Source organism: Cuculus canorus, chromosome 3 (genome assembly GCF_017976375.1).
Source record: "Cuculus canorus isolate bCucCan1 chromosome 3, bCucCan1.pri, whole genome shotgun sequence".
NCBI classification, from domain to species: domain Eukaryota; kingdom Metazoa; phylum Chordata; class Aves; order Cuculiformes; family Cuculidae; genus Cuculus; species Cuculus canorus.
In genome coordinates, this window is record NC_071403.1 from 25,320,386 (window position 1) to 25,375,096 (window position 54,711).

Genomic DNA, 54,711 nt, shown 5'->3' on the forward strand with positions numbered 1-54,711 from the left:
AGTCTGCAGGTCAGAACCCAAACCATGCCTCTAAATATGGAGGGGGGGAAAAGAAACATTGCTTATAGCCTCTGATTATTTCTACATTATTGAATAGCACAATGAGGCACTTTGTGGCTTTTCATTCCAGTGCAAGAGTAAAACTGGAAAATGCTAGTACCAAGTTCTGTGTTGGTTTGGAGTACATATAGGTGGTAAGCAGCCTATATGTCTTTTGGATAAAATGTGAAACCTTGAAGGTGCAGAATGCCATTATAAAAAGGTTGGTACACAAACAGATTAGTCTAAATTTTTCTTTACAGGACAGATACATTTTATTATAATAGTTTAAATATTACCTGATTTTATTCACCTCTTTCTATGTAGCCAATTAAAATAATATGAGTGATTAATATTGATCAGATAAAATATTTTAATTATTCAGACAAATAAATCTTCCATATTCTTCCTCTGTTTAATAAGTTCTTTATATTGTAGGTGTTCCAGCTGAAAAGCACAAGAATCATTTTGTATTCACTCTTTGTCTCACTTAAATGTCAGGAAAAAATGATTTTTTAATAATAAATAACCATTAAATAAATAAATAACCATCACCATTCAAAGATCTACAAAACCCAACAATCAGTCATTCATGTTATTATGCAAATCAGATTATTTTCTCCCCATTTATATTTTAATCACCCAGGAATAACCACAAGCATACAGCATAATGGGTACTGCAGACACAGAATACATTTTAGTGCAGCAAAACCCAGCAATTTCATTATCACTAGCAGTCACAGACTAATAATGAAGATAATAAATTCATGATTGCTAACTTCCATTGTTTGTTTCCTTTATTGAGCTCATCTTACCATCTTTCACATACATACATGTAAACTATGAATGGAAGCCGGAGAATATGTAAAACTCTCAGTGATGAAACTAAAATGGACTCTATACTGTCCACAGCCCAAGTTGGAAGACTCACTTAGAGTCATGCTCCTGATTTCTGCAGATAGATGTGGAATGGCTTTATTCATACTTTAAATGAGAAAGAATATGGGTTAAAAAATTGCTTTGAGGAAACAGTCAAATTGCATAGAATAAAAACAGTTATCATGTGGGTTAACAGATCCTAAACAGAAGTGAAATGTAACAGCCTACTGACTGACTGCGGAGATCAGTTAGTGCTGGTTCCAGTTAGCTCTTCAGGAATGATCAGGTAGAGTGAACAGGACAATAAGTTGCAAGCAGTCTTGTTGAACAGAGCTGTGAAAAGCAATGAGTTAGTTGACATGACACAGAGACCTAGAGAGCACAGAAATGTGTGCCAAAAGTAGAAAAATGAGTTTCCTCTTCCAAATTTAACCTAATTTATCTACGGAAATCCAACTGAAAAATGATACCAAAATACTCATTCTGGTGGAAAGGTCTGGGTAAGATGGACGATACAGAAGTCCCAAGGGTGAAAGCTGATAGGGAATGAGCAGCGGATGGGAATGTGATATGACTGAAAAAAACAATTTATAGTATTTAGGGCTGTATTTACAAATACAGCACATTATAGAACAACAAAACATAGGGTTTTCATAACACATAGTGTACTTCATGCTCTTCTTCCAGGGCTTTACTAAAAGAGATACTGATAAAGTTGAAGAAGTTCATAGAAAAGCAAGAAGCTTTGAAATTAAATTAAAGATTTAAAGAGCATAAGATATGTTGCTGTGAAACCAGAAAACAGTAAAGACCTTTGACATGTTCAGGTTGAAAGGGCTGCAGTGGCCGTTCTTTCATATTTAAGGAGGCATGACTTAAGCTACAAGAATTATGTGCAGAGCTTGACATCATTAGGAGACAGTGTTCCCACGGGTTCCTATAAGGTTCTTTTCTAGGACAGAAATCCATTCAGTTTTAGTAACAGAAGTAATTAATGAAATATTTCTGTGAAATTACTCCATAAGCAACAAAAAATATATTGTCATTGTTCAAACTTATGTTCATGTGTGTACATCGTACAAACATACTATATGTAGTTACTGTGTAACAGGAGATACAACTTTATGACAGAGCACTGTGACAAAAAAATCTCTATTGTTTGTAAATATACCCTTCAAAGGAGAAGTGTTTATTTAACAGGTAGAAAGGTTTTGGTGGACACCTAATTCCTGGAACCAATTAAGAATTTGAGTCATCTTATGTGTGAACTGTAATTCTACAAGTACTATCTAATTTATATTTCATGCCATGAGAAAGAAATAGCACAGTACATATTACTACTTGAACATAATTAGTGCAATAATGAATTTCCATATTCTGTTACAAATTAAGAGTTGAGACCAATTTTTATTACTAGGTATTAACAGAAGTGAAGGAATACAGGTAATTCAAATGTACAGTTGTCTTGATTTGGGGCAAAAGCTGAATATCAAAATGGAATGTAGAGACACCTGAAATCCCTTTTTTGGCACTTCACTTAAAATTATAAGAACAATCTGTTTAACAAGCATTGCACAAACATTCTCCAGTAAATTAAAATAAAGAAATAAAGTTTCCTGAGTGCAACTCTTCCTAATCAAGAGCAGCTTAAGTTTTTGTCTCCAGGTACCGCATGAAATTCATTGCATAAAACTTTTATATCAAGTGAATTAATGTGCCACAGTGATATGAAATTATCATTAAAATGTTGAAACATTTTGTGTTACTATAGAGTTGTAATTTGCTTCCCTGAACAATGATTTAATACACAGCAAGTTTTCATTGAGTTACACCTATTTTGTGATGAAATAAGAATTAATTTTAATGATATCACAGCAAAAGTTCTTATGATGAAAGCTTCAAATTGTTCTACTTATTTCTTAAGTGCTCAATCCAGCTTGTACATAAACTTTGAGACCATAAAGGACATAGATATATGTGTTTCATGTTAAGTTTGATTTTATCTTCATTCTAGAATCCTTAAATAAGGGGATTTGGAAACTTAACATGGAGGAAAGATACGTAGCATTACCTGCTCCCAATAACAATAGTCCAAACTTCTCTTGTATCCCTTGAACCAGCTTTCTTCTGGTAAATGTTGAAATATTTTTCTGTATTTTCCTGTACATGCTAGAAGGGAAAAATCAACTCTGTCTCATTATAGCTGAGAAATGGCATACAGTGTATAGTACCTGCAAGGACCTCCACAATTCAGCAAAACCACTTGCTTACTCAAAATCATCACCTCTGCCAGGAAGTTAACATCATCAGAAGGCGAACATCATTTTGTTCAGCCTGGAGAAGGGAAAGCTCCTGGGAGACTTTATTGTGGCTTTCAGTTAAAGGGGGCTTATAAGAAACATGGGGACAAACATTTTCTTAGGGCCTGTTGTGATAGAACAAGGACTAATGGTTTTAAACTAAAAAATAAAGGGTAAATTCAGACTAGACAGAAGGAAGAAATTTTTTACAATGAGGGTGGTGAGACACTGGAACAGGTTGCCCAGAAAGATGGTAGACATCTCATCTATGGAAACATTCAAGATTGTGTTGGATGGAGCTCTAAGCAACCTGATCAAGTTAAAGATGTCCCTATCATTGCAGGGGAGGTGGTGGCTAGATGACATTTAATGTTCCCTTCCAACCCAAACCATTCTCTGATTCCATGAATAACATGCATGAAAATCTGCACGTATCTGAACAAGTTATGCAAGTTTAGGCATGGATGAAATGGCAGCTAATTTAGAAGAACTTCAACATTGCTAAAATGCTGTCCTCCTTAAGGTGATGACAGCAGACTACTGCACTTCTAGTTAGGAAGATTATATTTTGAGGAATCTCAAGGGATAGGGGAGAGATGGGGGAGAGGGGAGGAAAAGGGAAAAAAAAATCTTTGTTTTAATTAGCTATATTTTGTTAAGAGTTTTGAACAAAAGAAGACTCAAGCACAGATAAGACGGCACTCTTCCTTCAGTAAATTTTAATAGAATATTATTCCTGTCACTGACTTTATTTAATGGTTAAAAGGAAAATTTCTCCAAATATGCGATGCAGAACTGCCAACAGTCACAACCCACGATTCTTTCATAAGCTTCAAAATAGTGAAGCCATTTAGTTACATAGCAAAAGAATGGAAATAAAATGCCAATACGATCAATGAGTTCCCTAATCAGAGAAAAGTGCTTTGTACAACATTATTTCTACGCAATTCAGAAGGAAAAACATATTTGTGTGGTTCAATCCATCTGAAACTCACCCCCTCAAGTCAAATTGAAAATACCGTAGATTCAAATTTATGAATATCTAATTTTGTTCTCTACTGATAGCCCTACAGTTCTGCCCTTTCCTACGGATGTGAATGCAGCTTGCTGGGATTTTAATGAAAAGTGCTATTAACCAATAATTTAGCAATGGGAAACCACTTATAAGCAGATAACAAAAAAAAGGAAAGAAAAGAACATGGTTTTTATTATAAGAAAAATATTCTGCATGCTTTTCTGTCTGTATAGCAAGACAGCAGGTAGTGTTGTTATTATTCAAAAAGCTGCACCATTTTCCACATCTCAAAGATGGCCCTTATAATTGAGTACTACAGTGTGCTGACCTTAGAACTGACTGATTTAAGGACCTGGCTGGAGCTGCTGAGGGCTTCCAAAAATCACACATGCATGATCATCTTTCTCACAAAGTGCAGCCCATACTGGCATTCCACAAGAGTTTTGCCTTAAGGGCAAAGATGCAAAACTCAAAAAGCAACAGCTTTCTCTCTTTCCTAACCATAATCCTAAAGTTAGATCTTCATCTTGGCCTTACCTGGATCCTATCTCAACACACTAAGACACGGTCCAGGTGAAGAGATTCACAGAGGACATCCACTTTACAACCTGCACCTTCTTTGGTCGGCCCCTTTGCAGCTCCACTCCAATAGTGGCTTCCTTCCTTTCTGAACCCTTGGACTTGTCTTGGCTGGGCCCCACTCCAAGAACTAGAGCACAAATGAGAAAGGTTTCCAGGGGACACATCTTTCTGCAGCCTACATCTTTGTTGTGGCAGTATTTTTGCAGATTGCTCCAACTGGATTTTTGTGGCTATTTTTTCTTGAACCCCAAAAATCTCATGTGATAGGCTAACCACCCTGGCACTGGTTGTTATGCCTATCAGGGGCTCCACAGTCCTGAGAAGAAAATTCAAGTCTCATCTGTTCTTTTCCTTAGAGGATTTTCCAGACTCCTAAACGCAGTTAGCCCGCAGTTTCTCTTTTTCTCTTAACTGTAATTTTGTTCCTAAATACAGTACCAACCATAAAATAAGCCTAGACACTGCCCCCCTTCATTTTATCCAGAGAAGGATTTACACAAGGGGTAAAACTAGCCTACAGGGTTTTTTTCAGATAGCCTTTCTCCTGCACCGCTCAAGCTGTAGCTCTAGGCTTTTTTCTCTCAATCATTAGAAAGATGTTAAAGGAACAGAGTAGTGCAAAAATAATTGTTTCCTTAGGAATTTTTCATCTTCGCTGGCATGTTTTTCCTAAGGTTCATTTTAGGGTTTGGGTTAAGGTTATTTATGACTAGAAGTCCACAGCTAAGTTTGATTGCATCTGGACAGCAGCTGACAAAGAAACCTGTGGGCATAGTCTAATGTCCTCTTTGGAAGAACATTGATACTTTGCATGGAGCCCTGTTTGGCACAGACTATGTTTAGGGTATACAGTTAAGGTTTGGTTTGTTGAGGAAAAGAAGAAGCCTAGAACTTCAGGGGGATGATGTCTAGAAAGAAGCTTCCAAAGGGAACTGGAAGTTCCAAAAAAAGAGTTCTGTTTGGTCTATTTTCGGTCCACCTGGCCTTTTGTGACACTTAGCTGAGATGTAGGATTTCTTTTTATGGATTTTGCTACTATTTTGAGAAAGATAAGTCCTAGAATGACACTTTGGAGGCATATTTTCAGTTAAGTAAAGACTAACATGAAAATTTGTTTCTTAGGAATGTTTATTCTCTTTGGTTGGAGTGTTAACTCTGTCCTGTAGGTCAAACTAGAGTTATTGCAGAGGGCTAGAGATGAGAGAAAGAGATTTCAGAACTACATTTGCAAGGAACTGCCAAAAGAAACTGAAATTCTCCCATGAGGAACTTTTTGTCATGAGTGGGCTGGCATACTTTTCTCTGAGGCTCACCTAGCCCCTGGGTTTGGGTTGAAAGAAACAAGAATTTGTCTGAACTTGTAAGGTATTTCCATTCCTTAAATGCAACAATGCATTCTTATGCTTGCGTGGTACCATTAGTAAGGCTTCTTTGTGCTAATCAAAAACTTGTAAAGTAGGCATGCATTCACTTAGACTAAATGCAAAACACCTGGAGGAAAAAGTTACCAGGCCCTTTGTAAAGGAGTGGACATTTTTTTCCCATTTTCCAATACAGAGCAGCAAAAATTTTCATCTTGTTAGTATTACTTTGACAATGAAAAACTATATGTTCTTGTCTTGTGTGATACCGTTTTCTTGACACTCTGTTGCATTATATGCATGCTCTCACACACACAAATCTGCTCCAGAATCTTCTGTTGAGATCTGTGACAACTGAAAACCCTTAGAACCACCACCAGTGGTTAGAAGCAGCTGAATGGAACTAAATAAATTCTATATAATTATTTAATTGTATCATTTCACTTATGTTCATCATTGCTATGTGCTATATGCTAGAGCAAAGCATCAAAACAGCTTTAGATCAGACTGTAAATCTAGTACACGTGACATCTAGCATGTATCTGAGAGAACATAAATATAACTTCTTTGTTGCTTCTGGGTACATGAATAATCTTCCATAAACAAATTGAGGATGACTGAGCAATGTTAGCCTGAGTGTGTCTACTTAGGAGGTCTTTCATAATAAAAACCTTATTTCTCACAGAAAGGCTTATGCCTTAGGGTCTCTTCAGTAAGAACAGAATCTGATTTTCATAACTTGAGGGAGCTCAGATTTTGGCTTTTGGTTTAGTTCATTAGGAGCAAGAGAGACCTAAATCCAAATATCACCAAGGAGATTAGTGCATTCATACTAGGACTTGACAGAGACCTGTCTCACCCTCTTGTCTTATAAGGTATAAGGTATAAGCAAAACAGTGTAAGTGAAATAAAGATCCTTACTGAAAAGCTCCAACAAAAATAAAAATGTTTATGGCAGTAACGGTTATGGGAATAATCCTAACAGTATTGCACTGACAGCTCATATTTCGTTTGCTTCTTTGGACTAACTTCTTCCCATAAAGCTGACCCAGTTTATGCCTATGTTGCTTACTGCTTCCTTTTGCATAGCATCCATTTATCAAGTCAGAATTAAGACCACTGTTTTGCATTCTGCACCAGCCTTCCTTTGAAATCCTCTTCTACCTTCTGCATGACAATCTTTAAAGGTTGGAAGCTCACATATTCCCAAGAAATTATTGTTGTTAGCCTCTCCATTTAACTTTTTTATCATTATTTAATTATATGTACATGTATATGCAAAATATTTAACAACCTTATATTCAATATTGTATATATTCAAGAGAAAGCATAATATATATTCACTGTACTCCATAAACAAAATAGATCCTATGAAATTGTTCAGTACCCTGGGCATAGCACTAATGATTACAATGAAGACATTACAGAACAAGAAAACATAATACTGCAGTGTTCAGCTAGATGATGTTGAAAAATTCCTTAGATTGTTTGCTTATTGCTTAGTGCATACAACTGAGGCACACATATGTATGTGGTACGTTTCATTTTTCTTCCTGCATTGGAAGTCTGTTTGTCTGAGGATACCCTGTCATGTGCTAATCATGGAAGCCAGAGTATCACAGTGGAAAGTCTAAACAGATATTAGCAGCTGGAAAAAAGTATTTGTGCCATTTTCAAGTCCTTGCCTGTTCAGTATTCACAAGAAGTAGAGATATCTCCTAAGACAATTGAAATTTTTAAAGACAAATATATTTTAGCAGATGCTATATTTCATATTTTATAGGTTACCGAGAGTAGCTTTCTATTTACATAGATGTGGGGGTAGATGAGCAGGAATGTTAGCTGAGGGCAATCAAAATTTAAAAGATTTTTCTCACATATCAATCTCACTCCCTTCTCAGTGTCCATTCTGAAACGTCAGGCAAGTAAATGCAATCCTCCATTTGGATTCCTGTAGCTGTATGTGTGTATAGACATGTGGATAAAGGCTTGGACTACGTCCTATCTACACCTTTTTTTTTTTTTTCCCCCATTTAACGGTCATGCTGAGTAGTATTCTAACAGCAATTTGCTAGAGAAAAACTATTTTGGTGCTTGCATACTGCACCCAAGGATCCAGCTGTCTGAGTCTAAGGCAATACCCATACAAATGCTCTAAGGTAAGCAATTTAATCACTATGCAATATCACAGGAAACAGCCCCAAAAAAAGAATTATCCAGGTAGTGAGAGTGGTCATGTTTATACTATATCAGGTCACAGACTCCTCTGTGCATTTGCCCTACGGCAACAGGGCGATAATTAGAACTGTAGCTGCTGGATCAAAAGAGGTGCTGTTGCACTCTTATTAGGACCAAAAGGGAACATACCATACAAATGAAGCTAAGAATGTGTTTTTGTTCCAGTTAAAATTTTAGTAGTCTAGCAGTCTGAATAAGATAATAAATCATCACACTTCACTTGTCAACAGGTTTTAATTGCTTTGACTTCCACCCATACCCATTGGACCAGGAAGTGCAATTAGGCTCCTTACCTAAATTATGCTGTAGGAATGTTTGTGCTCAGGTTTGTTCCTGGCTTGTTTTGACTTCTCGCTTTGTGTATCTCACATCATCACTAGACTGCAAATATATCTTCTAATTGTCTTGTCAAGTTTATGCCTCTGTAAGAACAGATGCTGCCCCTCTTCACATTGTTGTTCGTGTCTTGTTTTCTCTTGTGGAGAAGCCCGACTCTTATTATTCCCCAACTGCACTACATCAGTCTTTTTCATAATAGACCTATAAATATTTTAGGCAAAATAGATTTCTAGTATCTAACCCTTTCCTCTGCTGTTTTTCTCACCCTTCCGATGTTATGTCAGATCCTAGAGGAGTGAGTGAGTGACTGGATGAGTGCCCAGCAGCCGGCTGTGGGTGATCTACCATAGGCAGAAAGGCAAGGCCACATACCCCAAGCACAATACATTGCTACTGTTCCAGTTTCACCGTATGTCTTTAAAAATGTTTCTGGCCTTCTGTGTTAGCTGCTGATACCTGGGTATACTCTTCACTAGTTAAACACGCTTCTACATCAGATTAGCCAGATAGCTGGTGAGAGCTAAGAAGAAATTGAAACTTTCTTCACATCCCAGAAAAATCTTTGAATACTTGGAGGAAAGAATGAGTGCGGAATGAGATCCCTGTTTCTGTAGTGCCAATCAGCTTAATTCTTTACATATTCTCTAAGGTTCTTTCTTAGAGGAGATCAATATCCACCTGCCCAATCTGACATCAGGACATAACTGTGGCTTATATTGTGCAAAAAAACACTCTCCAGACACTCTCTAACCCTCATTCATTTCCAGTACACACAGACAGAGGCAGGTAGAAAACCCCCTGAGTATTAGTTCTTGTGGTGGAAAAAGACTTGTACAGATATGCACCTAGCTTTTATAACCCTGAAAAGGCACTGGCTGTTAAAGCATAAGCAGCCACTGAAGAGCCTAGGCACAGAGATGCAGTGTGCCTTCTATGACAGCTGTAAAAACGCACATTTTATACCCAAGCATTGTTCATTCTGTTCCAGACTAGGATGCCTGAGTGCTCTGTGCTGCTCTCCCTCATCTGTACCTCCAGTACTATCTACTCCAAACCATCATGAAAGCCCTGTTAGTAAGCTGATCAGAACTCTTCCAACACTTGTATGTTGACTACATCACTAGATTTTACAGGATAAAAGTAAACAGAGGAGCAAAAAAAAAAAAAAAAGTGTTTTTAAGGAAGACTAGTCAACAACAGTCATCTTGAGATATGTTTGAAACCACTACTCTGGCACAAACATCTAATATTCACTCCCATATGCTGCCACCTAGAGTCCAACATTGTAACAGTATGAAAACAGATAATTGACGAACTTGAGAGCAAAATTATTGTATTTGTGTGGTCATTTTAAGAAACAGAGGAAAGTGGAAGTGTTGGTATTCAGTGGAGTATGTGGCAGGAAATGGTGAAAGAGCTGACAAGCAAGCATCAGGAATCTTAAACTTGAACTTTTTAACTGTCTTCTTTACAAAATCTGTAATGGGCAAATTCAGATCTTACACCGAAAGGTGGAATGGTGGAACTTAGCATGGGAAAGCAAGTCAGAGCTACTATTCTGTATGTTTATCAGACTATTTTAAAAACATATTTATTTCCAGTTCAATTTCTAAGTCTGCAAAATAATAGTCAGCAGACTAAGAGATGTTCTACTTGAAGAGCCTTGCCTTCAATTTTGATGAAAAAGCCTGCCAGTTTTCAAGGAAGTCTTAAAGTATATTTAAGTTTCTCTCTCTCCATCAGTAGAATATTGCAGAAGACAAAATATCCCCATGAGGTTGCCTAACTGGAAATCCAAGACAGCCTGGAAAATTAGTCATCCTGCTATGCTTTAGAAATTGCAAACAGCAGCAAAACAGTTTCTCATCTAACCTGAAGGAGCTGGCAGCATTTGCAATGATGCCTAATTCAGTATCTGGATTGTATGTAACTTTCTTAGAAATGAGCTGTGAACTTGGATCTCAATTTGCACAACAGGATATGGATAGATTAAATGTGTCCAGATGCGTTTGTAATGAGATTATAGATTTCAATTAGCAGTAAGCAGCAATCATTACAATGTAATACCTTTTATGCATGTTTTAACAAGCTGAATTTGAGCAAGAAATAGGAATATGATGGAGGATCTCCCATTTCATTCTACTCTCCACGACATCGTTACTGCTTCTTCACTCTCAAACACTTTTTTTTTCCAAATTAACTTTATTAGGTTTTCCTTTCCTTTTGCTGGTCTGTTGTCAAAACAATGGCTTCTAGTTCCACTGAGCTCTGAATGCTGCCATGCTGCCTGTAACAGACTGATCTAGTACTCTTGTTCCTAAGAGTGAATGACAGTGACTAAATCTTTGCTATATCTGATTGCTGAGCCAGGAGGGTTAACCTAATTCTTTCTATGCTGTATCCATGCTGGGATACCACTTAACTGAAGTAGCCACCACTTCCTTATTTCAGTTTCTGTCTACGCTGCAAGGCAGAGAACAGGCTTGAAAAAGTCTGCGCCCCACAATCCTCACAGCTGATGGCAGCTGAAGATGAGCCAACTCCCAACACTCCCTGCTCAACAGGAGATTAAGCCTCACTCATAACGACACAGTCAGATTGCACCCAAGAGAGTCATTTTGCAGAACCACACACGCTCAGATTCCCTGTCCTCTAGGAATTTCTAGAGCTTGGACTAGTTTGGCCCCTTAATGTAAAATTTGGGAGTTACAGCGTGGCTGAGTCAAGACCTGCTGGTCAGACTGAAAATCAAGAGGGAACTGCACAGGCAGTGCAAGCAGGGACAGGGAACCTGGGAAGAGTACAGGGACACTGCCCAGTTGTGTAGGAATGGAGTCAGGAAGCTGAATTTGGCAAGGGAAGTGAAGACTAACAAGAAAGGCTTCCATAGGTATGTCAGTCAGAAAAGAAAGGTTAAAGAACTCATACCCCAAATGATTAATGAAAATGGTGACCTCGTATCAACAGAGGAGGAGAAGGCCGAGAAATTCAACAACATTTTTCCTCAGTCTTCACCGACAACTGCTCACCTCACCCCTCCTGGGTCAACGAACAACAAGAAGGTAACTAGGGGAGTATAGCCCCTTCCACTGTAGGGGAGGATTAGGTTCACGACTATCTGGGGAACCTGAACATATACAACTCTATGGGACATGATGAGATGCATCCCAGAGTCCTGAGGGAGTTGGCTGGTGTGGTGGCTAGGCCAATCTCTGTGAAATATGAACAGTCATGGCAGTCAGGAGAAGTCCCTGGTGAGTGTAAGAAGCGTAACATTGTGCCCATTTTTAAAAAGGGTAGAAAAGATGACCTTTGGAACTACCAACCTGCGAGCCTCACCTCAGTGCCTGGGAAGATCATGGAACGGATCTTCCTGGAAGCTATGCTAAAGCACATGGAGGATGGAGAGGTGATTAGAGACAGCCAGCACGGCTTCACCAAGGGCAAGTCCTGCCTGACCAACGTAGTGGCTTTCTGTGATGGGGTAACCAGATCAGTAGACATGTGAAAACCAACAGATGTAATCTATCTGTACTTCTGTAAAGCCTTTGACATGTTAATGCACAATACCCTTCTCTCTAAACTGGAGAGATACGGATTTGATGGGTGCACTGTTCAGTGGATAAGAAATTGGTTGGACGGTTTTGTTCAGAGAGTAGCAGTTCTTGGCTTGGTGTCCAGATGGAGATCCATTACAAGTGGACTCCCTCAGGGATCCATACTGGGACAAGTGCTGTTTAATATCTTCATCAATGATATAGACAGCAAGATCAAGTGTCCCCTTAGCAAGTTTGCAGATGACACCAAGCTGAGCGGGGCAGTTGTCATATCAGAAGGATGGGATGCCATCCAGAGAGCCCTGGACAAGTTGGAGAAGTGAGCCTGTGTGCATATCATGAGGTTCAACAAGGCCAAGTGCAAGGTCCTACACCTTGGTCAGGGCAATCCACAGTTTCATAGTATCATAGTATAGTTTAGGTTGGAAGAGACCTTAAAGATCATCTAGTTCCAACCCGTGCCATGGGCACGGACATCCCACTAGATCAGGCTGCCCAAGGCCCCATCCAACCTGGCCTTGAACACCTCCAGGGATGGGGCAGCCACAGCTTCCCTGGGCAACCTGTGCCAGTGCCTCACCACTCTCATGGTGAAGAAATTCTTCCTAATGTCCAGTCTAAATCTGCCCCTCTCCAGTTTATAGCCATTCCCCCTGGTCCTATCCCCACAAGTCTTTATGAATAGCCCCTCTCCAGCTTTCCTGTAGTCCCCCTTCAGGTACTGGAAGGTTGCTATAAGATCTCCTCTGAGCCTTCTCTTCTCCAGGCTGAACAGGCCCAGCTCTCTCAGCCTCTCCTCATAGGGAAGGTGTTCCAGCCCTCCGATCATCTTTGTAGCCCTCCTCTGGATCTGTTCCAACAGCTCCATATGCTTCTTACATTGAGGATTCCAGAACTGTTTCAATACAGCTTGAGAGATGACATGATTGAGAACAGCCCTTTGGAGAAGGATTTGGGGTACTCATTGATGAGAAGCTTGACATGAGCTGCCAATGCATGCTCATGGCCTAGAATGCCAAATGTATCCTGGGCTGCATCAAAAGGAGCGTGGCCAGCAGATGGAGGGAGGTGATTTTGCCCCTCTACTCCACTCTCGTGAGACCCCACCTGGAGTATTGTGTCCAGTTCTCGGATCCTCAACATAAGAAGGATATGGAGCTGTTGGAAAAGGTCCAGAGAAGGGCTACAAAGGTGATCAGAGGGCTGGAACTCCTCCTATATGAGGACAGGCTGAGGCAGTTGGGGTCATTCAGCCCAGAGAATAAAAGGCTCCAAAGAGACCTTATAGTGACCTTTCAATACCTGAAGGAGGCATACAAGAAAGCTTGGGAGGGACTTTTTACAAAGACATGTAATGATAGGATGGAGGTGATGGCTATAAATTAGAGAGGGGGAGATTTAGACTAGAGATAAGGAAATTCTTCATGATGAGCGTGGTGAGGCACTGGCGCAGGTTGCCCAGGGAAGCTGTGGATGCCCCATCCCTGTAAGTGTTCAAGGCAAGGTTGGATGGGGCCTTGGGCAGCCTGATCTAGTGGGAGACACCCCTGCCCATGGCAGGGGCGGTAGGAACTAGATGATTTTTAAGGTCCCTTCCAACTCAAACCATTCTATGAATTCCTCCTGTGAAAAAATAAAAAAGCTGAATGAAGAAGATAAGAAAAAGGCAAAGAAAATTGTTCTGTCTATTTCATTCTAGGGGCTTTGAAAATAACTATTACTGAGACAAACAAATAATAATCACTCCTGACAGGCAAGAGAGTAAGTTTCTAACGTGTTTTACAGCCATGCTGTCAGGAAATCCATTCAGTCCCATACAGTATCTTCCAGGAATTGCTAAGAATGGGACAAGGAGAGTAGGTGTTTATAGCAATAAACTGTCAACAATTTACTTGATATATTCCTTATGGAACATGGGTGAAGATTGGATGTCAAAGGTAACAGCTATTCCTTTATCTTTCTCCATTCCTCCTAATCATTTTAAATATCAAGTTCCCTAAGACTACTAAATGTAAGAAATCATACAGGCTGATACATAAAAATGTATATATATGCTTATGCTCATGACAAAACCAGTATTGCCGCTTTGACATGTCACATCAGACAGTCACATATCACTTTGAGGGGTGCATAAAACCTAAAGCTCAACAGATGCGTCTGCTCTGTTATGTCACTTACCTGAACCACTATTCTCCCTGCTACCTGATGGTAAGCAGATAAGTGTATAATTTGCTCCCTTACAAAATGTATAAAAGCCCACAAAGAACTACAAAGGATGTGGCAGAGTCCAACTTTAGCAGACTTTTCATTTCACGTAATAGTCATCCCAGAGAGCAGAGAGGAGACAAAGCGAATAAAACAAAGTTTGACAGGGCAATGATTAACGCAATTACCTGGGCATAGTTATCTTTTTTTCTTACTATATCACTGTGGTGGTTGCTGGTGTATGCTGTTACATAGGAACATATTCTGGTCATGGCATTATCGGTAGATGGAATGCACATGCTCACACTCTATTCCAACCTACAGGACCAGTCTGCACCAGTTTATGCTGTACTGGAAAACTCAGTATGTTTACACTGCCAACACACTGGCGCTAACAGTATGAAAATGATTCACAGGCAACATACTAGTTTTATTTTTGCCAAATGAGGCAATGCATTGGTAATTCTGCTGCATCTGCCATAATATTCAGGCCAGCATTCTCTTCTGCAAGAGAAAGCACACAGTCTTCCAGACTAGAAGAGTTTAGAGGGAAATACAACAAATTCTGCCCATTTATCCCATTCACACGGGGTATTTCTGTTCCCTACTTAAAGTATGTTCATCACTATTTTATTTTTATCTTGTAGTGTGAGGGAGTAAGGGGAGATCCGCTGCCTCTTTGCAGTAGTGTTCTGGGTAGTTGCTACCAACACATGGAATTAAGCAGATCGAAGAGCCCCTTTTCAGTAAGAATACCATAAAAATACGCAGTCACTTAGCCTGGGGTTATCACCTAGTCTCTTGCTAATCCTTTTTTGATGGAGCCCTAGTTCAAGTCTAGAAAAATGTTGAGACAAAAAAGTCAAGACTTTAGAGTATAGATAAAGAAATGGACGGCCAACTGAGAAAAGAAGGATGAGAGAAAGTGAAACACACAGGTAAACATTTCCAAGGCCTCACCACAGATTCACGAGAATTTATCATTAACTGTTGCAGGAAGGAATTAACTATATCCCAGACACATCCCTATTTACTTCAGCAAATGAAAGAATGGGAGGACAAAGGGCTGATGAGTTGCAGTGATATGAGTTTAACATATCCTGAAAATCAGTTCAAAGTAAAAATAAATTTTGAAAGATATAGGTATGCTTCCGAAAGGACACGCCTGTATGTCATTTTCTGGCATACACAGTGTGGCCAACAAGTTCAGAGCAACTCATGCAATTAGCAGACATACAGGGAATGCCTTAAATGGCCTGTGTGATTCTTCCATTCAATTTTAGCTAAGCAGTCTGACATAGCACTGACACACCACCAGAGAAAGTTAATAGGTAGTGAGGCCTGTAGAACAGTTTTGAGAGGGACCTATCTTAGACTCCACTTCCTCTTCATCCTCTTATCAGCTCCTCAAACTCATATTTCCCCTTTAACATTTTCCTAAGACTTTCATTTACATTGCAATACTGTTTATAACAGATATTCTGTATTCAATCTTTCTCTTCAGAGTTAAAACTAAGAAGCAGGGACTTATAAATATGATGGGATTCATGCAGTAATGGGATTAACATGTAAAATCAAAAAAGTAGCTGCCTGGGAGAATTAAATACCAGCCATCATGAGGAAAGGTAATTTTTTCCACAACATGTGGACAAGCTTTAATGTTTTTAATTGGAGTACATTCAAGTTTCAGGTGGAGGGGGCTGCGATTTTTTGGTGATTTTTTTTTTGTGTGTTTGTTTAGAGAAAGTAGAAAGTATTTCTAAGATTATGTATTGGAAGGAATATTCATTTTCCTTCATCTTACAGGATCAGAGAAGAGAGTATCAGGTCTGTTTTCCCAGTAACTCTGGTCTACTTCCACTAAGTAACGCCAGTGCCACTGTATTGCACATGGCAGTATAATGAAGTTCATTAGAAACTCAGGTGGTCCATATGTATTTCAGTGCATCACATTTTAGTGCTGCTCCAGATAACAATTTTGATATATAATTCCCTGTGTGGCTAAAAGCTGTTCTTGTTCTTGTATTTTTCACCAGCAGCTGAAATCTGCTAAACAAACAGTCACTGTGGCGGGTTTGCCTGCCTGCATGGCTGGGGTTTTTCAGCAGTTAGTCTTTGAAACTTACCCTTGATTCAATTAAGCTGAAGAGACAAAGACATCTGACTTTCAGTTCATAGGGTGAGGCAGAGAACATTTTTCATGGAATTGGAAGGCAATGTCAGTGGGATTGCAGACATACATTGCTGTGTTTTCTTCAGAAACATAATTAACGTGTTATGTGAATGAGGACATTTCATGGACATTCAATCCCTCTGCACCCTATCCTCAAGGAAAGCACTTCACTGCCTACATGTCTAGAAAAGCACAGGCAAATACTACTTTGGGTTCACAGAGTCATTAACTCCCCAGTAAGTCCACATCTGTAAGACTATGTTTAATGTGGGCACATTTGCATATTTAAACTAACTATAAAAAGGAGTTTTCTAAATACTTAATACTAAATCCTTATTAAAGCATTTTAATTGCTCTTTACCTCTCATGCCAGCTACTTGGAAAGGTTACAACATCTAAGCAAGCTTATTTTTTCTTTATATTCACCTTTGTTTTGATTCTTTATTCAACAGAGAATTGGAGAACCGTAGAACAAAGTTAGTGCCTTTTGAGCCTAACAAAGGCAAACTAAGATGACCAGTATAATATTCCTGACAAATACTCTGTCAAGAACTGAAATACATAAAAAAGGATAACCAACATTCTGCTCTAAGATCAGCTGTGACTGTTGAATACTCACAGCTTTACTACTGCAGACAATACAGTGCTAACAGGAAACAAAAAGCACTTAAATGCAGAGCATCTCTTACACATCTTGCATAACTGCAGACTGCTTGATCAAGATCAATTCAGTCCCACCTGGAACCATGGACAAATACATCATTGCTGGAACAGCAAATTCTGACTTTTGATCCAAAGGAGCTTCTATAATAGATCTCGTTTTTTCGAAGATTTAAGGAAATTTTCTTCTGTTCTCTGAGGATGTAAATCTTTCCATCATATTAACGTATGATTAATCTGAGATATGTGGTCTCAGATTTTCTTTTCTACTCCTCTTATACAATGTCAGTGCATTTTATTTGGCAGTCATACTACTCACCTCCAAAGCCATTTACTAAAGCAGCTGATTGGCCTTTGAAAACATAAGAAAAATAAAAACAGCAATCAAAACCTGAAAAGCAGTATGTCCACTATCTCAGGGATCTTTCATTTTATATAAATAAGTAATGCAATTTAGATTCATAGAATGTGAGAATCCAGGCTTTGGCTCTAATTTGCAGCTGCTATTTCCTGCAGAAAAGCAAATGTGTTTAAGTGGATAACTGTTTATTTCAGAATTACTTATAAAAATTATAAATTGTGCCAATTTTCCTCAATTTTTAAGAGTCTTCTATAATGTGAATTTGTTTTCTATAATACAGATATGTGAGTTTCTGAAAGGTTTATGGATGAAAAGCTGTACTATCAGTATTGAGCTGCAACTATTCAAATTCCTTGGCAGTTAAGTTAGTTTTCTTCTGTTCAAAATCCAGAAGTAAAATAGAGGAACTCATTTATAAACCGTCCAACCTGCTATCAGCTGGATGGTTATAAATCATGACTTTGGTTTCTGTGCACTATGCTTTCCAGTCTTTCAAAAGATTATTGCCTCAGTTACCTGCAAGCTGCATTCTTGTAATGTAACCTACACATCTCATAGACCACTGCAGAATAATCAAGTTTTTTACTATATGGAACTAGAGTGCTGGCCTTAAAATTGTTTGGGTCCCCAAATTCATTAAATAAACTTTGCTACAAGGAGAGGGGAAAGATTTAAAGAGTCACGGCTGATTTCTGAAATTTCAAAGCAGCATCAAATAGATCCGGGTTTGTTATACAATACTTGAAATATCAGATTTTGCCTCTACAATTAGGCTTTTGTGAAATCCAGTTCACTTTTTTCTCCAGTTTTCTTAAATTCCAGTCTCTAAAAGTTCTGCTACAAGATGGGTTTGCCTCCATATATATTTTCTTTTCTTACAGTTAAAGTTGCTACCAACACTATAGGGAATCTTGTGCTGTACTGACAAGCTTTTCATATGACCACATGGTGAGTCAGCTGTGGATAAAGAATAGAACAGAAAAAAGAAACAGTCAGTCCCTTGCTCCCTCTCTTCACCCAAGATGGCCTATTCAGGATTAGATTTGTGTAAAACAATTATAGAATGTCACAAACACCCCTCCTATCTTCAGGAAGGGCAAGAAGGAAGATGTGAGGAATTACAGGCTAATCAGCCTCACCTCGATCTCTCAGTAGGTGGTGAGGCAACTAATCTGAGAAAACAGTTTCAAACACATGAAAGACAAGAAGGTGATTAGGAGTCATCAGTACAGTTTTACAAAGGCGAAATCATGCTTAAGCAACCTGGTAATATTCTACAACGATTAGACTGGGTTGGAGCGAGTCAAGTGAAGGGCCATGAAGATAAAGGGACTGGGGGCCCTCATGTATGAGGAGAGACTGAGAAAGCTGGGGTTGTTGAGCCTGGAGATGCCTCAGAGAGGACTATATATATGGGTGTATATGAATACTTGAAGGGAGGGAATGGAGAAGAGGGAATCAGACTCTTCTCAGTGGTGCCCACTGATAGGATAAACTGGAATACAAGTGACTTCATTTAAGCAAAAGAAAAATCTTTTTACTGCAAGAGTGGTCAAACTAAATGATCTCAAGAGGTCTCTCCCAATCTCCACTATTCTGTGATTATGTGAAAACACCTGCCACCGAGATAGAGGAAACTGTCTTTAAAAACACTCTTTAAAAAGCAGCTTGGAGTTCCCCTGCTGCCATGAATTCCATGAAATCTGGCATCTTACTTACACCTCCACTGCATGAGTTTACGTTTTTATTCTTGGGAGAATACCAGCCTACATAGCTCCAACCTCCATAGCTCTGAGAAAACATCAGTAGTGAACCAAAAAGACTGTGAATATATATTTTCTTTTTCCAGAATGCATTTAAGCTGTTCTAAGCAGATTTTTTATTATGGATTCTCATGGATGAATAATGGAAAAACTTGAATTATTTCTTGTGATACTGCTTTGGAGGCAATACCAAAAGACCAGAAGAAACATCTACCATTTGTAGGCTAAAGCTGAGCATTCACGTCAATGTTGTTTTGATGAAAAGCCTGAGAGCTTGCTAGCACATTCTCAGCTGTGCACACTCCAATTACAAAAGGGAAGATTAATATCATCAACTTCAGTCACCTGAAAGCTAGTTGAGTACTTTAAAATGAGTAACCTTAAGCCCTATATGTATCAAGGGAACGAATGAGGCATCTCCAGAGGGTAATTCATCTCATCACAAATGTGGTGGTTTAGACAAGATGAATCTCCCCCTGCAAACACTTGATTCATTTCACTGACTACAATACTCAGAGTTTAAACTTAAACAAGTTCCAAGATTATAAGTCAGGCAGGATGCATAAAATGTCTATTACCTGAACTCCATTAAATCGGACATCTACATAGGCATTTTCATTGGGAATATACATCCAAAACCACCTAGAAAAGCATTTTACATAATGACAAGATGGTTCTGGGTCCAAATCTTTCAGAATCCAGCACAGCTATTATATAGCCAGTAGTTACTAGTATCTGAAGACATTATGTATTGCATTATAATACATACAAGACTTCAGCAAAAAAAGTACAATTTTGCAGATTCTGCTAATGGACTTTTCAAATATCCTGTTTCAAACACTGAAAAATGAATAAACCAAGGAGCGGAGCTGTTGACAAAGCTGAAGCAGTTAGAGAAATGAAACAAAGCACAAATTCTAAAGTTAAAGCACACAATTTATTTGTGGGTTTACTATTTAAAATGTATTATTCACTTTAGTATCACTCTGCTTGGAATTCTGCATACACAAGGTAATTTTCCAGTTTTCTTATAGAGCAAATGCCAAAAGTACTGATACCATAAACGCGTATCGTGAGAAAAGGAATAAACGTACAACAAAATGAAAGAGCGCAGAGGGTATTTTGGAAATAGTTAGGGAGTAGCTCACAAACAGCTCAGACTGAAGTTGTTAACTTGTTATGTTAAATTAACTGCTGTCATCGATTCAGTTAAAAGGTGAACCATTCCCTCAGTCTTTTTGTCACTGCACACTGACAGAAAATGGAAATCTGCTTTCTGATCGCAACATTTTGGGGCCATCTAAGGAAATGTTTTTCTTCTTGTCCCTAAGTATATAATGGAAATAACATCTGGGAATTAGCATGAGGTTAAGAAACCTAGAGAATAAATCAGTTGCCCAAGTGCAGACATCTAGTTCATATACATTACTTTCAGCTACTCAAAATATCCACATAGGGCACCTTATTTCAGATGTCATAAGACTCATGGCTACCAAAAATGATACATAAGAAAGTTTTTCATTCCCAAATTGATCTAAGAGCTTTTTCCATATTTTAAAGTAATTTTTTTAAAAACTACTTCAGAGACTAGGACACAGAGTTAAAGAGATTCTTTTAAAAATTAGAGATTGTACCTCGATTGCGCCAGAAAATCCATTACTCTTGACATGATTTCCCACTCCAGAATAAAGGGATAGGTAAGATGAATTCATGAGCCCTAAGATTTTAGTCCGCCTTTTTGGGGGGACTTTTAATCCTCCTCTCACACTCCACCAGCATTTTCCTCTGCACTCTTTCAACAGACTGATACTATGTTAAAAGAAGGTAACCTCTGTAAGGAAAAATCTAATCATACAAAATAATGAGAGAATGTGACATATGGAGAAAACAGAAGAGGAAAATCTCTACAAAATAATTTTCTGAGATAAAAAGCCTGTATCAGTGAGATAATAAAAATATTGTGTAGAAGACCAAAATCTAAAGGATATTTTTCTACCTAAATATCTAACTGCTTAGCTTCATCGGCTACTACTTGAGCACTTAGGAAGAATCTTTTTGTCGAATACAATATTTGCAGATGCAAAGTTAGCAGAAGGTTTGGATTTTTATTTATTTATTTATTCATTCATTTATTCTGTGTTTGTTTCTCATAGAAGGATTAATTTGCTTCTCCATGCTTTGACATTTCATAAAGATCCATCTGAAAAATACTGGAGTTTTTTTTTATCTTAGCACATCTGTGCTATCTGCAGTGTGTGCAACATGAATGCATTCTCTAACAAAATGATACAGAATGGAATGTATTAATATGTTGAGCTAAAATAGAACACAGTTGTTCTGCTTGAGCATGATTATAATTTCAGAGGCTTGGTGCAGTACTGAGTAGAAGCAAAAAAAAATCCATACGAAATTCACTTTAACTCTTTGAATGCTTTCTCCGCAAACATTTACCTCTTTGAGTCTGCTAAACGAGTTTTCTAGAAAGATGTTAAAATTAATTTTTTCAAAGAATTTTATTGCTCAGGTCATAAAAGAAAAGCCAAAGTGTAGGATTGTTTACACATGTAAATTAAATTTTGCTAAAAGCAGTCAGGAAATGGAATAGCAAATAGTATGCAAGAGCACAGTCATAAGCATCTGAACTACTGCAGCTTGGCAAGTTATCACACATTAGCTGAGATGTGATGACTGACCACTGTACGCTCCTAGCTGTCCCAACTGCAACATAAGATACAGTTGTTCCAATCGTGAATTTACCTTTATTCAGTTAGAGAGGGTCAAATAATCATAGAGAGGGTCAGAGCATATTCATCCACAGATATTATCATCCTTTTTACTGTCTCCACTCACAGAACATGACTTAAAATGGCATGAAGCTAAGTAACTTATTAATATCATTAGCTTAACTTACTCGGGAATTCAGAGTCACAACATATTTCAAATAATCATATTAGATCAGATCTTGAAATGTGTTGATCATCTTCAATTCCCTTTACTCACATTTACAAAATGATAAGAACTCTGTATCATATGAGATCTGAATCATCTGTGATTCATTTTTCCTACAAAATCACTTAACCACACATAAGAGCACATATAAGAGAGAGATCTCCTACAGTGATCCAGACCCATTTTAGACAACAGAGACTCATCATTCTCCCTTAGAAAATTCCAGTTGAAAACCAGTTCAGTCTTTTTCCTCCTAATTCACATCTTGAGGTGTTTCCAGAAGCTCATTGTTCTGGGGTTTTGTGCCAATTTTGTCTATAACTTAATTATAGATTTTCCCTATGTATCAGTTGTTTACCATTTGATTAAAGGCTCAACCATATATCAGCCTTTATAAATTCAACAGAACAGATCCTTCTTGTAAAACAGACCCTCCGTTCCCTGCCCACATAGATTTTGTACCTATAGATTTTATGAGGTTTTTTATTTTTTAACCTGAACACTTAGAACTGTACCCGATTGTCACAACCAGTGTCTTTCACTGTGGGGTTAACATGTCCATCACAAATATTTTATCTCAAGCACCTTAGCAGCATACTGATCCTTTTCACAAATTTTACACATTTTTAGGCCACACTGATTCTATGATCACCTAATTCAACTAAAGCACTACAGTGACACAAACACTAATGTTCATTAATTACTTCGGTATGGAAATTAGATGACTTCCAATAATCTATATAGACTGACTCCAAAACAGCTTTCCAGAGGGAAGAGAGCATGAGAGAAAAAGACAATTACTATTCATACTTTGAAATGAGAAACACAATGTGGTCACCTGTGTAGTGATATGAGAGAAGGCAAACTGGTGATCCAAAGTCTCTATTCTCTTTCAGGGCTGAAAGCAGCCCAAAGTAGGAGAAAGTGAAAGTACAGTCAAATCCTGTCCCCTTGTACAGTGATGGAAACCATGTGGTTCCAAGGGGCAGTTTCAGAGGTGACAGACAGGCAGGCTTGATATCTGGTCTTCCCTTCCTGTTGAAATTCCATATACCTATATGTAAAACACAGAATTCTATACTTGTTTGAAGTACTCTTCCATTTTAAGCAATGGACTTCTAGCACCTTTAATGCTTCAGCCTACACTGTGCCCTGAGCTGACATCTCTGCTGATGCTTCAGCGCCTGCCAAGAATATGCAAAACCTCAGTTCACTGCTGCTTTAAGATGGGATCAATGACACCTCAACTGCAACACAAGAATAATATAAAGTAAACATCATGAAAAGCTATCTGAAAATGCATCACTGTGAAAAAGGTACTCTGGGGATAAAAATATGTTTGTCTTTCTATTTGCATGCTTGTTAATATTGCATTTTGAAACTATCTTAAAAATAAATCTGTACTTCCCTTCTAATTTTACTGGCTTTTATTTTACTTCTCTGGTCTTAATTGCTACACAAGTCCTTGCTTGGCATTGGGTTTTGAGAATTTTTGTTGACAGATCCCTTAAAAGTTTCTCTGTTACCTTTGATAATATAAATGCTTGTTATTTGTGCAACAGCATATATTTTATATTGTTTGAAACATTTTACAAGTGCTTCTGGTTTACTATCAATAAAAATTTTATATACTACTTCAGTGCTCTGTTCCATGACAGCTCAGTATATCAGAGTAAGATATACTTGATGTTTGCAGTATCTCACTATGACATGCCATTACTGACAAATTGGTCTTCTGGTTAGCAATAATCAAAATCTTCAGTTGAATGGCAAAATATGGATATTTACAGTGTTTTTTGTTCTTTTCAATTAGTTCTACAAATACATCAGTACATTTGATGTTTAACTGGGCGTATGGCTGAAAACCTGCTGAAATATGCCTCTCTCCCCCCTAAATAGTCTGTGTTATGATTGAATATCAGGTGAAAAAGACAGTTACTCTAAATTCTGTGTATTAGCTTTAACCTTTCCTCTAAAAAGATCAAAGGGAGTTTTGTCAAACAAAATGTGACAATTTGCTCATTTAAACACTTCAGTACATTTAGTCTTCTAATACAGATAAAGAAAACAACTTTGACAAATAAGGATATAAACTACACTTAATACTCCGAAACAAAGTAAATTTCACTATCTCTATACATATACTAACAAAAAGAAACAAATTACTTAAAACATTTAAAACAGTATCTATACTAACATAATTTTCTGAATATGTCTGAACCAAATGCATGAAGTGCATGAACAATGCATGTTGATACATTTAGTATTCAATTTTACTTGTGAGATGTTTCACATACATGTGCTGTTTTATGCCCTGTACATCTATAAATATTTTACTCAGGGAAAATTTTATTGTTGGTATGAACATTTACTGCAAAAGAAGAACCGAATGAATACCAAATTTCTTCTGTCAACAGTTAGACAGGTAATCACACTATTTAATTGAAAATATTGTGTTTCATAACTAAACCAATTATGCAGAGAAGGCTGCCTGAGGTTGAACTAAGCACCCTTTCATTAGCATACTGAACAGACACTGTGTTATAGGACAGGAAAAGAGTACAGTGAAAGCAAAACATTATATTATTTATAACTGCACATTAAAGATATACTGCAAAAATTAAAAAAGCCAAAGCTTTCCATGGCATACACAGCCAAGGTGAAAGCCCTGACCTTCCAATATATGTCCAACATCCAGTTAAGATTTTTAAAAAGCCTGTGCTTTATCTTTCCAGCTCTCTGATAAAGGAAGAGCTTGTTAGGCACCTGTTCCTTCATCAGAGTAATCCTTTGGAATCACCATATCAAAGTTGTTACTTAAATTTTGTATAACAGCAGAATGGAAGCCAAATGAGACATGAAGTAACCTTTTCAACTGTTAAAATCAAAGTAAGGACATTAATGAGCAAAACTTGATAGCACATTTAAAATTCACAGACTCAGCTGCCTAGTAGGAAAAGATGACCAGCAAGTAAAGAAGGTAGTATCGTGACATATGAGGGATGAAAAAAACATTTCATAAAATTCTAATTTATACTCCATTCCATCAAGTTTACAATTTTTAGTCATCTCAATGGACAGGTATTTACCCATTTCCACTTGCATAATTTCTACTTCTTCATCATTACAGTAGTTACAGTTACATCTTCTCTTTGTAGGTATCTGAAAAAAAATGCCCCATATAAAAAAAAATACAGTCTGCACACAGTGTAGTCTAACGAATAAGCATATCTTTATTATGACTTATTTCCCCATAATACCAGATCAATTCCATTTCCAGGTGAACAAGGTGTCACACTAGGTTTTTTGAGTGAAAGGGAAGTCTACTATGGATATCACAGTTCCTCTAATTCATTTTTATGCCAAGTAAATTTCTTGCATTTTTATGCCAAGTAAATTTCTAAATTAAAATCTGAATTGTTACTTGAATAACAATCAGGTATAGAAACTATTAACACACATTGTGTGCATGTACTTGCACCTTGAAAGAAAAGGGTCCTTACAAAACCTCTTTTATTACAGACTCAGAACCTGCAATTTAGAAATATCAATATGCTTGTAACTGTCGTGTGTTTATATGACTCACCTGCCCATTCTTTACATGCTGGTAAAACACAACTCTAAAAAAACCCCAAAAGCCAGCTCTATTTACAGATGGCTACTTCCACATATCTTGTAACTGTGGCTTGAATTCAAGTCATACAGACACAAGGGAAGGTCAAAACCATTTACTTCACCTTTGGATGTTAACTACACTGTCCAATTTAGCCAGCTCAAAGAGAGATTCAAACTTGAGGAGAGATACTCCATAGCCTGTAGACTATACTTATTAAGGAGCACTTCAGAAACATTTAGGGTTAGGTAGGAGGAATCCAGTTCTAAGTTCCCAGTTCTTTTTCCTGATGTTCTCTATGACAACCTGTTTCTATGTAATCTTCATAAATGGTAACCCCACAATTGCTACCAAATTTTCCCCTACTCTTCCAACCCCCCCTGCCATGGGAGGTGCTCTAGCTCTCTGGTCATCCTTGTAGCCCTTCTCTGGACCCGTTCATAGACCCATGGAATGGTTTGGATTGGGAGGGACATTAAAGATCATTTAGATCCAACCTCCCTACCATGGGCAGGGACACCTCTCACTAGATCAGGTTTCTCAAAGCCTCATCCAACCTGGACCTGAACACCTCCAAGGATGGAGTATCCACTACTCCTAGGGACAATCTGTTCCAATGCCTCACCACCCTCACAGTGAAAAATTGCTTCCTAATAGCTAATCTAATTCTCCCCTCTCTCAGCTTAAAACCATTCCTCCTTGTCCTATGACTACCCTCCCTGATAAAGAGCTCCTTCCCATCCTTCCAGTAGGCCCTCTTTAAGTACTGGAAGGCTGCTATAAAGTTTCTTTCAAGCCCTCTCCCTTCCTCTCCACTTCTCTCCTCTCCTTGGCTAAACAATCCAAACTCTCTAAGCCTGTCCTCTTATCGGAGGTGCCCCCTCTCATCATCTTCACGGCTCTCCTCTGGACTCGTTGTGATAGATCCATGTCCTTCCTGTGCTGGGGACTACAGAACTGAACACGGTATTCCAGATGAGGTCTCATGAGAGCAGAGTAGAGGGGCAGAATCACCTCCCTCAAGGTGCTAGTCATGCTTCTTTTGATGCAGCCCAAGATACGGTTGGCTTTCTGGGCTGCAGGTGCACATTGCCGGCTCACGTTGAGCTTCTCATCAACCAGCACCTCCAAATCCTTCTCTTCAGGGTTGCTCTCCCTCTGTTCTCCACCCTATAATTGTGAGGATTGCCCTGACCCAGGTGCAGGACCTTGTACTTGGCATTGTTGGAGTTCACAGTTCTGGAATCCTCAACAAAAGAAGGATATGGAACTGTTGGAATGGATCCAGAGGAGGGCTACAAAGATGATCAGAGGGCTGGAGCACCTCCCATAATAGGACAGTCTGAGAGAGTTGGGGTTGTTCAGCCTGGAGAAAAGATGGCTTTGAGGAGATCTTATAGCAACGTTCCAGTACTTGAAGGGGCTACAAGAAACCTGGGGAGGGATCATTCACAAAGGCTTGTAGTGACAGGACGAGGGGCAATGGGTATAAACTGGAGAGGGGCAGATTTAGACTAGACATAAGGAAGAATTTCTTCACCATGAGGGTGGTGAGGCACTGGCACAGGTTGTTCAGGGATGCTGTGGCTGCCCCATCCCTGGAGGTGTTCAAGGCCAGGTTGGATGGGGCCTTGGGCAGCCTGACCTAGTGGGAGGTGTCCCTGCCCATGGCAGGGGGGTTGGAACTGGATGATCTTTAAGGTCCCTTCCAACCCAAACTATTCTATGAGTCTATGATTCACGAGGTTTGCACAGACCCCAATTGTCATACCCCATTTCAGGTCTAGATTTCATTTCATTTTTTCAGTAACACCTGCGTCTAATGTTGCTCGTGTTTCTACGAACGCTCCGCTTATGTTTCAGACCAAGTTTTAGCCCTCGCCCTGTCCAAGCTATTGCCCTCAAGCTGACACGGAAGGGGCGGCAGATGATGAGAGTGCCCAGACCCGAGCTCTGGACAGGCTCACTGCTGACAGCCTGGCTTCGTCTGTGCTCGTGGCCATGTCCCGGGGCTGGGGCTGCTGCCGTCAGCCCTGCCTGGGGAAAATGCTTTTTTCTTTATTCATAATTTTCTTCATTTCACAGCGACAGCAGGCGGCGCACTGGCGGCTCCCGTCCGGCAGGCGGCGCTGCGGGAGGCTGGCGCAGCGCGGGCGTTTGGCGCAGGGAGGAGGTTTGTCCCCGCTCGCCGCCCGTAGCGCGCCCGGCGGGGCTGACGTGGAGCGGCCGAGGCGGTGATGGCGGCTGCCTGGGAAGAGATTCGGCGCTTGGCGGCCGATTTCCAGCGGGCGCAGTTCGCCGAGGTGGCCCACAGGTGAGCGGGGCGGCACCGGGACCCGCCGCGGCCTCCGGACCCGCCGCCTGCCCCTGCGGACTCTTCCCGGGGGTCCGTGGGGCCCTGTCCCTCTGCGGCCCCCACAGGCGCTGCCTGTGTGTCAGGGCTTGTCCCAGCCCCTCGTCCCCGCAGGACGAATGAGGTTTTGCTGTCTGCCTCAGCTATTGACAAACTTCATTTTATTTCCTACTTATTGTTTTATCTCACAATCCTAAGACGTATGAGCACGTTATTTCATGGCATTCAGCACGCTAACACCCACTGGAGTAATACTTTCATGGGGCTGTCTTATTGATTCCACTGCAGGGTTTATTCTTGCAAAGAATGTGAAGTTCCTGGCTGTCTTGAAATAATTAAGACCTGTCTTGCTCAGTAAAGCCCTGATGCCGTTAGGTTCAAGTTGCTAAACATGCTCACGGCTTGTTTCTTCCTTATGTGGTGTTGAGCAGTTGAGGTTGTTGCCCAGAGCTTGTTTTTGTTAAAGGAGAGGGAAAAAAAATCCCAAACAATAAAAAAAAATAAAGTAACAAAGTATATAAGGATCTAAGACAAATTCTGTAAGCATAACCGTACCAAATTCACGGCCAGGTGCATTCTTACAGCACAAGGTGCGCACAGCTGATTGTGGAAGAGTAAAAAGCTGTTCTAGAGAGATGACCCACAAAATTGAAGCCATATGGGTGATTTGGGGGCTGATAGTAGGATCCCAAACTTAGATTTTCACTTTAAAAGTATTGACACACTTTATTGTTGTTTTCTGTGTTTCTATTTTTGAAACATCAATTTAAAGATAATTTTAGTAAGTGCTTAGAATAACTTATTATTTTTATGCTGTTAATAGATTGTCAGAACGGAACTGTATAGAAATTGTCACTAAACTGATTGCAGAGAAGCAGCTGGAAGTAGTGCACACACTTGATGGGAAAGAGTATGTCACTCCAGCACAGATTAGTAGGGAGATCCGGGATGAGCTTCACGTTTGTGGTGGTAAGTGTGCCATTTGCTTTTTTCTGGATTTGGAAGTCAATTTTGAAGTCTATAGAAAGAATTTGAAAGTTTGCTTCAGTACTCTTAATCTACAAAAAAACCCTGAGTTTATTTCCTATTGCTTCATCTACAAATTAACTTACCTTGTATTATTTTATTTTCACTTCAGATCTGTGTTAAGCCTTTAGGTAAGCATATCAGTATATGTTACTGGGTCATTTTTACCCATGCAGAATTTCTGAGGTAGAAGTGGTCTAAGAACGCTCTTGAAGGAAATTTGGCATTTTAGTGTGGCTAAGTATCTGGCCCGGATGTTTGACCTTGACTCAGAATTTCCAAATTATCCTCCTTTCATATCATTAGTGAAAATAATATTTTTAATTTTTCATCTGCTTTGTAAGATATTTAAGGAAGCAAATGCACTTCACACTGCTTTTTGTCAATGGTTTTAATGAGAAGACAGTGTATTATAATTTTAGTTAGGTTTAATGGAGAATTTCACAGCATTGTATGCTTGGAAAATTAACTTTCTTAATATATTCGTACAGACTAGTCATTTTCCTATGAATACCACAAGTATGCCTCAGTTTGTGTTATGTCATTGTACATCATATCAGTATGACATAGCCTGAACTGAATTTGAAGTCGCTGGGTTTTGTTACTAGCATCATGCGAAGGAAGGGATTTTTGGTGATCTCCATTTTGATACTCATTGGACTAGTGGTAAAATCCAGATCAGCATCAAAGCGAAAACTAATTGGGAGGGAGTTTGCATAGTGATTTTTACTTCTGGAATTTCTGTATTGGATTGTCAGCAACGCGATAGGGTAAAACAGTATATGATATCTTGCACTGATCACCTGTGGGATTTGTGATTTGACAATATATAAAGCTAAAGTTGCTTTAACTGGTCTACAAAAAAGTAATGAAGAAATATCTTGTACACAATACATGATGTTATATTTTAGTCTGTTCAAACATGTTTCATATACTAAAAGTATATTTGTACTTTTTTTTGAAGGTCGAGTAAACATTGTTCACTTGCAACAGGTAACTTTTTAGTAATAAAAAAGCTGTATACTTCTTTCTTTTCTTCATCACATACATTGTAAATATGGAGGTCATCAGTTTTGCTAAGTTATTTCTTAAAAAGAGAACTAATTTTATGAAGAGCTGGTAGCTTATGTCAGATTACATAATCCATAAGTTTACTGCTTTATTGATAGCTCCTCTCTGTTTATTGATAATCAAAAACCTCTGAAATCACTATTAAAATAAATAGATTTTCTTTACGAACTCTTCCCTTGTAAGCTAAGAGGCGCAAACAGAAAATAAATGTTTTCCATTTAAATTTAAAGCTGCAGGAGCATGTATTATTAACTTTGCTTGCCTCTCTGTATCTTCCTTCTTCATTAATCTCTTCTCACCACTAATCTTTATCCTTCAATGTTCTTCCTCTGTGACAAATTTTCCCTTCTGGCTTGAGTAAAATTACTTGAAATCAGAAAACCATTCTGAAAGACAGTTTAGTATTTTCTGTTCATTGCTTTTTGGAATTTTTTATTATATAGGTTTCTTTTAACCTTGTCACAGCTGCAAAGAGAGTGTTTTTCCCCCTAAAGCCTTGCTGCTTTGTTCCAAATCACAGATCAACTGTGTGTTTATGCAACAGTAGAAAAAAACAAAAGCTTTTCTCAAGACGTGGGAATGTGTAAGTGTAATATCTCAATGTTTGAGAACTAATTTCAACTTTAAAGTTCTGATAAGAGGTTTTGTTGGCGATTTTTTTTTTTAGGTAATAAATGTGGACCTTCTGCACATTGAAAACAGAGCTAATGACATCGTTAAATCTGAAAAAGCTATTCAGCTTGTATTGGGACAGCTTATAAATGAGTGAGTACTTTCATGAGCAGTATGTTTAATTCGTATCTCATTTATTTTTTAAAATGCAGGCTAAAAGTAATGGCCAGCCTTTGTTCCTTCTAGAGCGAAAGAAATTTTTCTTGACTGCTACCAGGGCTGTCTGGTGGTGCTCAGTGTTTCTTTTCCAGCTGGTGAATGAGGCCTGTCCTAGCAGGGCGCCCAGTGAATCCAAGGAGCAAAGGCCCTACTGAATGTCTCAGCCCAGAATCCTGCATTTAAGAGGCTTCATTTCTTACAGTAGCCAGGTCTCATTTGCTCTGTGGCTTTGCTCTCTGCCTCAGCTATTGACAAGCCTTCTCAGTTTTTTCCCACTTCTTGTTTTACCTCACAATCCTAAGATGTGTGAGCAAGTTATGTCTTGGCATTCAGTACGCTTGCATCTACTGCAGTAATACTTTCATGGAGTTGTCTCTATTATTGATTCCACTATAGGGTTTATTCTTGGCAAAGAATATGATATTCCTAGCTCTCCTGAAATAGTTAAGACCCATCTTGCTCAGTAAAGCCCTTTTCTGAGTCTCGTCAACATATAATCTTTTTCCTGTTCCTGCTTCTTGATGGTTTCACACAAGCAGATAAATGGCCTATTTTAGTACCACCTACCTGGTTAGCAGGCCTTTTAAAAAAGCCCATGTTTTCACTCATATTGTTCCTTATTTGCTTAAAGTAACTTTCAGTTTATTTTCACAAAGTTGTAACAGAAAGAGGTATAGTGCCAGGTCAGATAATAATTCGGTATGTGGCTACTGGGTTGATCTTGATGTTCCTACTTAATGTGTTGGGGCTTTTTTCCTTTTTTTTAAATAAGGAGTTACCTGGATCAAATAGCAGAAGAAATAAATGATAAACTACAGGAAACTGGCCAGGTGACAGTATCAGAACTCTGCAAGGCATACGACCTCCCGGGAGACTTTCTGATACAGGTGATGCAAGCCACCAACTTACCAAATGTAGAATTGATTGTGTTTGCCTTATTTTGTCATCTCTGCAATATCCATGGCTTTAATTGTGATCAGCGGCTTGTCATTTAAGTAGAAAAGTATTGGATGCACAACAGCTATAGTGTAACAGTGATTTTATAGATTGGGATTGACATTTCCCATTTCAATTTTGGGAAATATTTCTTCAGAATCTTTATGACTCTTAGGAATAGGTTAAGAATGTTAGGAACAGGCTAGATTAGTGGAAGCTCTGAAAATGTCTTTGTTAGCAATATCAGAGAGAAGAGGCAGGGGTAGTTTCATCAGTCTCATCATAGAGCTTTAAACGAGATGTGAAGGGGGAGGGGGACATACCCAGGCTTGGTTGAAAAAAGCCTGAGAAAGCCACTCCAGTTGCTGAGGGACTGTATGCTGGCAAGGACCCTTGGTCTGTCGCCTCACAGGAAGTGAGGAATAGCATTTCAAATGGTACCACAGAAGGGTTAGAAAATTCAGTGACTATAAGACTATTCCCCTTAGGCATGTAGTGGGATCAACAGCCCAACTGAAGTGCATCTATAATGCACGCAGCATATGCAAGGGGAACTAGAAGTTATTGTAAGGCAGGAGAACAATGGTATAATTGCCATCACAGAAACGTGGTGGGATGGCATATAACTGGAGGGCTGCTATGGCTGGCTGCAGAATCTTTAGGTGGAGTAGCCCTGTGTGTCAGGGAGAGTTTTGACAAACTTGTTGATGGTGGTGATAGGTTTGAGTGTCTATGAGTGAAAATCAGAGGTGCACCTAATAAGGCAGATATCGTGGTGGGAGTCTGCTATAGACCAGCCAGCCAGGAAGAAGAGCCAGGCAAGTTATTCTATAAGCAATTGGGAGAAGTTTCACGATCGCTAGCCGTTGTCCTTGTGGGAGACATCAACTTGCCAGATGTCTGCTGGAAGTATAATACAGTAGAGAGGAAACAGTCTAGGAGGTTTCTGGAGTGTGTGGAAGAGTGTGTCGGTCTGACCTCAGTGCTGGGGAAGGTCATGGAGCAGGTCATCTTGAGTGCTGACAGCACACACAGGACTACTGAGTGATCGGTCTCAGTCAGCATGGGTTTGTGAAAGGCAGGTCCTGCCATACTAACCTGATCACCTTCTATGACCAGGTGACCCATTTGATCAATGAGGGAAAGGCTGTGGATGCAGTGTACTGAGACTTTAGTAAAACCATTGACAGCATTTCTCACAGTATTCTGCTTGGGAATCTGGCTACCACTGGCCTGAAGAGGCGCACCCTCTGATGGGTGAAAAACTGCCTGGATAGCCAGGCCCAATGAGTTGTGCTGAATGGAGTTAAATCCAGCTAGAGGTCGGTCACAAGTAGTGTTTCCCAGGGCTCGGTGCTGGGTCCAGTTCTGTTCAATATCTTTGTCAACGACCAGGGTGAGGGGATTGAATGCACCCTTAGCAAGTTTGCAGACAACACTAAACTGGGAGGAACTGTCAATCTGCTTGAGGGTAGAAAGGCTCTGCAGAGAGATCTGAACACGCTGGATCAATGTGCTGAGGGCATCAGGATGAGGTTTAACAAGGCCAAGTGTGCTTGGGACATAAAAGCCCTGTGCAGCACTACAGGCTTGGGAAAAAGTGGCTGGAAAGCTACCTGGCAGAGAAGGACCTGGGTGTGTTTGTTGACAGTCAGGTGAACAAGAAAGAGCCAGCAGTGTGCCCAGGTAGCCAAGAAGGTCAACAGCATCTTGGCTTGTATCAGGAACAGCATGGCCAGCAGGACCAGGGAAGTCATTGTACCGTTGTACTCAGCACTGGTGAGGCTGCATCTCAACTACTGTGCTCAGTTTTGGGCCTCTCACTATAAGAAAGACATTGAGTTCCTGTAGTATGTCCAGAGAGGAGTAATTTAGCTGATGAAGGGGCTGGAGAACAAGTCTTATGAGGTGTGGCTAAGGGAACTGGAGTTGTTTAGCCTGGAGAAGAGGAGTCTGAGAGGAGACCTTATTGTTCTCTACAACTACCTACAAGAAGGTTTTAGAGAGGTGGGTGTTGGTCTCTTCTACCAGGTGGTAGGTGACAGGACAAGAAGGAGTGGCCTTATGCTACATCAGGCGTGGTTGAGATTGGATATTAGGACAAATTCTTTCACCAAAAGCATTATCAAGCACTGGAACATGCTGCCCAGGGAGGTGATTGAGTCGTCATCCCTGGAGGTAGACGATGACAGGTAAATGAGGTGTATAAGACAGGTAAAGACAGGTAAATGAGGTGCTTGGGAATATGATTTAGTAATGCACATGATACTGTTGGGCTTGATGATCTCAAAGGTCTTTTCCAACCTAATGATTCTATGATTCTGTGATCAGCTGCCCCGGAAGCAGAAATACAGTGGTAAGAGACCTTTCAGTTTATTCAGAAAGGGTAAAATAAGCATTTGTTTCTAGAAGCTGAAGCCAGACATGCAGAGTAGAAACAAAAAGTTAGTGATTATTGAGGTGTTGGAAAGGATTAGGGAGAATTCTTGTACCGCTGTTGACTTTCAGTTGAGTTTATATTTTGTTTGGAAGATTTTTTTTTCGAAGTGTAATCCTGTGGCATGTGTTAGTTGAACAGTCATGTTAGGTATCACAGACAACCTTGTTAACTCTTAATTTATGAACACTTTTCCCCTAGTGTTTGTTGCATGATCAGCTTCTACAAAAACATCTCTAACGTGAAAATTATTACATGTTTTCTTTTTGTTTCCTGGGCAATATTTCCTGTGTTTAGTTAACTTTGCAAGGATGTACATTTTTTAAACTATTTGCACCTCTTTTGTGTTTATTGTTGCTAATTTCTGTCTTGACTGTTTGAAAAAATGGATAGTGAATTCGTCTTGCCAGTAGTTCATACTAAATTAATACAAAGATTAAATGTTAAGTTTTCATTGTGCATCTCCAAACCTTACTTATTTCTTTTGCAAAGTTTTCTCTCATTGTTAGATACACATATATCTGATAAACGAGGGCATTCTTAGGAAAGCTGAATTCCAGAAAGTTTGTAGTATGGGCCATAATGGCATCAGCTTACTTTCTCAGTATACCTAAATAATAATTTCCACTTGTAGTCCTCGTTTCTGAATGCTTTGTCTGTCTTAGCCAAACTAATTTGGTGGTATGTTAAATAGAGATTTTTTTATTATTTTTTGCTCAACATCATTAATGTACAATTTTAGCAGTCATCCCAGCTTCTACTTACAGGCATTATCGAGGCGTTTGGGTAGAATTATTCATGGACAACTAGACCAGGAAAACCGTGGGGTGATTTTTACAGAAGCCTTTGTGTCCCGGCATCGAGCACGCATTCGTGGTCTCTTCACTGCAATTACACGGTAAATTGCAACACCTGCAACCACATATTAATATATTTTTACCTTAGGTCTTTGTGGACCGAAATCACTTGCAATTGAAAAAGAAAGAAAATAATGACTTATAGATATCTTTAAGGGTAGTTCAGTTTCTGAATATTCAGTAATATTCAGTTATATTAGACTCATTTCTTCTGAAATCAAGACCTCCTTTTGAAAGTAGAACAGAGAAAGTGTATCAACATACAACATAGTGAAGTTTTTTGGCTGAAGAAAATATTAATCAGTAGTTCTTTCATTAGCTTAGAGAGTGTCTGTCCTCACTGTCATTCTGCAGCTCCTCAGACAATTATGTACTGATGTTTACCGACTACATGTGTTTACAGAAAATGTTTTCTTACTAGATCAGTAATCTGCTGTGTCAGTTTGTATGAAGAGAAAAACTTGGGATGGCAGAAGTTTCCTTGCAATAATTATTGTAGCTCTGTTATGAAACTTTGTAGTAATTCAAAATTGAAACCTTATAAGCTGTGTTAAACTTTGGTGTAGCACCCTGGGGCTGCAGTGTAATGAGTTTCTCCATCTGGAGTAACCTCTCTTATTTCTAGATTCTCCACAGCAATTTCAGGTCATTAACTTAATTGTTTTGGTTTTCTGTTTTTCCAAGGCCTACACCTGTAAGTAACTTGATCACTCGGTATGGATTTCAAGAACATTTACTTTACTGTGAGTTTAATTCAGATTGTTTTATATTTTTGTTAGTTTATTGATTGATTTTTCCTAACTAGAAGCATGCTTCCAAAGAAGCATTTTAGTATATAGCGTTAATTCTGGAATAAAGAGTAGTGTGTTTAGTGTAAGCAATTTTAAACCTTTTGCACTATCCATAACTGAAGAGATGTTCTCTATATCTAAAGCAATAGCAGTGTACGTTGATGAAACGCCTCTGGGGGCAGGATGATGCAAGAAGTACAGTAGTCATTTTGTCATCTGTTTTGTTATTTGCCCCTAGCTACTGGCAGTTTTATCAGTGAAGCACACAAAAGGGGTCAGATTTTACATAGCCAAATGGAATTAACTGCTCTGGATTTTATTTATTGACTTTTCTCTGTGATAGCAGAGGCAGAGCTTTTGTTGTGCTCTTAGTTAAATGTCTTTATGTGCTGAGAGATAAAGCCTATCCATAATCTCTTATTTTCCACAGTTCCTTTTTAAAATAGAAATTCATAAAAGTATCTTTTAGGCAGTACTTAATTCTTTCTCACTTCTAGTGTCGCAGCTTTTCTTTGACTACCGGGAATCGTCTCCCATCTGTCCAGAATTCTGCTTTGTGTATTATTAGTGCTGTAAGCTGTCTGACCAAGTGTTGCTGGTCTTCAGAGCCTTTTAATGATTTTCTCTCTCTTCTCGTGAAAGTCAATATTTCTCTTTTGTTTGATGGGGTCTTTTTCTTTTCAGGACATCGCACACTTTAGCCTCCACTATAATACCTTCTTATTTTTTGTGACAACCTTAGTCATTAAAAATGAAAATCTAAGCATTTAAATAAAAGCATATAAATGTTCTACCTTCACATAATCAATTTAACGTTTTTTCTTTTTTTGGAGTGTGCCACCTAAGTATAGATTAAAGAAAATCTGCTGGGCTGCATTATAGTAATGTTGCAGTACCCAACAAATTTCAATATGTGATTGCAGTCTTTTTCAAATAGGTCCTGCACGTGCCTGATCGTGTTTTGCTTATGTGCAGTGTTAGTGTGAATCGAATCTCTAGTGCTTTCCTGTCACCAGTAATCATCACAATGGCTAATTGTATTTCTAGTACTTCCTTTTTCTTATTTTTTTAGTAAGTTTGTTCATCTTTTTCTTTAATTTTTGTTACTATATTTAATTTCCTCTGCAGTTTCCTAAGTTTCAAAGAGCTTTTTACTCGTTGCCAGAGCTCATTTGATTTTATAATACCCATTTTCTGAGATAACGTTTCAATTCCACAGATGCTATTTAAAGCACGTATAGCAATGTATTTTAAAGTGGTCTTTATCAGTTCTGTGTCTGTTCCAGAAAAAAAAAAATTAAGTTCAGTGTGCTGTTCATATAATTTACAAACAGATGGTTATTTGTTCAATGCTTAGCTTAAACAAGATAAACAATAGTCTTTGGTACAGTCATAGATGTGCTGCTATTCATGTTAAGCTGACATGAATTTGTAATAGAAAAATAAATAATTTTAGAAATCAGAAACTGTTTAAGTAAAACACTTATTTCAAAGCATAATGAAAGCACAAATGTTCTTCATTTCTGAATGTTGTGTTACTGACATGGGGCAGGTGTGGAGGAACGCTTATTGTCTTTGCCAGCCTTTGACAGAGACCTAATAGGACACTACAAACTACTAAAACACCTTTAAAAATACATGTGAGATTACAGTAGTTCTGCAAAGGTCCTGTTGTTTTTTTAAAAACAAAACACTATCTAGGCCTAATTGCAGTAAGGGCTGTTAAATCTCTGAAAGCACCTTCTCTGCCCTGGAGTTTTTAGAACTGGAACTTGAAATAATACAAACATTAATTTGCATCACTTTTCCCCTTTCTCTATAAAGATTCTGATTTATTGCTGGTACTCCACAAAATGATTTTAAATACCTATAAAAGTTTTGCTTTTTTCCCAAAACCATTGAATAAAGACAAGTTGAGATTACAACTGTATTGTCTGGCTGTCTGACAATTGTTTAGGTAGAATAGGCATATTGACTCTGTTTTCCAGGTTAACTAAACTATTAGCAAGTACAAAAAAACTAATTTCATTTTCAGTCTTATAAACTTCAGTCTTTTTTTGTCTTATAAACTCCATTTTATACAAGGTAACTGTACCGTGGCATAACGTAATTTCTAGCTTTTGTCTTAGATTATGTAAAAGTGTATCTTGTTTAAATCAGTTTCTCTTTTTTCTACATTTTTTCAGTGTAACTATTCTTCAGCTTTGTTAGTGACAGACGTGTTCAATGGCTGCTAGCTTATAACTGACAAAAAAAATCATACTTTAAAATTTCTTCTTGAACTAGGTTTTCCTGTGTAAGTGAGCTGAACATTCATGTACTGTGCTAAGGGTATTGAAATGTTGACTAGTACTCGTGTGTAATGAACAAGGAGTTGTACCTTGTAATACCATCTAGTGTTCTGTTTCAGGGCAAAATCTGCCTTTTAATGAAACAGAAATCAACACAAACTGAAAGTAAAAAAGCCATCTAGCAAAGCTCTGGGAGTCACCAGTTGATTTCACTGTATTTTTTTAATATATCTAGTGATTTATGAAGAGGCAAAAGCAGAACATACAGGGCAATTCAGATATTCCTGTGCATCTTTAATAGATTTAAAATACCTTATTTGGCATTGAGAAAGGCTTAATTCTTCGGTACTACCAGTTATCAATACATTCTTTGTTAGCAATATTTGTGCATTATCAGGAGGTTCTTGTTGACCAGTGTGACCATTATAAACCGTGAAGATGGTCCCTATTAGGAGGTGCTTATGTTTATGCACTTTAGGTAGCAATTTTTCATGCCACTTTAGTGTGTTCAGATCTCTCTTTTTTCCATCTTGGTTAACATGCAAGCAGTGAATTCAAAGGAAACATTATTAATAAAATACTCATATATTTTATTATCTGTCCTAAGGAAGGTTCTTTTATGTCTACATATTGTAATTAAAAGCTCAATCTGTCCAGGTATATGTCCAATAAAAAGTGTTTCAATTCTTCCATTGTTGCTCATTCTCTTGAAGCATTTTATGATTTCCATAGCTTTTATCAAGACATTCTCATAAGTGTTAAAAATAATTGATAGAACTCAGGAATGTTCCACTAGAACCAGCACTTCTTAGTCTTCAATTTCTTTCAATACTAAAAAGAAAAACAAGTAATAAGTTGGGAAAAAAAAAAAAGAAGAAACAAAACAGGGAAAATAATTGCTATGTTTTGATTAATGGATATATTGAAGTGGAAAATGTCACTTTTTGTTTTCTTCTTGTAGCTGTGCTGGAAGAACTTGTTAACACTGGTCGTCTAAAAGGCACTGTGGTTGGTGGGAGACAGGATAAGGCTGTATTTGTTCCTGACATCTATGCTAGAACACAGAGCAACTGGGTGGATTCCTTTTTCAAGCAGAATGGTTACTTAGGTAATTAATCTTTATTCCTGTAGTTAAAACACTTTTCTAAAACTAATATAAGTATTTGGTCTTACTTCAATATAACTAGTGTCTAGAGTGAAGCCTAATAAGAATAAGTGGAAATCAATACAGTAGTCAATACTTTTACATTTAAAGATGATCTTTTGTATAATGATGTGTGTTACTTTATCACAAAAAAACATATTTCAGGAAAGAAATCCATACTGCTAAGCGATAACTTCCTCACAAGAGTTATGAATGCTACCTTTATTTGATGTCATGAAAATATTTCTTAGGCTGCTCATTGTAGACTTTTCAGATGATCATGTTTGGCTCGTGTGGTTAGAGCTTCAGACCTAGAGTCCAGCTTATAACCACAGTTTGGCTGCTAATAGTCCAGATAGCCAAGTGCGCAGTGCACAGGAAGAATCTACAAATCTTAGATTTGTAGGGGAACTGTAGTGGATAGCTCTAGTGTCGTGATTTGGATCCAAACAAGTCTGTCTGACTTAAAGCTGAGTGATGCTTAATGATGGTGTTTTAAAACAGGAGCTGTGGGAAAATGTGGACCTCAGTAAACAGAAGAATGTACCCTTATGGTCCCGAAGGGCCGTTCCCTAAATAAGTTGGTCTTGCAGTTTGGAAAGGTTCAACGTAATTTACTGTAGTAGTATTAAGTGTTCTGTAATATTGCATGGCTGATAGAGTATCTGTCAAAGTCTTCAGATGCTTTCAGAATGTCTTTATAAACTGCCAAATAGTTGGAATGCTTTGCTTGTGAGGCATTGCACGATTCTGTGAGTATGTTGGAGTACTTTTTGAAAACATAAGTTTTAATGTTGTGTTTATTGTAAATATTGTTCATGTTATAGTAGTGTACTTTGTAATTATATAATCACAAAAATAATGATATAAGAATCTGAAAAAAACATGTTTTTTCCAAAACTCAGACCAAAGTCACAACCGTGATTTAATTTTCATATTTCTATTAACCTTGTTTAGGTATAGCTTGTACTTAACTAAGTTTTAGGTCAGCATCAGCTAGAGGCTGCATTTACTCGTATAAAAACTATATAGTTCTTCATTTCCTGCTTTCAAAGAAAATCACAATGTAAGAGTCTGTATTTATGTGAAGGTACTTAAATGTAACAGATGTCTAATTATTTTATAGAATTTGATGCATTGTACAGACTTGGCATCCCTGACCCAGCAGGCTACATTAAAAAAAGATACAAGTCTACACAACTCTTATTTCTGAGAGCAGCTTGTGTTGGTCAAGAAATTGTGGATCAAGTTGAAGCCTCTGTAGAGGAAGCCATCAGCTCTGGAAACTGGATAGATGTAGCAGTAAGCAATCATTTTAGTTGTTGTTGTTGGATTCATTTATTTTGTATTACTTTTGTATCAAATCATACTTTATTGAAACTACATATATATATATAAAATGGAAGAATATGTCAAATAAGAGTATTCAAAGAATAATGTCAAAAAAGAATATTCATTTTAAGTAAAACAACAAGTAAAAGACATTGTTTGCCTTTAAGTTGGTCTCAACAACAGGAGGGGAAGGACATATCAGTATTCAGCTGATAAATACCTAAAACTGACTTTCACTTCAAAGTTAGTGCTAATGTGTTCTGCTAGAGAGTGGATGGCTTTTTGGAGAAAAGATTAAACTGAATTTTTATGACAGACTCAGTAAGGAGAGGAATATTAGCCATTTTATTTAGAAATCATTATTTTAGTCCTACAGCACTACTTTGTTGCTTGTGAGGAGGGCTTCTGTTTTGTTTGGTGTAACTATGTATCTGTTGAAGTTGAGCTGCATTTTGAAAAAGTTGCCGTGTGTTTTCCCAGCAGTGGCACATGTTCTAAAGCAGCGTTGATCTGGGATGTTAAAAAGTTTAAAATAGTGTTTACTCTTAAATTGTTAGTTTTTAAATTAAAAATTGCATTATATTCTAAATAGTTAACAGATGTCAAATGGGATGTCTGTGAATTCTTTTTATCTAAATACAAGAATGTCTACCCATTCTAGAAGAAATTATTCTGTGTAAATTATTTTGATTTTCTTTACCCTAGACTTTTCTGCCCACTTCATTGTCAGTAGAAGATGTTGGAATTTTGCTTCAGCAAGTGATGAGATCTTTAAACAAAAATTCTTCAGGTTTAGTCTTCAGTGACACCATTGTGGTCAGTGAGAAATTTCTAAGCAGCTGTGCTGATCTGTTTTCTAATATGATGCAACAGAAAGCTGAAAAGGTACAGGTTTTTTTATTGGTCAAGATGCAATGTACTTTGAATGTTGGAGTATAGTTTATGTGACTTTCTATTTGCTGTTGCTACCTCTTTACATCTCATCTGAAGTACAGCATGAGAAGAAGGGCTAAAATGAAGAAAAGGTTTGTGTGTGTAATCAGTGTAATTTAATGTATATTCAGTTGCACTTAGGGGACACCATCACGCTAACACTAACAGTATGATCATATGCTGAATTTTGAAGAGAAGAATATGTCTTCTCATATGTTGCTCTTCAAAAACATGGTATTAAGATTAGTATACTTAAATATGGCCTACATATTTCCTAATGTATCTTTTATTGCTGTGTGTATCTTTTTGCTGTTAAGTGCATGTTCTTCATTTTAGGAAATGAAAAATAACCCAGTTAATTTAATCACTGAGGAAGATTATAAACATGCTTCTGGTTTAGAGAATTCATATGCTAACAAAAAAGACAAAAAGGATGAAAGAAGAAAGAAAGCAACAGGTAAGGCATCGATATTTATCTTAAGCCAAAAAAAAAAAAAGATTGTTTTGTTTAGATATAAAGTTGCTATATTTTGTAGTCCATTAGTTGTCTCCCGTCTATTGCTTAAGATGTTTGAGAAATAATCCAACCACTTACTTCTCATCCTTATAGTGTAGGTACGTAGCTATAGCTGAGCTGTGTCCACGAGAAGTGATTTCAGATTTGGAAGTGCAGAGGAAATACCATAAAGATATCTTGGTTAGTGCAACACAAGGCAGCTGGCTTAAGAGGCAAAGGATCAATGCTTGTTTTATGCAGGATGATCACATAGGATTAAGTTGCATGATGAGGGCTGGCCAAACCAGTATTAGCTTGAGGACATCTCTGCTGTTTTTTATTACACAGTATATATGCACTCTTAGTCTCCAGTTTTCAGGGATCCGGGAAAATGAAAATACTCCTTAATAGTCTTGAGAAGTTACTTCCAAAATCACTCTGTCAAAATTCAGAAATGAGATATTAAGATGGGAGTTTTTGGAGAATGTTCTACATCTTTTCTGAGAATCCCATGCCAGACAATTTTCTGTTGTTTGCACAAAGAAGTTATTTGGAGGTTCACACAGTTAATGTTTATTCTGGGTTAAATTAATCCCAAACCTTACTTCATTTGTGTGGTGGCTGTTCGGAATACAGCTTCATCTGTGGAAAAATATGGATGTGTGGTTTTAACCCTTTCAAATCTTTTTTGGTTTTAAAACATTATTTAGATTAAAGACTATATTTTCAGCTCCAAAAACTTTACACGGCTCTTGTGTAGCTACAGCACGGCTGAGCAGTCTATGCTCAACTCACATGTAGAGTTTTATGTGCTACAGAAAGTAAAGAATTAGGGCACTGATGCATTTAGGTTAATAAAATATACTCAAAATAAAATATTATATTCAACTCTTAAAAAGACCATGACTGAGTTGGTGTGGAATCTAAACTTACACTTGACACCAGAGACAGAGCTGAAGTCAAGGAGCTTGAACTTTAATTGAACTGTCATAAATACAATGACTTCAGTTTCCAGCCCTGAGGACTGAGACTCTACTGACCACGTACCACACGTCCAGACACATTTATATCCACAGGTGATGTGTGCTGCACTGTCAGAAAGTACATCCTTGAGGTGGTTTTGTTTATGGACTGTTAGGTGTACTGCCTAACAATCAGCATCATAGTTTAAGAATTGGATATTGTTATTGCGTAATGGAAGAACATGGCCAATGTCCTGGTGCCTATCTTAAGGTCTGTGCATGACTGCATCAGTGTCTACTGTTTAAGTGTAACCTGATGTGGTGCAGGGTTATACAAATATGGATTCTGCCATGAATTGGATTAATGAAAATTTTCAAGATAAATTCTCTATTTATAATACCATTTGCAACAGTCTCTTACACAAAACAAGTATCTGCAGAGGCATATGCTCTTGTAATCCTTTCTGTACGTTACAGTCCAAGTATCCTGTTGTCATAAAGTATAGCTTCTCTGGCAGTAGTCTCTCCTTCATCTCTTTGTGGATGAGAACTTGACTGCAGATTTCAGCTTTTTCTGCATGGCTCTTTAGTGGAATACAGAATGAAGGGAGCTTATTTCCAAAATCACTAGTTTATTGCGCAGTTGAAAAGGTTTGTATCTGCTCAGCTGAATGCAGTCACAATTCAAATAAGCTTGTGAAGAATACCAGCTCATGCAGTTAGCTTTGTGAGTAGTAGCATCTTGTCTATGGTTTTAGGGTTTTTTTAGATTATAGTAACATTACATAATGTAGTTACTTGAAATCTTGGACCTTATATTTAAATGGAAAGTAACTACTTTCTCGAGATTAGTGCATGTATAGAACCAATTCTGGAGTTTGAATTTCTTTCAAGTGAAGAAAGAAGGGAACAAGCTGTATAAAAAGAGAACAAATGACAGAACAGCTTACTTTGTAGAGAAGGACTGTACTGCATTTGGGATCCATCTTCATTGTGAATGCATGGGTTATAGGACCAATGAACTAAGTAATTTATGCTTGTCAGAAATAGAACCTCTCATTGCTTTATTGTCATATAGGAATAGTTGGAAAAAAAATAGTGTTCTAGTTAATTGACCACACACTTCTAAGAATATTTTGGATAAATACTTACTACCTAGGATTCTTTGGAAGTTAACAAAGTTACCTGGAATGTTTCTGAGAGTTCAATTATTCAGCACTGAATAAAAATGCTAAATGCTTACTGAAGTGCTGTTTTCAGCCAACAGAAGTACTCCCATTACATTCTGGGCTCGGGTGTCTCATCTACTTTCAGCTGGAAAACGATATTGCTCTTTTTTTTTTAATGATATGTATATTTTGTATGATTGGTATTTGTGTTTATTAATGGCATTAACTTAAGCAAAGCTTTGACTTGGTTGCTTTGGGTTTTTTCTTAAGAATGAAAGTTTGGGCCTTAAGATTCTGGAATATGTACTGTAGGTTATATTTAGAATCAGGTTGTGTTTTTTTAATTAAGTAATGCAGGTAAATTACTGAAATATTGCAAACAAATTTTTAAGTGCTAGAACTTCACTGTTTACTAAGCAAATAGTTCTCCACCAGAGGGCAGTGGAAGCGTGAGAGGAGGAGGTGGTGGTAATGCTAGAGAGATCAAGATTAAGAAGACCAAGAAGAAAGGAAGAAAGGATGCTGACAGCGATGAAGAGTCACAAACAACTAGCACAGGTTTGTCATTTTAATTTTGGGCACTATCTACTCATAGTGCCATGTTTGTATCACTTGCTTTTCCACATCTCTTTTTTTCCCCACTGTTTTGCTAAGGTCAAGTAAAATATTAAAGAATTTGAAAATACTATTCCATTAGAATTGTATCAGTGGATATGATGTTGCTGTCTAGAGAAAATGGGCATAAAGTATTCACTGAATAGTATAACTGTCTGTAAAAAAGAAATTTAAGTAAAGCAAATGAGAACAGGTGTGGCAGGTTTTTTTCTTTTTAAATTCGAATTTGTGTAGGAAATGCCTTAGATTTCAGGAAGACTATTACACTTAGTTTCTTAACACCTGCTGTGTAGTGTATGATAAATGGAGAAGTTCTCGTCCAATTCCAAAGCTTAATTAGCTAAAATAAATCATAGCAATGAAACAGTACTTAGATGATTTTCTTCATAAAGATGAAATATGTTGTCAGAATAAAGTTTTAATATTTTAAATAAGATTTCTTAACAGAGAATAATACATATGAGCTTGCTACCTTTGTAATGGAGAAAAGTAGGTACTTTGAAGGCGTGGTGTGTTTCAGTTGCTTTAGATATGTATTACAGGATGAGTTTGAATCACTCCCTGTTGATGCCTATTTCTCTGTCTTTGCTGCTAGGAGAAGGAGCATGGATGACTTTTTCAAAAGTTAATGCTTACATTGTTCGATTTGTAGCAAGCAGTGGTTGCAAATGAGACGATCATAAATTTGTGTTATTTCTTTTATTCACTGGCGTACCAGAAATGTATGCTTCCATTTTATATGTAGTATCTAGACTTTCAGTACTGGCTGAAAAATTCTTTTAAACATGTTATTTGAAGTTGTGAGGTAAAGCATCTTAATTTTATATGGTACTACTCTCACAGAATTACTCTCACTTATAAATTAAGATTGCACAGTTCCTGAGTAAAACACTATTAAATATCCTTTTTCTTTTGGTGTAACCTTTCATGTTTTACAGTTGTTGCTGCTTGTATTACTGTATTCTAATAAATAGACTGAACCAAAATCCTGCGATAAATTCAGATGTAACCATTCAGATATAAGTAACACTCTACCAAAATCTGATTTAAGCTCTCTTTCCACCTGTTTACATAGCCTTGTGTGTTGTTCATTGGTGCCATGGCACAGCTAGGAATATCATTGATTTCTATTCATTGAGTTGCCTTATGTGCAGTGTAAACCTGTTTTTTCATGCTGCATCTGGAACACAGAATACCTGTCCTTTTCTGGTTCCCTGTCATCATCCTGATCTCATTCTTACATGTGAAAACTAAATTCTGCAGCATGCTGACAAACATCATTTTTTGTCCAAAATCAAAGTACAGATGCAATAATTAGCATGCAGTTACAAGCAGTGTGGAAGTTATTTTATTCCAGTTATCACTGGAACTTCATGTCTAGTTTGTGTCTCGGGTTTTGTACTGTAACCTCAAGGTTAGGATGCTCTGTTACGTGATTGTGTACCTTACTAAATGGAGTTAAATAAAAGAACTACCAGCTAGTGAAATCCTTCAGATAAGAACTTTCTGTTCAGTTTTCATGTGTTAGACAACTGTTAGGTCTTGGTGTTGTCATCATTTCTATGCTAATAGATGGGTCAGTTCGAAATCTCTCATGAAAAGTGCATGTCCTCATATACTGTTTAAGTTATCTATTATAGAAAATAACTTCTAAGTGATGGAAAGAGAACTTTTGTTAGTTTTTCATATGTGTAAAATTTAACTGTCGTCTGTAGTCATCTTGGTTTTTTGCATTGTTGGTAATGCATTTCTTCCATGAAGGTTTGAACATCCAGGCATTTCAGTCTCATGCCACAGAGTAACTGCAACAAAACTAAATATAATGCCTTGTCAATGAGTGGTCCTTTTGTTAATGAATATTCCTACTATAGGTAGGAATAAGCAGCTGGAGTTCCCTTTCATGTCACAAGAGGAAATTCAGAATGTTTTGAAGACCCACATGCAGGATTGCCCTGAAGAGCTTATTACAGAACTTGCTGAACATCTGATAAGGTAATTCCAGTAATTCAGCTGGAGTTAGAAGGTCTGTGATTCACTTCAAATGAATCTTCTCTTCAGATTGTTTCCTTGCTTAGAAAAAAATGTTTTGCTGATGGAATTGAACCACAATGTTCTTTTCCTGTGCAGCTCCATGTTACGTACTTGCTTATGTATTGAAAAGCCATGCTGACACAGTAGTGAGAAATAATGGTTCTGCTTAGCCATAAGTGGTTCTGCATCCTGTATCAGCAAGCATATATCAGCTTCGTGGGTGTATTTTGACCCCCTTAAACTGATCTATGTTGGGGTTTCACCACTTTCATCTTCTCTGCACCCTTGGTATATGGTCATGTTTCCTATCTTTTGTGGCTCTCTTGGTACCTGCCTCAACTGGGTGGTAAGCTAGGTCAGCAAACTGATCTAAGCAAAGACAAATAACATCTTTTAAAAGATAATCCTTACAAGAAAGTGGATGGGAATATGTGTATTGAGGGCAAAAAGATGTGATAGGACAATCTCAACTTGAATAAACAGGAGTGCAAGGGTGACTCCATCTTTAGCAGGGCCTGTGCTATTTTAATGCAACTTAAGTCTTCCCCTCTTACAGCTCTCATTAATCTGAAATTTGTCCACAGACCCATGAGTCTATGAATAGCTTTGCTTTTGAAAATCTTTTCTGTCTTTCGTCTTGTTCCCATTTAGGGGTTGTTATCAGTTAAAAACTTGGCAAGCACGTATATACCGTGCATACTGTAACCAATAGTACTTGTGCGATTACAGAGGTACATTTTAATTTCCTAGTCTTTTTTTCTGATTTTCATTATTTGTTTTTAATGAATCTCACAGAATGGTGAGAGGAACAGTCCCATTCCTTTACTGTGTAATGAGGTAGCTTTCTCTATTGCTGATATATTTGGAAACCCCTTGTGCAGTTTTACTGTTTTCTTAATGTTCCATTTTTCTCCTTTCTTCCATGTTCTCAGGCCTTTAACAAAAACCTATCAGGAAGTTGTGCGTTCTGTTTTTACATCTTCAACATCTTCCTCTGGAGCTAGCAGAAGACAGACTATGAAGGACTTGCAGGAGGAATTCTCAAACTTGTACAACAACATTCGGTTATTTGAAAAGGGGGCAAAGCATTTCACAGGTACAATAAATAATATACTTTAAAAAATTAATATGCTCCTTGAATGATGTTGGGTTTATTCCAGAGTCTAATTCAAGGTCAAAGAAGAGTAATAGTTTAAAAAGAAAAAATTCAGAGATGTGTTTACACTGCCTAACACTGACGTTATGCTGTAGTGCATTGCTTTGCACAATTAGTGAAATATGTTGTCTTTATTTCATATCCATAGTCTGACATATTTTTTGTCAAGGTAATTGAGGGTTCTTGTCCTTCCTTCCAAAGTGTTTACAAGGGGAATAAAAAAAAAAAGAAGAAAAAAATTAGTAAGCTTATTTTATTCTGTCACATGTGCGACTATTCAAAGAATTGAATTCAATCTGATTCTAAGAAGCCCCTGTTAAAAGATCTTTTACGTTTGATACTGAAAGTATCCATGGTTTAGGAAGTGCTGGGAATAACCGTCCTAGGAATTAGATAAATATAATGAGTTACTTTTAATCACTTATTTCTTTTAACAGATGAGACTCAGGCTAACCTTGCCAAACATCTGTTGAAGACTGTGTGTACAGACATTACAAATCTTATTTTCAGCTTCCTAGCGTCTGATTCAATGATGACAACAGAAAATTATTCTGCAATCACAAGTGAGGTATACAGATAACAGTTCCTTTTTAACAGTCTCAAGTAGATCACTGATGTTTATTTAATATTTAATTCTCTTCTGTTTAAATATGCGTAGAGCTAAAATGGTGATTAATGTTATGGGTTTTTTTCCATCCTTGTTGCATGCAGGTCCGGACCAAGATTTTGAGTAAATTGCCAGAAGACACCAAATCTCCTTTAACTAAGCTGCATACTTCTCTGAATGGCAAGGTAAAGTGATCCAGAAACTTTTAGTTCAGGTTTTCCATTCTGCTGATACAATGCTAATGAACAGCTGACATGCATAGTGTAGTGTATAACTGCTGCTGCTGTGTGAAGCATGAAGGCAAAATAATCTTTTGAATTTGTATAGGTCAGTGAGAGTAAGTACATTTCCATATCTGTGAATTTTAAGAAGTGAATGGGTGATCTTCCAGTTTGATACTGATAGTCACCCAGCTATTTGGTTCCAGATGGAATCTAGTGAGTTTTTATGTGCAGGTGATAAAAATAAAAGCTGAGAGAGAATCTGCAGTTTAAAGTGGTTGACGTTTCTTGTATTTTTTTCCTGAAGTTCCTGATTGTTCTCCCGTTTATTTCTTACCTAGTAAAATCCTAGATATTTTAGAAAAAATAAAATGAACTTCAGATTGTCGCAGTGTAGATACAAAGGAAAGTAATTTATTAATTCTTTTGTGCAAAAGGCCATTCTGATATGTTTCTTAAGGGAAAAAAAACCTAAATAATTGTAGAACATGTATTCTTTTTTTAATTCCATTTTTAAGACTAATGGATTATAGTGTGTTTTAGTGTTTAAGTATATGAACTGCTGGAAGATGAATAAAGTTAGCTTCTGCTAAATACTTTTTCTTTCTTCATTGGTTTATTCCAAATGCATTCTTTGTCTTCTGTGTGTGATTAATTTTGAACAGTAGTTAGTCCTTTCTGTAGTCTGCTAGCACAGGTTAAATTTTTATATTATTTTTTAATAGAGTATAGAAGACTTTCTTTCATGCCTTGATTCTACAGTGGATATTTGTGGAATAATGGTGAAAAAAGGAGACAAAAAGAAGGAAAGGTACCTTATTTTATTTATTCTATGCACAGTATGTGAAATGTACCTCTGTTGCTGCACAAATGTCACATGGTTACTTTGGTAGCGGTTACACAGAATGTGTAAGAGGCAGTCTTTCTTTCCTTACTGTTTAACTGAAAAATACAAAACCAAGCAGTCCTAATTCCAGGGGAGAAGGAGGAGGGAGATGGTTCATATTTGCCTCATTTGCTTGACTAACTACTTACTCCAAAATATCAGTTTATAAATTGTCTAGGGGGCTTTTCAAAATCTGAGCTGCCCTAGTGCTATGTTGTTTCTTTTTTAAATATGGAATTTCACATAAAGAACTGGTCAGTAAGAGGAGAAAATTAAAATTAATTGAAGTTAGTTATATTTTAGAGTCTATTTTCAACTACTGTAAGACAGAACAAAACCCATATTTTTATATAATGTATTCGTATTCCTTAGGCAAATCCTATTTCAGCATAGACAAGCTCTGATTGAACAACTAAAAGTCACAGAAGATCCAGCTCTTGTTCTGCACCTGACATCAGTACTGTTATTTCAGTTTTCAACCCACTGTATGCTTCATGCACCAGGAAGATCAGTACCACAGATCATTAATTTCCTAAGTGGCAAGATCCCAGAGGTATCCCTTTCTAGCTTTTTAAGGGGAAAGTACTTTTTTTAATATGACAACATGAAAGTTGTGCTACATAAGACTGGCATCTTTGTGTTTCATGTCTAATCATTACTTCATGTACAAAATATGCAATTTCTCTGATCCATATCTATCATTTCAGGGATCTATCTTCAATGGTTTTGTAACAAAATTAAAAATCGATCGGTTATTAGTAAAGCAGCATTTGCCTTTATCCATAGAGACAGCCGTGTGTTGGTGGATGTTATAATTCGTATAGCTGAAGATTTTTACTTTCTTTCCTCTCAGCTCTGCTTTTTAAATGGTTGTTATTTAAACTTTTCTAATTCAGTTTTAAAGAAATTTGTACCTCTTCAAAAGTAAAAATATTGAAATTTTGTCTTCTGTGCTGGTGATGTTTATTTGACTGCATTGCTTTCCTTCTTCAGTAGTTAATTGTTCTGTTCATGCAGCATGGATGCACTTTCATTTTTCTGCCTCTTTGAATGTCTCTCAGAAGTCAGATTGCAAAATACCTTGATAGAAATATTTTTGTCTATCACTAATCCTCTTTAGGCAAGAATGGGATAATGTTTTTTAAAGAATTTAATTAAAGGTCTGTATATCTTCTCTGTAACATTGACATTCCTTTGTTTTGTTCTGTTTTCTTCCCCTCAGGATCAGTATTCTTTGTTAGTCAAATACCAGGGATTAGTAGTGAAGCAACTGATCAGCCAAACTAAGAAAACGGAACAGGGAGATGGTGACTCAACAGACAACCTGGAAGATGGGGAAGAAGCAGATACCATTCGAAAAGAGCTCCAGGAAATCACTACCTCTGTCAAAGATCTTGTTCTCAGACCTAGGAAATCATCTGTAACAGAAGAATAAAATTGTTATTCAGTGCATCCATATCCATGATACAGTCAGGTTTTGGTTTTTTTCATCCTGAAGGGAAAGGATAGCAGAAAATGCTTGACAGACATTAAAATTTGGCTTCTAACAATAGCATATCACTGCCAGGGGATACAGTTATTGGGTGATGATGGCAAATGGAGTGTTCTTATGTGCTACATGTAACACACATTAAATGTACGTGTGATAGAGTACAGTTGTGGACGCTTTGGGTATGAAATTTGTGGTTTTTAATAGACATCTTCACATGGGGCCTCAAGAAATGGTTATTCTTCAAATAACACTGTATTCTGTTCCATACGCATACAGGCTTATAGTTTTACTTCTCTGATTTGGATTTATAGTGATCTAAGGATTACATATAACTGTATATAAGCCTGTGTATCTTAGTTTCAAAGAATAATTTTGAAACCATATACCTAGTAATATACCAATAAAAGGCCATCTTTTTTATATCATTAGTGGATGTTTTTAACTTCTCTTCACTGGACCACAATAATAAAAAACATGAAGTATATTTTGCTAAACTTAAGAGCAGTGACCCAGTACTAATGTGAGTTTCTAAATGTATTGAAAGCTGATGGAAATCAGCACTCTCATGCTGTTAATGTATTCTGTTAAAGTCCATAATAGCGGTTCATTTAAAACTCATAATTGGAACAGAAGAGGTGATACCCTTTTGCATTGGGTTTATGAGGGTGGATAAATACTGTTATGCCTGTCATTTTACATGTTATATGTTCATTCAGCAGACCTGTTCTTAGTCCAGTTCCTGTAGCATTAGAAGCACTTGTATTCTGTCAACTCCTTGAAAGAACTTGTGATATTCTGTTTATCCTGAGTTTCTGGAAGAAAATTTAGTTTATGATCTTTCTACATAAAATTTGGAGACCAACATGTTGGCTAAAGTGTTCCCCTCAGATTTTTTACATGAGCAGTACTTTATGTCTTCAGGGAAGCAGGGAAATGTGTAAAATAGGATTCTGCCACTTTAATGACATAGTTCTTATATGTTAAATATACTTCTAACTTATTTTTAAAAGAAGATAATTTTCTAACCAGAAATATTTTAGTTGTATTACTTCAGTAAGGCCCATTGATTTCATGTGCAGTTTCAGGTTTTTGCAAAAAATCAAGATTGAGTAGTAAGACAAGTGGAGTTCTTACTGAAAATGAAATTCACCCATTTTTGCGAAAATTCTTTGATGCTGAAAGAAAACAAGTTCTGTGTAAGCCCTATTCTGTTCATATATTTCTGTTTTCCAACAGTTTGTGTATTCTATAATCTTAATCATAAATATATCCAAGCCTGAAATTGCAACAAATGAAATTTAAAGAGGCCAAGTATGGAAGCTCAGTAGCAGATTAACCAAGGTTAATTTTTGTAAGGTAAAACATTGAATTTTATTCATCTGTAAAAGTTGGTAATGTTTAACAATGTTTGCATCAATGCTGATCTTTTACCAACTGTAAGGCAAAACCGTTTACCGTTTGTAAGGCAGAAGCAAAAGTTGTCTCTCTTTCCTTGGCTGGAGTCTGTCATAGCTGACAATAAAGGAAAATGAGGAGTAAGAGATTAAAATGTTCAGGCTATTTAACTTTGTTTAAGAAATAGCATTTGCATACATGGAATAAGTTTGATTTCTTGTTAGTTAGGCAGAATAATTATTAAGTTCCTATGCTGAATGTAAACAGTTTTATATGACATTGAGCTATTTTGTAAATATGCTGTATGATGTTCAGTATGCAAATATGAAATTATTTTAATAACATTAAATGATTAAGTATTTAAAATGCATTCTGTTGTTTTAAACAATGGTTGAGCATCTTGCTACTTGCAGCTTTGAAACAGCAATTGCTAATGTGCACCATCTGATACATGACATTCTGCATGTCCCCGTGTTTTTATTTGACTGTTTTATGCTGGAATAGCAATGAGATTCTAAAATTTACTATATTATGTGTTAGACCTGCAATATTATAGCCAATGCTATAAGAATGATGAAAAAATACATTCTTTGAAGTAGATACAAGGGAAACAGTAAAATTCAGATAGATCTGCTGGCTTCTACAGAATTCAAGGAGGTATAGGTTGGAAAACCTTCCCAGATATTTTTGTTGTCTCTTAGATGTGGAAAATCAGTCTTTAATTATCTAGTATGAGCCTCTCATGCCCTTCACCTGTGGTATTTAAATATCATCATTATATTTTTATAGACTCATAGAGCTAACGTGTATATATGCATGTATGTGTATATACACAAGTATTTATAAATATGCATCTTGTAGCTTCATTTGCTGCTACTTTGAATGGATGCATTAGCCATAGATAGAGTAATACCTTCCTCGGCAACAGCCTTTTCTTTCTCTCCCTCTTTTTAAGTGGCAAAACATGACTTTTTTAGCTGGTTGTTTGCAGGTCTGCAGGAAATAAGCAAGCTGTTGCTCTGCTAGAACTTGCAGCCTTCTTTTCAATTCCCTTGTTTCACAGCTTCTTCAGAAAAAAAAATGACACAAATATCTAAGTAGCAGCACTGGGATTTGTTGCCCATGTGAATCTGTCTTATAGTTTGTTCAGATAAAGCTACTGTACTTCTGTTCTCTGTGTAGGCTCATGAGTAGGTTACTCAAGACAGTGGTGGCTCCTTGGTTGGTTATGGGTTTTTTTAGTAGGTAACACGTTTTCCTCAGGCCAGGAGAATGGAAATTTCTATAAAATTAGACAGATTTTTTTTTTTTTTTAACTAAGTTTAACACTCTTGCAGAAGACACAGGCGTGTACGGGGTCAGATCAAAGGTCTGTGTAGTCCAATATTGTGTCTCCAGCAGGGGCCAAAAGCGGATGCCTAGGAAGGAATAGAAGAACAAAGCATGTAGTGATTTTTCCCTGGAGTGCTTTTTGGGCCTCCAAATATGGACTACTCACTTTTTGAACTATGATTGTACTTTAAACATAGAAAATGGGAATTATCTGAAGCTTTTGGATAAACAGGATACTTCTGAGAGCAGAATTCCTTCTTCTGCTAACCCAAATAACTTATTCAGTAAATGCCAAAGATGTTTTCTCAGGAAA

General features: G+C 37.5%; 1 protein-coding gene across 1 annotated transcript; it reads left to right on the top strand.

Annotated features, from left to right (window-relative positions):
• The first annotated feature begins 28,203 nt into the window (after window positions 1-28,203).
• Window positions 28,204-53,413, top strand: UFL1 (UFM1 specific ligase 1). The gene is made up of 19 exons (XM_054062828.1): window positions 28,204-28,348; window positions 29,211-29,356; window positions 30,378-30,406; window positions 31,152-31,249; window positions 32,088-32,202; window positions 35,456-35,586; window positions 36,230-36,288; window positions 39,589-39,735; window positions 40,898-41,073; window positions 41,809-41,988; window positions 42,373-42,493; window positions 45,099-45,221; window positions 47,150-47,270; window positions 48,242-48,405; window positions 48,903-49,033; window positions 49,177-49,257; window positions 50,019-50,104; window positions 50,552-50,732; window positions 51,402-53,413. The coding sequence occupies exons 1-19, from the start codon at window positions 28,272-28,274 to the stop codon at window positions 51,612-51,614; spliced, it is 2,379 nt and encodes a 792-aa protein (XP_053918803.1). The 5' UTR covers window positions 28,204-28,271; the 3' UTR covers window positions 51,615-53,413.
• Window positions 53,414-54,711: the final 1,298 nt, after the last annotated feature.

Coding starts and splice junctions, on each gene's coding strand:
- UFL1 (XM_054062828.1), top strand. CDS start 28,272: ATGGCGGCTGCCTGGGAAGAGATTCGGCGCTTGGCGGCCGATTTCCAG. Junction 28,349..29,210: donor TTCGCCGAGGTGGCCCACAG/GTGAGCGGGGCG, acceptor TGCTGTTAATAG/ATTGTCAGAACGGAACTGTA. Junction 50,733..51,401: donor TAAGTGGCAAGATCCCAGAG/GTATCCCTTTCT, acceptor TCTTCCCCTCAG/GATCAGTATTCTTTGTTAGT.